General features: G+C 46.6%; 1 protein-coding gene across 6 annotated transcripts; it reads left to right on the top strand.

Annotated features, from left to right (window-relative positions):
• The first annotated feature begins 10,166 nt into the window (after positions 1-10,166).
• Positions 10,167-35,562, top strand: rnpc3 (RNA-binding region (RNP1, RRM) containing 3). 6 transcript variants are annotated; one of them, XM_080019919.1, is made up of 16 exons: positions 10,167-10,247; positions 11,085-11,267; positions 11,587-11,634; positions 12,466-12,575; positions 13,507-13,596; positions 19,712-19,823; positions 20,553-20,621; positions 21,137-21,279; positions 22,804-22,929; positions 23,280-23,437; positions 27,666-27,848; positions 28,235-28,329; positions 28,591-28,649; positions 29,496-29,628; positions 32,182-32,259; positions 35,488-35,562. In XM_080019919.1, exons 2-15 carry the CDS (start codon positions 11,115-11,117, stop codon positions 32,248-32,250), a joined length of 1,548 nt encoding a protein of 515 aa, XP_079876045.1. In that variant the 5' UTR covers positions 10,167-10,247; positions 11,085-11,114; the 3' UTR covers positions 32,251-32,259; positions 35,488-35,562. The 6 variants fall into 6 exon arrangements, with proteins under 6 accessions (XP_079876045.1, XP_079876043.1, XP_079876044.1 ...); XM_080019917.1 differs by lacking the exon at positions 35,488-35,562 and adding an exon at positions 32,402-32,899; XM_080019918.1 differs by lacking the exon at positions 35,488-35,562 and adding an exon at positions 32,801-32,818.
• The last annotated feature ends 36,527 nt before the right edge of the window (positions 35,563-72,089 follow it).

The following is a 72,089-nucleotide window of genomic DNA, read 5'->3' on the forward strand; positions in this document are numbered from 1 at the left end:
CCCACCCCCCGCCCCGCCCTCCTCCACCACTTCACCAGGTTCTGGTCTGGTTCCTGTTTTCCCTACGTGACTCCCTCCTCTCCTGTGTTTTCGTCTTCTTTCCATCTCCGTCGTGTCAATCTGTTTACTCAGAACCCGTCGAATCCGCTCGGGCCCGACCGGGGGGGGCCCAACGTCGCGGACCCAGCAGGCCAGAGCCTGAAGTGTTAAAGGCGCTGGGAGGAATCGGCCGGAGTCACTTTCTCAGGGCACGGCGGCGATGACTGACGTCGCTCAGCATTGGTGAGCTCTCCCACCTCGGCTCTTCCTTGTTGTCGCGGGTCAAGCGGTGTATTCCGCGACAGAGCGGACTCTTGTCCTCGGCCCCCGCGCTGACTCGGAGGCGTTCCTAAAAATGAAACTTTAATAAAAGAGAACGTGTGCGTAATCGCCGATCGCTCTTATAAAGTCTGCAGGGATTTTAATGTTCCCTTTTATGGCAGTAGAGGTTGTTGCCTGGGTTGGGTGGATTACTTTGCAAGTCCCAGAATTCCATTGGATATTCCGGATTCGATATCCGGGTAAACTGGATAACCGGGTTATTGGTTTTAATTTTTTTTTCTTGTTCATTTGAGGCATTGTTATTATATTGATTGATATAGTGATACTTCACTTCCAGCATGTTCCCGATCAGTGCGTTCTGCCCGGGAAGGCGGACCCCACCACCCACCTTTGAAGCAGCATATAGAGGAGCACATACATAACGCAAATACATTGAATGACTGTCTCTTAAAAAGTGGCGGCTAAAGAAAAGTGTCAAATATCATATTTTTCTTTTCAAAAATAATCTTACGGATCATCACTTTTAATTAATTATTTGTACGCCACGGTACCCTCCATAACAGTCCTGACTTGCTTTGTCATCACTTTCAATGTACATTAAAGGTACGTTTTTATTATTCTGTGCTGGAGGTCATGTCATGCACACACGTGTTCATGTCCGTGTCCAGTGATGTCTTGATGACTCCTGACACTTTCCTTATGATTCATTTGATTGTACTTCAGTGTATTTACATTACATATATCAATGTTATGTATTGACCACGCATCAACTACTGTGGACGCCTGACCATCACAGACGGAGGACCCCAACATCAACTCCCCTTCCCCACTCTTCCCAACCCATGTTATTTATCTCATAAAACTGTATTCTCAGCTCGTCCAATGTTTATATATTCAAATAAAATTGGCACAACCTTTTTATTAACATCAAACATTATGTACATATTTTTGTATAGCATCTGAATATATTTATATTGCTGGATAACTGCTATTCAATATATGCATGCTTATTTATTATGCAGTCTCATACTGTATATTGTGGTTGATATGTTATGTGATGAAAAGATATTGTGAAAGCACTAAGTCATTCATTTAGTTCCTCAGTTTTGATTTTTGATAGTAAATACAGATATGAAAGAAGCCTCATCGCCTTTAAAGTCTGTTATATCACAGCCAAGGCTCGATGGGCGAGGGCTGTGTCCACTTTTACAATGTGTAAATGAAACAGTGATGCGATAAAGAAATGCAAATACAAGATTTAAAATGCTTGTATACCATATTCTAGTGAAGCACATTGAAAAGTCAGGACCCTTGCAAAAAGAGTCTTTCTGGAGCTTACCCTGGCAGTGCAGCCTGCACTCAGAGCTGCAGTGATGGCTGCAATTGTGGTCATAGAACCCGGCCGGCTTGTTTTAAAACGATCGCCTAAGATTCCCAGCTGTGTCTTATTTATAAATCCCTGCCCTTGTCCTGTCCTTGTGTATGGTTAGTAAACGCACAAACTGTCCGTTTGGCAGACTACTCCGTAACGGCAAACAGGGGCGGCCGCCGGGCTCCAACTCTGGCGTCTATGAGTTTGCGGCAAACGCCGTCAAGGAAGAGCCTTCGCATGAATTATGTGGCATTCACCCCTAGCGTTGAGCTGCCTGTTTCGGCGGTGCTCAGACCTGCTTCACCATGTCGTACATGCGGAGGCTCCGGCGGGCTCCATACCTCCAAGGGCCCTTAAGCTAGCTTCCAGATCAAGCCTCCCCTGATTGGACTGGCACGGGGATGGTCTTGCGGAGACGTATTGACTCTGTCAGATGTGCTATTTGGGCAAAGGTAATGGCTTGTTTATGTCATGACATAATGTGATATCACGAGGAGAACCAAATACGCCGAGCGCCTTTAGTAACCCCACTGGATTAGGTCGCCACCCGGCGGTTAAGAAACAACTTGTCAGATTCCAGGGGGAATGGCGAGGTCACCTTCGAAGGCTTCCTGTGACGCATTTGAATCCCTATCCATCGGTATCCTGCCCATCCCAAAGGTTTGAAGCTTTGAACGGGTACATTAGAACTTGCTTGAGCACCCCCCGAGGTAAACGGTGGATAAACTCAACAGAGCGGGGCTGTGCAGGGCACAAAGCAGCATACGCCCGAAAGGCCTCTCTTTAGGTCTGTGTGGAGATAAAAGACTGGAGTGGCAGCGCCAATGTTTCAAACTCCAACAAGCGGGGCGAGGGAACTCTCGGTGAGCCGATCTGATTCCCCGATCTTTGGAATGAAGGTTTGCTTGCTGTTTGTCGAAAACCGACGCTGAAGGCCTGGTGTCAGCCCAAGAGTTTCAACTCTGAAAATCATTAGATCAAGTGCGTCAGACATAATGACCATTTGTTTTGCGGTTGGTTTTTTTTAATCGGGGGACTGTGCCCAGTCGGCGATCATGCACATCATCTATGGGCTGTCCCGGGAAATCTTGGACATCTGGTCAACACAACCCTGTTATGGGACCAGGCTTATATGATTAGATACAAGATCCAAAAATTGTTCCCGAACTGTGAGATGTTTTTATTTTTCCAGGATGGAGATGGAGGAACCGTCTTGGAAATAGAAGATCCAGTCTCAGGCTGAATTTAGGATGGAAGATGACGGAATGTGAAATTCGGCGTCCGGCCACGATTGTTTCCTCACCGCAAGTTAAAACGGAGACGGAGCGGCGTGGACCATCACGCAAAATGCTTGGGCAGAAAGGCAACAACAAAACACCCTGTTTGGCGGCGAGTGCGCGTTGCTGTGAAAGCTCCTCTGGAACCACTTAGCGATCTGAATGGTCTCCGTATGCGCAGCGCTTTGGAGCCCATGCCATCGCCCTGGCTAAGCTGGTGAAACGTTTGTTCCGCGCGCCGCTGCGCCGATGATGTCAGAGGAATGCAGATGTTTCCATGTTTTCATCTTTTTCGCGCTGCAAGTTTCATTACGTGAAAGGAATGGGCGGCGGACAAGCATTTTTACACAGATGCCAGTTTATCTGAAGACTACCCTGTCGGGTTAGCAGTGGCCCGGGGGAGGTTGAAACCCGTCGCCAGACACGCGCGCGCTTTGAAGCTCGGAGGCGCGCGAGTCGGCGCCGACCTTGAGGAGGTGACTTCACCAAGGACGAGCTGGATCACCTCAAACCTGACGACGGACGTGGGGCATTTTCACGCTGGCGGGGAAACACCAGCCGTCCTCAAAGGGACAGATTGCTAAATCTGCCGAGCGTAGCATAAATAATTTTCTCTCCAGGCCAGCGAGGAGAGAAGAATTCCGCTTGGCCCTCGTATGCGGCTCCGATTTGAGGCCGGTCCGCTGAAGCCTTTGGGAGGCGCCCGCGCATTAGGGAGATAATTAGCAGTTAGACGGAGGGCGGTTCGATTGAACCGGCGGATCGCGAGGTGGAGGGACGCGCCATCAAAGCGTCTCGGGCCGCGGGAGAACACGGAGCACGGGAGGGGGTTGGACCTGTGACGTAAGGACCCCTGAAATAGAACCGCCGTGTCACGGCATGTACATTATGGTTTTCTGCGACGGCAGGAGGGTGCCCGCTCTCGCTAATTTTAGAGAAGAAGGCCGTCGTTGAACTTTTCGAAAGAGGCCTCAGTTGAACTCTTTGGAAGTGGCTGTATGACTGAGAGAAACGCGAAATAAATATCAAAACCGAAGCCGAACACCGTAAACCCGAGGACGGGCTACACAGCTTGGCCTTCCTCACGAGTGGGAATTCCATCCCGCTTTTTTTTTGCCTGAATGATTCCTTGGCGGCCTCCTTGAGGATTTCGAGCCCGCCGCCAGAAGTGCAATGACAAAATCTAGACTTCACATCCATTTTCAAGGGCGGAATAACATGATTGGGGGGACGGTAGCTCAGGAGGTAGAGCTGGTGGTCTAGTAATCTAAAGGTTGCTGGTTCGATCCCAGGCTCCTCCTGCTAGCATGCTGTAGTGTCCTTGAGCAAGATACTTAACCCCTAATTGCTCCTGATGGCTGCGTCCGTCGGTGTTTGAATAATTGTAAGTCGCTTTGGATAAAAGCGTCTGGTAAATGACGAAATGTAAATGTAAATGTAAATGATCTACACAGGAGTTTCATTTCCTCTGGTGTTCGCCTGTATCACTATGATTGTAAGCCCAGAATCAAGCCCTCTACTGCGGATCCTCAACTTCAAATGGTTTTGAGAAACTGTGGGGTTGTTTTTTTTTTTTTTTCAACCTCAGACTAGACCGAGGCCCTGAAATGACATCGAAGCCCAACATTAGACCTGTGTTTCCCAACCTTTTTATTTATTTTTTTACAACGAAATAATCCCACGGCAAACCGCTGTCCGGTTAACCACGAAAACTGATTTGTTCCGAGCGAACAACTCTTTGAATGACTCGGGAGCCACTTTGTCAAAAGAGCGGGCGGGGGGTGGGGGGGTGAATCTTCAATTTACAAACTGAAATAACAAATAAATAAATAAACAAACAAACAAACAAATAAATAAATAAAAATAATAAGTGAGCTCCCGTCATCCCGCCATCGCTACGCACGGTCGTCACTTTCACTTTCATGGGAGTCTTGTTCCGAAGGGAAGGAACTGGAACTGGTGACTGGTGATGACTGACACGAATTAGTGCAGCCTCACAATTTTGATCTTGCAACACAATTTCCACAATTATTTTTTATTTAAGTGGCATTTGAAGGATTTTCACGGCACACCCGCCGAGCTCTCGCGGCGCGCGATTGTAGTTAAGGTAAGGTACGTTTGGGTGACTGGCGCGTGTGATTCGATTTGAACGACGTGTGAACGTATGCATTTGCTTGGCCTGAGGTATGGCGCGTCTAACGTGTTCACTGGTTCCTGTTTATATAACGTTTACAAATTGTTTTTTGTTTTTTTTTAATTTCCGTAAATAGACCGCGGGGCCTCTCCATCCCACCGCTTCCGGGAGATCCCTCTTCCAGACAACCGAGATCCAGGTTGCACCAAGTTTGCCACGGGACCCTGACACCCGGTAACATCCCTCACCGTGCTGCTTTGACCCCGAATGATTACTCTGCAAATCCTTGGGGCTAGATTATACCCCCCCCCCCCCCCCCCCACGGTTGCCAGGTTTCTGCGCCGCGCGGGTCTGCAGGCAACATTCCTTGCATTCTGCCTTAACATTGGATTCTTGACCCGCTGTCACCCTCGGCGGAGTCCCCGCCCCGTGGCGGTTGACGCCGTCCCCGATCCCTCTCGATGTCCCCTCAGTAACCCCCCCCCCCCCGGCCGAGCCCCCCCGCGGGGGGCAGGAGGGCAGCCGATAAATAAACACATCACACGGTTTTGGATGCGTCCAGAGGGGCGGTCGAGCTACAATAACACATCTCCGCCCCGTCGTCATTAATCACAGCGTCCAGGAGCAGGCGAGAGGCGTAAGCTACAAGCCCGGGCCGGTCGGCACTGGCCCCGGGTGATTGAGGCTCTGTTTACCTGCATGTGAAAGTGGAGGCCTTCCCGAATCCTTTGCCACTCTCAATGAACATAAATATCACCTTCTATCGCATTCCACTCCGTTCCGCTTCCCGCCGCGAGGCAAAGCGGCCTGGCGGCGCAGATATTCGCGGCCGTCGACAGCCTCCGGGAGCCGTGTGCGTCGCGGCCAGTGCCAGGAAAGGCAACCGCGCGCCGATTAAACGAGACGGGAGACGGAGAAAGTTATCCATATCATTCATAGCTCCGCCCGGATTCAGGTTGCGCCGCGGAGACTCGGGAATGAGCGGTTGCGACTCCGCCCGCCCGACCCGCGCGCCGGCCGCCGGCGCGCAGCCCCAAGTACGCACCGCGGGCCCACGCGACGCCTTCCCCTCGCAGGCGATGTTTAGGTGCGGCAGCAAAACATTATCTTTTGTTGCACTCAACGGGGGTCACTCGACAGGTTTCGAGTCCTGCGGAAAGAAAGGGTGGAGCGAGTGCGAAAAGGAGCCCGTCCCGTCATGATGATATTCAAAAAGAGTCTCTGGTGATAATTGGGTGAGTGTGGCCCCCTTCCCCACCCCCGCTCCATTCGGGGCCGTGCACATCTGCGTGCCACCTTGGATCGGTGCAGCGCCCGGGCAGCTCGGCCCGGATCTGCTCGGATGTGCGCCTCCTCCTCTCCGGGATGAATTATGTGCCGCGTGAAAGGGCGGATGCGGCCCTTTAACGGCCCTGTTTAAATGGCGTGTCATTACTTCCCGTCTGTGTTGGTGCAAACAGCCTGCCATCCTCATAGGAAGCTGTAAGCGGCGGAATATTAATGCGCCGCCACAGTGCGGGCGCTCCTAGACATGATCCCACGGAGCGTCATATCGTCTAGTTTCAAAGCGACGCGCTCAAAACCGCTTCTATGATTAGACGACCCTGGGGGCGGGGGTAGGGGAGGAAAAATAACAATCACATCTATTTCGGTCATTTTATTGGTTGACGCAATTTGCTAACAGTAAAATGTATATATATGTATGATTGGAGGAAGGTTCACAGTTTTTTCCAGCCCAGGTCTCGTTAAAATGTTGTTGTGATAACACGGCATCGCTGAACGCTTCGCTCATGAGAAACGTACCACTCTGCTGCAGCTTCTCACTCTGCTGAAATGCAGTCCAATGGGGCAAACGTTGAAGCCTTTAAAAAAAACATTACATCCATGGGAAACTCACATTAAAGGCACACGTGTCTTGGTGTATTTTGTAACGGTAATATCACCTGACATTAAAAACGACTTCATGCAATTGCCGCTGTACATCTGTAACATTAGCTACAATAGGTTGCCAGTAGAAGCGCCACAGCTTCCTGTTTCTAGTCTCTTACAAAAAAAAAAAGAAAAATAAGTTAAATAAATAAATAAATAATGATAACAATTTTGGAAAAATATATATATATATTTAAAAAAAATATATATATATATATATATTTTTTTTTTTAATAAAATACAAAGGTACAATAAGTTGCCAGTAGAAGCGCTATAGCTTCCTGTTTCTAGTCTCTTACGTTAGCGGCAATGTTAGAGCTGATTTGCAGATGGTTTTCAGTTGCGGTTTGCGAATTATTTTTCATATAGCGTATAAAGACGGTATCGATATCTGACGATAGTGTGAGCTTCCCATTTCTCAGCAGCAAAGTGGTACGTTTCTCACTTGTATAAAGCGATGTAAGGCAAGGTTGAGATATATATATATAGTTATAAATGATGGGAATCAACATTTTAATAAGACCTGGGTTGAAAAAATGCAAACCTATCCTTTAATATAACTATAACTTTAATATATTCAATTGCTTGTTGATTTGCATGTTTATGTGGATACCAGTGCTCCCCGATGCAAATCTAAATCTGTTTCCTGTGCAAATCTAAATCCAAGAGCCCATAAATGCTTTTTAAACAACAGTGTAATGCTGATGCTGAGGACACCACTGTTTTGTTTTGGTTTTTTTTGGGGGGGGCTGAACTTCATTCAGTCTGAGTTGGGATTCCACACCCATATGAGAGGTGGGCTTGATCAAACACACACACACACACACACACACACACACACACACACACACACACACACACACACACATCCAAAGAGGTAGAGTGTGATGAAGACAGAGAGGGTGACTTCCTCCTCTGAAACTACATGAAGTCACAGATTAAATGACTACACACACACACATAAACACACACACACACAAACACACACACACACACAAACACACACGTTCCGTATAAATCCCGAGGAAAATTGACCGAAGACCGTGAAATAATAAGCTCAGGACCTTTTGAGTCTTTTTACTGTAGTTTTTTCCATGTGGACTGCCTGAAATACACACTATTCAACCACCACTGAGGCCCCGCTGTCCCGTTCAGTGGCTTGGACCATGAAAGGGCCCATTTAAAGCCTCGGAGGCCGGACATGACCTGGGTGTACTGTCTAGGCCTCTATTAGCCTTCCTTCTCTGCCCATTTCTGGAATATATATGTGTATATATGTGTATATATATATATATATATATATATATGGTCCAGTTCTGACGCTCACATGTGCATTGTAGGAGCTTTCAGGGGTGGACAGGGGTCAGCATGGACACTCTGACTGGTCTGCAGCTACACAGCCCCACACACAGCAAACTGTGATGCACTGTGTGTTCTGACACCTTTCTATCACAGAAGCATTACCTTTTTCATTTGTGCTACAGCAGCTCTTCCGTGGGATCAGACCAGATGGGATAGACTTGCATCAATGAGCCCACGGGTGTTTTTATTTGAAGCTGATTTGCTCTTCTTCAGACTTAAATGCAGGCACTAAGTCAGAATTTAGATGTCACAGCAGCACAGTTGACAGAACAGGGCAGAATAAAAAGATAAATATTTGATTTGATCACATGGTGGCCCACCCAAGATCTGGTGCAAGAAAATTCTGTGCACATGTTTTTATACATACTATACATATTTCTGTTTTATATTTCTTCGGCTATATATGACAAGTTATTAAAAAAAAAAAAATCAGATCGTTAAGATTTTTTAAATGCAAATTGCCTATCGAAAAATGCACCAATCCTCAACCATGACAAATTCCTGAACTTGGTGCCATGAACTCTGATTCTGATTCTGATTCTGATTTTGCGGACACACACAACGAGGTTACAGACCTAGACCTGTAAAATAAACGACAAATATTATTTGCAGTTATAATACAATTAGTACAATTATTGTGAAACTTACATACATCAGGACGGACAGAGACCGAGATATAGATAGATAGACAGACAGACACTGATTGATTGATTGATTTATAGATTGATAGATAGATAGATAGATAGACAGACTGACAGACAGACAGACAGACAGACAGACAGACAGACAGACAGACAGACAGACAGACAGACAGATAGATAGTTAGATAGATAGATAGATAGATAGATAGATAGATAGATAGACAGACAGATAGATAGACAGACAGACAGACAGACAGACAGACAGATAGATAGATCTGTCATGGCTCCATGTCTCACTGACACATTGCAAAGTGACTTCCTTTTGTGATTCAATGGCTAAACCTCCCCGACCAGCGCTCCAGGTGTAGCCGGCCTCCGTCTCCGTCTCGCAGGGGGGTGATGGACCGCGGCGGCCGTCTCCGTCTCCGCCCTCGTCTCCCGACTCTCCCTCTCTCCTCCTCCGCCTCCCCCGCGCCCTCCTCCGTCTTCCGCCGCCCGACGCCCCGGGGCCCCCGCCGCCTGGCGAGAGGACGGAGCGCGTTCTCCACCGGACCCTCCCCCTCACCTGCGAAATTTCAGGGCCGGGGGCAAGCGCTGAAAGGGGGCATTGTCATTGCCCGCCGCCCCCACCCCCACCACCCCCACCGCCATCCCCGACGAGGAATGCCTCTGCCCCCTTCCTCAAAGAAAAGGCTTCATCCGCGCAGGAATTTGGAGGCATCTCGAGAAGTGGAGTGGAGAAAATTATCTTGCGGCGGGGGGCGGCGGGGGGCGGCGGCGGGGGGCATGAGCAGGACGGCCCTCGGCCAGAGAGGCGGTGGGACGGAAACCGGCACCGTGCAAAAACAACGATCCCAAAACGGTTTCATTGATTTCCCCCTGTCTTAGCGTGAGCCGCCGCACTCCCACCGCTGACACCACACGAGTCCGGGCGCGAAGAGTGGGGGTCGAGCCCCCCGGGACCACGTGACACCGCCCCCCCCCCCCCGGTGAGCTTCCACGCTCGGCTGCCGTTGCCCCGCAGAGAGCGACACCTGCCGGTGGGAGCGACGCGTTACAGCCTGCGGGGCTGCAAGCGACGCATGCGCGAGTCCGGTGACCAATCGGCGGTCGTGTTGTTCCGGCGGTGACTTCCGGGTCGTCGTCGCTGTCCGGCGTGGAGGCGCAGCGCGGCGTGGGAAGTGTCGTCGCCGTCGTCGGACCACGTCGCGGTGGGTGTGCAGCACGGTCGCTGGTCAACCCGCGCGTTCGTTGCTCTGCCCTGCGGGTCAAGAGGGGGGGAGACGCGGCCCGGCGGCGCAGTCGGAGGCGCTGGAGGAGTTTGCCGGCTCGTTCGACAGTCGGCCGAGGCGAAGCCCCGGGAGCGTGGCGTACCGGCGGACGGGCTCGAGGCTCAGGTTTCAGTTCTACTGCCCGAAATGAATGTGAAGCAGCGCGGGTTGGAGTAGATGGGGAACCGGGAAACATCTCCGAAATTACACAGGGATGTTAACCGGGGAAGGCTGTTTATACTGGGGGGTGCTCTACAATGGCGTCAGGCGGGGCTCCCTTCATAATATGACCGTCAGAAACTGGAGAATAGTGAAGTCAGTTCATCGATAATAGTTATTAAGTACTCCTCAAGGCAGTCATTTAGAAATTGGCGTTAATGTATTATTATTTTTATTTGTATTATTATTGGTAGTACTTTTATTATTATTATTATTATTATTATTATTATTATAACTCACCCAACAGAACAAGGCCACCATGCAGACTTATGTTGTCAGTCATTTTAATCCAAACAGTCCAAAGTCTCACCTAAAATATTTGGAGGTATAACATTTAAATTGGTCTTCAGCGGACAATCTTGGAGAATACAGGTTAAAAAAAAAAAAAAAAGAAGCACACTTGTGGATTCATGAATTTTCTTTGAACTGCTCGTGACATTGTGAAATGAAAACGTTTTTTTGTCGCGCAAAGACACAGGATTGTGCAACGTTCGTTCTGATTTCTGTTTTTTTTTTTTTGTGTGTGTGTGTGTGTGTGTGTGTGTGTGATTTTAAAAGCGGGCATTCCGCTGTAACCTGCCCGGTGAAATGGACAAGGATGAGACGCTGGCCCAGACGAACAGAAGTAAGACCCTGCTCATCCGCCACTTACCCGCCGAGCTGAGCCCCGACGAGAAGGAGGACCTGCTGACGTACTTCGGAGCCCTGTCAGTCAGGGTGTTCTCGGACAAAGGCCCCCTGGTAGGTTGCGGCCGTCCAGAGTCCTCAGCCGTTCCAGCGGCGACACATCGTTAATTGTGTCGACCCGTTTGCTGACGGGTAGAGAGGTCTGACATGTTTACCGTGGGAAATCCATATTTCAATTCAGTCTGCTAACAATTAGACTACAACCACGACCACACTACAACCACAGAGGCATAATCGGTTGCATAGCGTAATTAACAAAGTGTCATGCAGCGCTTTTCTAGCCACCTATCATAATTCATTTATTTTATCTGTATACATCACACATACAAAAGGTAAATATCTTCTCTCTCTCTCTCTCTCTCTCCCTCCACAGAAACATGCTGCGTATGCAACCTTCAGCAGTGAGAGGTCGGCAGCGAAGGTGATCTTGTTCGTTGGTTTACTGGTGGTTTATTGTAGTTAGTGTTTAAGAAGGCCTCCCCACCAGCTAAGACACAAAAATAATGGTTATAATTGATTTTGGAATTTGGATAGATAAGTTGCTGGACACTTTATTCATCCTCGAACAGAAATTGCAATTGTCTCAGCAGCTCACATCAAAACCGTAGGCAAAATTACAATTAGTAATAATTAGTTATATGCAGTTAGTTATGCGAAGAGTCTTGTGCCGTGGGCACACGACACGACTTTCAAAGGGGTCAGATCGCTGTATTGTTCACGCTACACGACTTTCTGTCTTGTGAGCGAGAATCTTGCAGTCTTGTGGTTTGAACCCGACATGGCTGATCAGTAACAGGGTCACACATTACAAGATCTTTCACCAGGAGGAATCCCCGACAAGTCTGTCGGGGACTCCGAACTACCTTACGCGAGAATTGGCACCGGAAATTACGTGACACCGCATGCAGGACAGGACAATACAATTTTTTATTATCTTTGTGATCACTGTAAAAGCAGAATATGCATAAGAAATATATTCAAAACCTAGAGAAGAAAAGTAAAATAGTTATGTTGTGTGTTTGTAGCTGCTGCTCCCTGCACGCTCTCTCTTTCTGGAAAATATCGCGTACATTGTAAAAACTATTGAATATCTTATTAGAGCCAATTGAAACAGTTAATCACATTCTTCAATGTCAAATAGCATTCAGTCCGTCAGTTCAGTCCTTGAATTCCGCTTCATTTCAGCGGTGCGACCGCTGCACATAGAGGGGAGTCGCTCTGAATCGCGCGTCTTCCTCCGCATCTCTTTCAGGCTCTCGGCAGGCTCCATCAGCTGCAGATCCTCAGCCACACGCTCGTCGTGGAGTTTGCCCAGGGCCAAGATCACATCACCGTGCTGAAGGACCCGCCGGTGTCAGGCAGGTAATTGTCCCTGAAGCCTGTGAAAGGGAACGTTTTGCAAGTGCAAGGCAGTCTTGGAAGATATCACCTTTCGCACTACAGCTGAGGTTGTTTTGACCTATAAGATAGATGTTGGCACTGGCTTGTATTGCAGTGGTTAGAAAAGCAATGCCACGGTGGAATCATGATATTTCACTTCATATATGTATGACCTTATGTATATGTATGTGACAAATAATCTCTTGAACTTGAATTATGTAGGGCAGGACTATTCAACTTCAATAGCATGTGGGCCAAATAGGAAAATCACCTTGGGGTTCGTGGGCCACACAGAATAGCATGTCAATGAATGGCTACAATAACTAGTTACAGGTATGCTAATATATTACATGTACATATTACATTTTATATATATATATATAAACTAGTCACACACATCCCTTTCACGTTCATTGTATCACAGATGCTCTAATCAATTCCAGACAGCAGCCAGTCCACACAAAAATGTAGGAAAATGATGGTTCAATGCTTGATACAGAAGTGCAAAATGTTGCATCTTTAAATCCAAAGGAGACATGAGGTGTTTTTCTGACAGGTCCATATCCACAATGGTCGAGAAATGTGATGAATATAGTAAAACCGTATCTATCACACTAACAATAAGTAGGCCTGTTTATAATTTCCTTAATGACAGTTTAATTCATTCATAAGGTGCTTTTAAACATACATTTTAAGCCTCCAGACGCTATATTTTTTGCCTTTTGTGTTTTCTTGCAGCAGGGAATTCCTGAATATTACACGCAACACCTTGCATGTCCTTGAATTGACATTGGTGTAATGACCTATTCTAAGTTACACCCAGCCACAAAATAAATCTTTAAATTGACTAAACTGGTCCTGTCATGGAATACCGAAAGTTAGACGACAATCTAACAGTTGACCTCTCTCTCAGTGCTACAGGTGGCAAAAAGAAACAGAAGAAACCGGAGAAGAAAGAGCCGGCTATCACCCTCATAGAGACTGGGGTTGCCCCGAGCCTGGGGTAAGTGCTGTGCTCAGGACGCTGTTTTGGTTAAAGTATGCCTTTTCAGCTCAGAAGCGATGAACGCATCGTTTTTTAGTACTGCGTCTTGGGTACTTCTAAGTACTAATTCAGAAATTTCAGTCTCTATAATAATAAAATCTTACTGAATTTCAAAAGCCTGTGTGCTTATTTTTAGTTATTGACGTTGCTTTGTTGAAACAAAGTTGGACATCAAGCGGTCCCTGAACTGCAAAGATAAAACATCAAACGGGAGCTTGACTAGCATTTTTGCAAGCGTGAGTATCATACCCGATGGCTGTATCTGTTAGCTACAGGCCAAATAGTCGCTTTACAACTTTCGCAGTCAGCGTTCTCACCAGGTCCTTGAGGTGCTTGAAGCGCTTGAATTTCAACCTCTGGAATTGAAATAGCGGAATTCCTTGATAATAGCCCCAGTTGTGCTGAAGTGGTGGAAAGTGCTCGAAAAATAAACCTAGTTTTCACGTGATTGAAAAACTGTGATATTCCCCTGGTTTTGTTATTCAAATCGAGATGTAGCCCATGCGACCCATTTTAGCCTTTTTTATTTTTTGTCTGCCCTCGAGAACGACGCCATCCGCGAACGATTAACTAGTGGACTTGTTCTCTGATAGTACGTTAGCGCTAACACGGCTCTAGTCTCCCGTTGAAAGCGCTCCAGAGCAGCGAGCAGTGCTGTGTTCACAGGGTCGGAAATCTGTAAGGCATTTGGGAAGTGATGCGTTCAGGGGAACTCGGAAAACCATGGACTACCACCATAAGTATATTTCCGACCTTTTTTCACCATACATGTGTTTGCATCCCTGTACAGTTAACTAAAACAAAACTAAAAAGTTAAACATTTTGGTTCAAACTCGACAGAAAAAAAATCAAAATCTAACAAACGATATTATGTACTTACAAAAAAAACTAAAATAAAAATATACAGGAAATGTCTCAAGTTTTTTTTTTTTTTTTTCTCGTTTATTTATTTTTTCCTTTAAAGATGTTTTTGTCAAATGTGTCAACATATAGCCATTACAGTACAATAACCAGTTCTAATCTCTGAAGACAGCATAATTAATGAGCATGGCTCAGACTTCATCTGGTGGAGAGCTACTTTTAAATGGAAAGTTGCAAATTAGAATTTACCATTGTTATCAGCGGGGGGACAAACAGGACTGTTGAGATTCGTATTGTCTGTGTGGCGAGCATGTACTGTACATGTTGGTGTCAGAGAGACAGAGACGCAGGCTAAGTGCGATCAGACCAAGTGTGACCAGAGGAGTAGTGTTAACACAGCTCTTCTGTCTCGACTTTGGTGTTTTCTTCCCCTCTGAAGTTTCAAATTCTGTAAACTCTCAGATAAACCACAAACTGAATAATTTTGTTCCGTTACTGTTAAAGCTTTTAAACATTCTTTTATGTCACATTTTCATTATTAAGCTGACATATGACTGCATAGTATGTTAATTACTCAAAATATATGGTGACTAAAAATGGCAACCGTATTTTCAGTTTTGGCGACCAAAAGCTGATGCCTGGTTTCCAGACTGGCAACCACTTTTAAAAGCTAGTGTTGAGCCTCGGAAAAAAATAAAATAAAAACACGTTGCCTCATAGCCTCCTTCCTAGTAAGATGCATGTTTTTCTTTGCAAAGATGAGCATCTCTGCCTTGTTGCAGCCCAGTATATTTCTCTTCTCATCCAAGATGTGACACGCAGAGCTGAACAGCCGCTCACTGTCTGTGCTGTTCCATGGAGCACAAAGGTGTTTGCTTGCTATTTGTGCCAGTGCTGGAAAACGGAGGTGTTTACTTCTCCAATATCGGTCTCATTTCTGGGAATGGGGGGCCTCTGCAAAGAAACCATCCAGTTGCTGAAATGCCCTCGTCCTGAGCTTTTCTGGTCCCTTTTCCTACACAATCTCCTCAAACACGTCATGCAGAGTGCATGTCATGCCCTGTCCGTTCATGCCCTCTTGATCTGTGGGTGATCAGCTCTCTCTCTACCGTGCGTCTCATCTCCAGCACCAGCAGCAGGCCTATCCATCAGCTGCATGTCAAGTGTTGCTTGTGCACCTTGTTCAACATCCTTATCAAAGCGGCGGTCCTTATATCTGGGATCCAGTGAGGTTGCAGTGCAGAAAATGGCATCAGACTCGATTTGATCAAAACATTTGTTTACAGCCTCTACTAATGCAGCCTTTTTTTGTTTTAACACCATGGTCTGTTTCAGCCTCCTTGCTTAAATGGAGGTCTCAGCATATACCTCTGATGACCTGACTTCTCTTGTCAGTATTTCAAACGGGGAGAGAAGTGTGATAAAGTTTTCAACTAATCCCCACTTGTGCGCAGTAAGGGTTGCAGGGAGGTCGTGGTCTGCACGATATGTAGCATGTGCGCCTTGATCGTCTTGAGATTTCATTGTGCCTTGCACAGATTCAAGGCACCCCATGCCAAACGCAGCAAAGCAGCCCCAAAACATAACCGAGTGTTCTTTTCTTTGAAAGCTTAATTTTTTTGTCTGTGAACATAGAGCTGATGTGACTTGCCAAAAAGCTCCAGTTTTGACTCATCTGTCCAAAGGACATTCTCCCAGAAGCATTGTGGCTTGTCAATATGCATTTTAGCAAATTCCAGTCTGGCCTTTTTATGTTTTTCTTTCAAAAGTGGAGTCCTCCTGGGTCTTCTTCTGTATGGCCCACTGTCACTCAAAAAGTGACGGAAGGTGCGATCAGACACTGATGTACCTTGGAGGTTTAGCTTGTACCTCTTTGGAAGTTGTCCTTGGCTCTTTTTCTACCATTTGCGCTGGCCTTCTGTTCAATCTGGGGTTGATTTTTGCAACTGGCTACCATCCAAACTCCATATATCAGTTGTAAAACTGATGGCAGGAATCTCACAAGCCAGTAGCACATGAAGGCGCGTGTGGCCACAATGTTTTACATTCCGGGGAGACGCCAGCAAAATGACGACAACTGAGCAGTGCGAGGCTCCGTATACGCCACCAGGCTCCGAAACCCCATGTGTTCAGATTGGTCATCTAATGTGATGAACTCCATCACCTTGTTAGTGATCCCTTAACTTTGGCACTGTCCGTGGGGATTTTTTCCCTTTCTCAAATGCTGTGGTTACCAACTGAGTCTTGCTGATGGTGCTTTTGCATTCTTGTTGTCCAGTTTATTTCTCAGTTTTTCTTTATTTTTTCTATCAGCTTTCAGGTAATTATTGTATGTCTGCTCATCAAATGGCTGAGGAGATTTTATGTGTTAAAATTATTGGTTGTAGTACCTCCTCTTAAAATGTCACTGGAAAATGTCTGCCAAACTATATATCACTGATCACATCTGCATATGGCTGATCTTTCTCCGAGACAGTGAAACAGTGAAATACTCCCACACGGGCCATTGCCCTCTGTGTGTTATGGGTGGTATTATAGTACCACCTATTGGAGGTTCTCCGAATCTGCTGCTGGGTAAGCTTCTGTTGTCAAACCGCAAGTAAAAAAAAAAAAATTATAATAATAACTAAAAATATTTTTTTATTTTGATGACGCAGTGGTGCTTTTTCTTCTTTACTCCCTCTTTGGATTTTCTAGTAATTTGTGTGTGTGTGTGTGTGTGTGTATTCTTTATACGTTTACACCATGCTGCATGCTGAAAATCAGCGGCAGAATGGCAATGCACGGAGCTTTACGTTAGTGATGGGAATTCCAACTGTTTTATTGAGCCAGATCATTTGGCTCAGCTCAGTGTAAAACAAACATGGAGCAACTTGGTGCTGTAGGGCGCATTGGATGGATTATTGTACAACATTTGCCCGTCTGGTAGCGCGCCGCGACATGAGGTGGGGATGACGACTGAGCCGAACCCAAGCAGCTTTTTGTTTGCTGATCTTGTTTTAGTTCAAGGCTTTAGTTCAAGGTTTCAGTGAATTAAAGTTGACATCTTCAATTTTGTAAATAAGTTGGATTAGCTACAACATTAAAACCACTGACAGGTGAAGTGAATAACATTGCTCATCTCATTCCAGTGGCACCTGTCATAGGTGGGATATATTAGGCAGCAAGGGAACAGTCAGTTCATGACGTTGACGTGTTGGAAGCAGGAAAAATTGGCAAGCGTAAGGATCTGAGTGACCTTGACAAGGACCAAATTGTGATGTCTAGACGACTGGGTCGTTCGCTCGTGTAGGGCTACACAGGCAATTGGGACATTAGCCAAGAAGTGGTATCGTCATCCAGTTCAATGAGGCCGCTGACTCCATGTGGTGATTTGAAGATTGGGCATTCTCCAAAACGACAGGTCTTGTGGGGTGTTCGGTATGCAGTGGTTAGTACCTACCAAAAGTGGCCCAAGGAAGGACAACCGGTGAACCGGCGACAGAAAACATCGTTATCAAGATATGAATATATCCTATATATTCCTATATCAGGAACCGGTGTGCGCTTACTGCACACCAGCAGACCACTGTCTGGAGGAGGGAACAAAAAAAACTCCACTTAAATTCTCTAATACCTCTTTTCCACTGCGGACTTTGGCACATAATTAGACAGGAATATCCATTCATCCATATTCCATCATTTCATATCCGATTTAGAAACTAAAATCAGAAGTTATTGAATTTTCTTCCCACATGCGGGACCATGAAATGCTATGAGTGTCGGGACAGCTCTGCGCACGTGGAGCAGAGAACCCCCACACTCTGCGCCAGTCTCCGAGCCGCTCCAGAACCACCTCAAGCCGGCATCCGAACAGGAGGAGCGTCCCTGCTGCCGAAGCACTGGGCCCGATGTGTGTGCACGGGTTAATTTGACATTTTTCACATGAAAGAATATTAAAGAAATTCACATATCTGTGGTCGTCGTCTATTCAGACAATGCTCAGACAATGTTCACAATGAGGTTTAGCAGAACACACAGTCACAACAACCAGAGGGAAAAACATCATAGTAATTTTTTATTTTTTTTTTACACGCAATGCAAGAACACTTGAACGACTAGTTTATACACAGAGAACACTACAAATCAATAATAGTTAATAATAAATCCAAAACCGCTCACAGGGAGGGAGAGGCCCCTCCCTCTCCGCTCCCGCTGTGATCGATTCAGGGCGGGGGGTTAGTTTCAGAACACTATAAACTGCACTTCTACTACTACTACTACTACACAGTTTCAATGCTCAGATTTTTCTTGGCAGATTTGAAAAATAAATAAATAAAAATAAAATGTCTGTCATTGATGCTAATCAGCGTTCAATGGAGTCGATCAATTAGCATTGACGAGTTAATCGTCAATCTGTCCAGCCACACACACACACACACACACACCCACACACACCCACACCCTCCTCCTTTGGGCCTTTCTGCAGCCGGGGCTAGTTGAGCCAGAGGGATCTGAAAGCCCCAGTCAGGGGCTGTCAGCGGCCCCGTGTCCAATTAGAGGGCCAGGCAGGTCCCCGCCGGCTCCCAGCAGCCTGACAAGCCGTCTGTCCTGCCGCTCGCCAACAGCAGGTGGTCTTTGATACCCCTTGCTCCGAGGGCCTGTGCGACTCCAGCAAAGTAATCAAATCTCCTTCCACTTGGTTTAAAAAAAAAAAACAACAAAAAAAAAAACAAGGAAACAAAACAAAGTGCAGCAGCATTCCCCGGCGTTGGATTCAACCTGGGTCCTTCGTCCTCTTCGTCATCGTTTTCAGACTTTCTTGGGGGGGTCTGTAAAACCGCCTTCCACTGACCGGAGGCTGCGATTAACGATTCTCTCCATCATCCAAATTGTTAGATATGTTGAATTGGAGTTAAATTAAATTAGGACCCCCCCCCCCCTCCCGATGGACACAGCTTGTTCCTGCCTGCGTGTCCCACCAGGCGGGAACAAGCCGTGTACAACGCTGATGCGGCTGTTTATTTTCATTTGTTTTTATGTTTTACGTTTGCTTTCTTGCGTTTGAAGGAACGCTCCAGAGCCTGCTTACATATTCATGTGTCCCCGTTATTTTGACAGATTCCGGTAGGCGCGCTCGCATGGTGTACGGGGGTATTGTTTGTATTCCTTTGCCAACCCTGCCTTACCTTTTCTCTCTCCGTCTCTCCAATCCCCCCCCCGTTCTCTCCAGGTTGAAATTTCAAACAAATCCCAGTTTGAAATATTTATACCCGCCGCCATCAAATGCGATCCTGGCAAATATAACACATGCCCTCCTGAGTGTGCCAAAGTTTTATGTTCAGGTGAGCCTGTTCCCTGTTTTTATTTTTTATTTTGCCGCTACAGCTAGTCTGTCCCCCCCCACCCCCCCACCCCACCTGACACTCGATACATGTGCGCCCCCCCTTTTTTTTTTTGATGGAGTCCTTGCCTTCCAACCTGCTGCTCAAACCGAGCTGGAGAGCGGCAGTTTACACACAACACAGCGTGTAACAGCTCTCCTCCACCTCAGATTCCATTTGATTAAAAAAAGAAAGAAAAAAAGAAAGAAAAAGTCGCGCCCCAGAAATACGCGTCTCGGTGGTTTTCGAATCACACCCATCCTCTAAAAGATCAAACGGCAAACATTTGCCTTGTAAATTTCAATTTGGGAAGCGGGTATTAATAGAAGAACGTAAGTGGGAGGCATGAGATATGGATTTAACGTTTCCCTTGGAGCTCGGCGGTCTCCTGCCTCCGGTGCCGGTACTTCCTACTTGAGCATCTTGGTGGCGCTAGTGTGTTGGAGGTGTAACCCACGCCACACCAACGGCATCCCGCACAACCCCCCCCCCCCCTGCTTTTTATCCCTGTGTTTGAAATGAACATGCAAAAGCTCTCCAATCCGGTTTAGGTATGGGGCGATGTCCATGTTGTGAAATTGGCAGCGCAATAATTTTCATTCACAGAATCCCCCCCCCCCCCAAAAAAAAGACCCCCCCTCCTGAAGTCTCAAGTCTTGTAACCCGTGTCTTTGAACGGTTATTCCGCAGGTTCTTCATCTGATGAACAAGATGAATTTACCGTGTCCTTTTGGCCCAATTACAGCACGCCCCCCTGTGGTAAGACTTCAATTTGTTCCTTAAAACTAGGGCTGGGCAATACTGGGCTGTTGCTTATAGTAACAATCACAATGTAGTTGAATGTTGTCTTTACGGCTGCATGACGGTGAAGTCATGCAGTGAATGCAGTGGTTGTGAAATGACTACGGTAAAGTCATTTCACAACCAACTGCTCTGGCTTCTTTATAATCTTCTTTATAATATCCACATTAGTTGGTTTTTTTTGTTTCTTAAATATTTTATTTCTAAATATCTTATGACCTTAAAATATATTGTGATCTTTTAATTTGTTGATGTCACCCGGCTCTAGTAAAACCAAATTGATTTGACATTTTCCCTAGAAAACACCAAATGCATCTTGTATCTTCGAGTACATACATAGGAATGAATCCCCAAATTATTTTGGCTTCCTCTCACAGGAGAAACAAGCTATGAAGTTTGTTGGTCCAGCTTCACCTCCGTATGATTTTATTTTCGTTAACTGACACGTTTCGTCTTTGCGGTGTTCCCCGCAGTACGAGCTGTCTTCTGCACCGCCGTTGCCCATGCCCCCTCCACCCTTGCCCCCCGGCTACCCTCCTTTACCTGAGGGGATGGAGCTATCGAGTGGGGAGGAGTCGGAGTACGAGAGTGGAGACGACGACGATGACAAAGAGAGGTGCGGGAGATGGCCTTGCAGACAACTTTGGACTTCCATGTGTTAGCTGTTCGTGCACTGCTCCCTACTCTTGTCCTGTTTTAACAGCACGAGTTAGTGGAATTGCAGACCTGCCAACCTGCACGCATTTTGTGTACCAACTACGCAGTCCTTAGGCAAAATACCCAGGTCCAAAATGCCAGCTGAAACTATGCAAAAAAAAGTGTGTAATAATTGTAATTTAATGATGGAAATCAATCAATACAAAACATTAGTGTATATTTATTGGGTATTTTAACTACATCCCTCGGATTGGACCAGATGCTACAACCTGTGGTTCTGTAAAGCTCTCCACTCACTCACTCAACATCGGCTGATACGCAGCCCACCGAGTGGTACTTTATTATCCACTGGGGTGTAATGCTGCATTGCTGAGGTGAAATTGGAAGTGTGAGAGTAATAATAAAGCACCCAATGAGACCATAATGTTAACATAGAAAACGTGAGATACGCCGATCAATTGGCCGGTGACTGGAATTGGTTTTCACCGGCCGATCAGTGTCAGATATATTTTCAGATTCTCTACCGGTCAAATGTACATGCCCGATACAGTGCTCATATACTGTACTCGTAAAATGCTCGTAGTTGCGTAGTTGACGCTCAAAAAAAATAGTTAAAGAAAATGTCGGCTGTTTGGAGTATTTATTTATTTCAAGGTAAATGAAGAAGATTAGATAAATTATTTATATATTGTCATTCAGTAGAACTAGTCGTTCAATGTATATTTGGACTTAAAGTGAAAGAGACTTTCACTTTATTGATTTGAAGTTTGAACTGGACATTTCCATGTTAGTTATATGTTGGGTTCTACTAAAGCTCACTGAGAGTTACAGGTTGAATTATACTGAAACTTGGTGACAGTTCATATTCAATTTTATTGGAGCTCAGTGACAGTTTCATGTTCTGTTATTGTTCCATAGTGAATAATGAACATTAATAAACGGTGTCAAAATCAGCAATCTCACTACTGTGGTAACTGAAAATTGCAGCGGTGGTCCGTATGTGCAGCTGTCCAATCACGTGAGCGTGATCAGATCACATGATGTATTTATCATTGACGTACAGCAGGTTGGAAATCAGAATCTGCAGGTCGGACTTAAATAAATCAGAAACAGGAATCGACCAAGAAAATGACAATGGGTGCATCTCTAGTTGGTAAACATGTTCAGTAACATTATGAGATGATGCGTTTCAAGGGGTATATCCTATTGATATGAATACGTATACTGTATATAGTTAGCTGTAGTAGCTCACATAGGATGTGATGAGCCTCGTTACCAGACGACTACGGTGCGAATAACTGATGGAGTCAATTAGCTGCAGTCACTCAAACACCACGGAGACTCCCCCTTACACTGTTGTGGTACTCAACATATTTTCCCAAGGTTGGCAGGTCTAAAATTGGTCTTATTAATTTCCCTGTTCCTTTTTCATTTCTGTGATTTTTTTTTTTTTTTTTCTCTCTTTACTTTTTTTTGAATCCAGGATCGTCCGTCTCATGGGTCTGGTCAACCGAGCGTGCAAAAGGCCTCTGAGAACCAAAACGGCTTCCAAGAGGAAGAAGCCCAAGATCAAGGACCTGCTCTTTGTTCCCAAACTGGAGTCCCAAAGGTACACCCAGGCCCCCTTCCTCAACCACTCCCTCTCCCAAAACCGCTGTATGTCTGTGAAAATGTTCAGTCTTTCCCCGTTAATAAAATTAGTCCACCCCCCCTGCGATCTCTGGTAGACCCTTATTGTATTTCTGTATCGCCTCCCTCGATGACAAGATCGCAGGCTGATGACAGATGATCATATTTCCCAGGCTGCCTGTTGCAGCCTGGGAAATATGTGGTTGAGGAAAACCAGATATTCCAACCCGTGGCCCATTCCGGGGCTGTGTTCATTCCGTGCAGTGCTGTGTAGAGGGGTTGCTGTTGTCCGGGGAAGTAAGTAACCATTCTGGTCTCTGCCTCCCGCAGCGCTGCGGGGCCGGCCTTGCATCCCTCGGACGTGTTTGAGCAGCCCCAGCCGACCGGACCCAAAAGAATCGAGTTCCACATCTCAGTTCCGGACGTGGCGTCCATACTGGAAGGAGGAGGCCAGACTCACCCGGCGGAGTCTGTCGACGAGGCAGGGGGTATGTCTTCCCTTGCCAGTTTTAACTTTAGAAATAGTGAAATTTACTCAGTGGGTGTCATTTAGCTTTACACCGCAAGGATATATTTAATAAGACAAAAACAGCAAAAACAATAAATAGAAATGACAAAAACACTTGAGATGAAATAAACAAGATTTCTTTGTATTTTTTTGTAAGTCTCATTTCAGTTTCCAAACATCTTAAAATGAACCCCCGCTCCCCTCTGACAGCTGCACATGTTTTTGTCCACGTCACTTAATTAATGTTACCGTGTTTTGTATTTGTTGAAGCAATGGCACTTGTGCTTTTCAAAACGAAATCAAATGCAACGAATGCATGCAACAAAACTAAGTAACTTTGAGAGAAATACATCTTTTTATATGCAAGTGCATGTGCAAATAAAGCCTATTGTCCTATTTACTATATGTTGTAATGTTATGTAATATGTTGATGTCATGCTAATGTTGTCTTTTGTCTGACTAGTGCATGCCCCTTCAAAATGTACGACTTTGGAAGACGTTTTAATGGCACAGTCTTACAAAATGTAAACGATTCAGTCCTGTGTTCCACACTGGAAGATGAAACTGCCAGTTGAAGTCATACACTGGGGAAAGACACTCTTGGTGAATCAGTCGCGGAGCCCCGAAGGTCCGCCCCCCCGCCGGCTCGCTGTTTGCTTGTTTATTGAATGATTATTAATCACACACATGTGGCTTGTCCAAATTGCACCAAATTCGACACTGCACTTCCTTGGGTCCCCAGCAATACACCCGCCAAGTGTGAAGTAAATCGAGTGACAGACAGACAGAGATTCCGTCCTTTATAGTTAGATTAGATGGTTAGATAACTATTAATTTTACAATGTAGTTACATGAGCATGGTACACGCGTCACAGTCCCTGGCCTCCCGAGTGGATTGATTCTAGTACATTTTTGTTCATTTCAGTTCATTCTACTGTGATGTTAATTGTTAGTTGCAAAACCATCAATGTGTCAACCTTGGCAAATTTTCCCTAATGGCTTCCAACTGTCCTTCAGCGCGTCTGGCATTTTAATATGTCCCCCATTCTAAGGGGGGGAGGCGGGGTTTGATTGTTTTGAGCAATTTGCTGTTTGTTGTGGAAATTCCAGCCACTCAGGTGGTGGTCGATGCGCGGGGTGAGATAGTTCAGGTTAAACAGAAAATACAACAACTGTCTCTCAAGCCGTTTCTCAATACCAAGTACGCAAAGTCCGGACTTGCGGACCTGGTAGTTCAGACTTGGCAAGTTCGACTCGGGAGTACAGACTCCCGGGGACAGAAGGACGCAGGACGGTCGATCTGCGAAATGCATTCTGGGATACTTGGCTGTCCCAAGTCCACACGTCACCACCGATGCATCCTCGATAAAATGGGTGGAGCGAGTCCACATCCGGGCATTTGGACTGGACTTGGCTTGATGCGTACTTTGAACTGGAGCAGTACTTGGGCTGTGACTGATGACGTTTCACAAGTCCACAAGAACACAAGTACAGACAAGAACGCAGATTGAGAAAGGGCCTTAGTCAAAGTTTATTGCATAGAAGACTGCAATCAGCGGGGAGCACTTAACATGTCGCAGAGTAACAGCGAAGGACATCTCCCCCGAACCAGCCGGCTCGGGGCTTATATCACGTAGGTCATTACTGTGAGGATGTAGTCTGGTTTCCTGTCCAGGCGGTCTGGTGGGGTGCGTTAAGTCAGACAAGTGAAAGGCAACTTCCCTTTTGGTCACAAGGCGGTTTCAACAAGTTCAACATCTGGGCTTTACAGTTTCAATTGTGACCTTCCCCGACAACAGGCTAACAGTGCTTAATGATGCTGTTGTCAGTTAAACAGATGTGCGGTTACGAGCGGACAAAGGCTTGGTTCAGTATTTTTCCACTACAAGTTCACCACACACAAGACGCTGCTCCTTTCACTCTCGATCCGACACCCGAAGTCGGAGTAAAGTGGTGTACTCCGATGTCTCGCCCAGCGGAGTGAGGGCGGGGGAGAGGGGGGGAGGGAAGGAGAGAGAGAGAGAGACAGACAGACAGACAGACAGACAGACCTGTCATCTGGAGGGCGCCGACATCGGCGTTAACCTGTCAGCCGTACACTTCCCCCTGTTCCCCTTATCTTCCTTCCTCTCCAGTTACCTGACTCCCTACGCCACATCTCTCACGAGAGAGAGAGGGAGAGAGAGAGAGGGAGAGAGAGAGAGAAGGGAATCTCCTCAAAGTCAAACACAAGATTTCCTAAAGGCTTGCGGAAGATAAACTTTGACAGGAGGCTTTTTGGATTAGTCTTGTTTTTTGTGTGTGTGAGGCCGGGTGGGGTTGCTGTTGGCAGGCCTGATAAACAAGCCGTTTAAATGAACAGGGAGGCGGGCGGATAGATAAGGAGGAGGATAAATTATTATTTTTTTCTTTCGACGGGCAGATCCGCTTCTGTGCCTGGAGTGTATCAGCGCGGCGCCCGGCCACTCCGCGCTCGAGTGCACACGCAATGGTGCTTTTTTCTTCTTTACTCCCTCTTTGGATTTTCTTGTTATTCCATCGTGTGTGTGTGTGTGTGTGTGTGTGTGTGTGTGTGTGTGTGTGTGTGTGTGTGTGTGTGTGTGTGTGTGTGTGTGTGTGTGTGTGTGTGTGTGTGTGTGTGTGTGTGTGTGTGTGTGTGTGTGTGTGTGCGTCCTTCTGAAGGCCCCCCCCCCCAAATGAGATGTTTCCCCTAAATCTCATTTGTATTGGAAAGCAAGGGGAACATATTTTGGATTTGGAAGTTTTCTTGTATTTCCCTGTTCACATTCAAAATGAATTGCGAGGAGGTCAGATGCACGGCCCAGACCGCGTCACGAAAGGCTGCTTTGAAACGTCAGAGGGTGATCTGATTTCTAATAATCTCATTTGGGTCCGTTATCATAGATGAGACCGACACAATTCACTGCAAGAAGCCTCAGTTGGATCGTTTCAGTTCAGATTCAGTATATACATCCGAATCGGATATTCCACCGAGAACATTTACATATATTAGGATTTATTTTTTTTACACCGCAGACCATTAGCATAAAAAAACCTTAATAGTCCGGAGTATATATACTATTGTGTATATATATACAATAGTATATATAGGAGGAGTGTCACGATTCGATTAGAGTTTCAATTTTAAGCTTTTGATTCAATTTTCCATTTAAACATGTTTTTCAGCACCGACGACTATTTGATTCGTAAACGAAAACACTTGTTTCTCAGTCTGTACCGCATTGACCCGAGTATAAGACGAAGACCAATAATAAGTAACGAAGAATAATAAAACAAATAAAACTTGTGCGTTCCACCACTCGCTCTCCATTTCTGTCGTAGTCCACTGGGAACCCGAAATCTTCCCACGCGGCTGGTTTAAAAGAAGCCGGCGGGTCTCGTAGCCCCCGTGTGTCGGGCTCATCTGCACCCGCCGCAGTGTGACATGCACCAATCAGCTGGCGCTAAGCTTAGCATCTCGCCAACGGCTTCCGGGTGGAACTCGTGCTTGTGAAATTTGGCTCCGCATTACGTTCATCAGTCTTCGCCCACAGGCTACTATATTCTCTGTGCGTCTGCAAGCACAGACGTCGTTATTTTGTAATGAATAAAACTATTTTTATTATTATTATTTTTTTTTTTATAAAGACAAGTTTTGATCTTCAAAAATATTTTTCCAAAAATGAGTCTTGACAAAGGAGGGGTCGTCTAATAATCAGGGTCGGCTTATATTTGGGTCAATACCGTAAATTTTATTTGAATAATAACAATTGTAGATAGTAACAAAATATGAAGCACAGCTAAACTGTTAAGAGCTCTATCAAAACTAGACTCTCGTGTAATAAACAGTTGAACACTTCCCCAGCCGGAAGCGGAAGTATTGTGCCGCCTTTGCCGGTGTCCTCAGTCCCGCAGCAGCAGCATGACTTCTCCGAGCCGGGATATTAACTCAAAATGTCAGACAAAAATGCAGGGAGAATCGAGAAACCCTGCTTGGGATTTCGAAGTTCGAAATCGAACGCCCATTTCGGTCAAATCTTTTTCAGATTTTGAATCGGGAATTGTGACACCCTTACAACAAGTAGCCCCAAAAAAATACAAAACAGAAATGGCCAGATATATGACAATATGAAACAAAATTGAAATATAAAACAAAATAAGGTTGTTTTTTTTCCGTTTTCACCTCTTGTGCCTCCGTGCCCCATCAGAACGCGACGAGAAGGATCCCGCCGCCGGCTGCAACCCGGAGGAGGCTGCGGACGGCTTCGGGAAGCTGTACCCCTGCGCCCAGGGCTCCCGGCAGCAGGAGGAGGACAGCGAGGAGGAGCAGGACCTTCCCTCGGACGTCATCTCCCGGCGGGAGCTGGAGAAGGGCCGACTGTCTAGAGACGGTAAAAGTTACACTAGTGACTGTTGTGGTAACTTTGGCAAAACAAGTTTTATATTACCAGCCCATTTCATGTCTGTAGAGTGTGTAGAATCCTGCCATCGTCCTGGACCAACACACTGGTCTTGGGAGCGGAGTTTGTCCCCAGACACTCAGCAATGGCTGCTCCTGATAGTTTGAATTACATAAATTCTGGGTTTATGCAAAACGCACTTGGCCAAAGAAATGATGGTGGGCATTGCATTGTGCCTTCATATCAGTTTAGGCCACCCTGTGATCAGCGCTACCAGTTTTAATTCATTTTTTATTTTTTATTCACACACTTTTTTCGCTCTCCTGCTTTTTCTTTTGTTGTTGTTGTTTGTTTATTTTTATATTTTTCCACTTTAGAGATTAAAAGGATGTCCGTGTTTAAGAAATATGAGCCGGGCGAGCCCACGTGCCGACTGTACGTGAAGAATATCGCGAAGCAAGTGGAGGAAAAAGTAGGTGTTGGGAGGAGGGAGCCTTTCCACATCTGTGTTTGCTTTGTGCACGTCATACTCCTGCTTAACTTCTCTATGTATCCATCAATATTTTAAGGTAAAATCTTTGCGTAGCACGGAGACAAATGTACAGCCATGACACAATACCCCCCCTTCCCCCCACCCCCCCAAGTTGATCTGGTTGATGTATGCTGTCCACAACATGTGTATAGTCATTCATAGGCTTTTTTTGTTCTCGATTTTTCACAAATCGTTTTTCAGGACCTCAAGTACATCTACGGCAGATACATCGACCTCTCTTCAGAAACGGAACGAAACATGTAAGTCATCCCCCTCAGGGAACGATTTGCTCGTTTCTGTAGCATAAACTTTTAGATAAAAAAAAAATAAAAGCCTGTCAGCCTGCTATCAGCGAGCCTCCGTAAATCTTACCAAAATGGCTGCTGTAAGGCAGCGGCAGGTGAACGAGGGCTCTGCGGGGACGTTGGCTCGCAAGCGGAGCGATGCGGTTGGTGGCTGCCCTCGGCTGTTTGATCGGGAAGACGCCGACGCTACGTGGATGATCAAAACTGTGTGTGTGTGTGTGTGTGTGTGTGTGTGTGTGTGTGTGTGTGTGTTCCATAGTGAATAATGAACAATAATAAACACAGAGTCAAACTCAGCAGTCTCACTACTGTGGTAACTGAGAAGGGCAGTGGTGGTACGTATGTGCAGCTGTCCAGTCGCGTGATCAGATCACATGATGTATTTGTCATCAACCTCCAGCAGATTGGAAATCAGAATCTACAGGTCAGACTTGCTCTGATTTGAATTTGTCCTGTTCATTTAAAAAAATAAATAAATAAATAAATGTGACCATACGACATAGTTACCCTGCAGCGATGGAGCACGATTCTCGGTGTTGCTTATTAATGATTTCCCAGGGTGGAGCCTTTAAAACACACACGCACATTATCGATTATTTTTCTTGACGGTAGCTCACTGTGGCAAAGGGGCGTTCTTTGACTTTCTTTCTATATTGTCCCGATTTTTATAGCTACTTAATTTGGCTTTATCTTGCGTTTGTTAATTCCATTCGAGGAGGCGGAAGCGCCATCACTCGACTTGACGCCGGCCTCTTTCTCTCTCTCTCTCTCTCTCTCTCTCCCTCCCTCCCTCCCTCCCAGGTTTGATGTGGTACTAATGAAGGAGGGTCGTATGAAGGGCCAGGCCTTTGTCGGGCTCCCCAGCGAGCGCTGCGCCGAGAAAGCCCTGCGGGAAACCAACGGCTACGTTCTCTACGACAAGCCCCTGGTGGTGGTATCCTTTTTTTTCCTTTTTTCTCCCCACCCCCACCCTGTTTACGCACGTGGCACCCACACGTTGAGAAAAGCAGAGCTCTAAAAAAAACCCCAAAAAACGAACCGAGGTCAAGAACAGTCTTGATTTCCTCCAGAACCTGCGCGATAACGTTTCCGACGGAAGCTGCACGGGAGGTTTGTTTCTGACGCCCTTATGAAGTAAATATGACGTAGGCTGGACTCCGATGTAGTTTCCAGGCTGATTATTTATTTATTTATTTATTTGTTTGTCTGTTTTTCTTACTTTTTATTTTTTTGACGGGGATCATTGAGAAGTTGCGTGAGGGTTCGTCTCTGCACAGATGCCTTCTTAATCAGCCGGTCGCGGACAGGCAGCCTCAATTTAGATTCCTCGTAATGTTTATTTCAGTGGTACCCAGGGATATCACTTCGGAGCAGTACTTCTCCACAGAACTTCTCGGGTCCAGAAAATCAATCCTAAGGGTCGCGGTAGTGAGTTACAAGGAGGTTTGGGTGGATGAAGGTGAGGGCGGGTTGGCTGCGTTGGCCCTGAGAGCTCAGCGCACTCTGCAACTCGCAAATAGACAAAACACGGGCAAATTGAGGGGGGGGGGGGACATCTTTACAAATGTTCCGGCGCCTGCGCAGCCTTTGAGACAAGGCACCGCAAATCCAGACGTGTGGAACCGACACGCGCAGCAAAACGCTTTGCAAATTCAGAAAGCCCCAACCGCATTAACGGAGAACGCAAATGCAAAAAGCCCACGACATAACTTATGTGAGGCCCATCGGACGCACCGATTTATCCACGGTAAATTATATTCAACTAAATGATTTTGCATCTGTGTCTAACTTCATCACGAAGCCGGTAGACGCCGTTTTCATTGGAACATCGCACTTAAAATGGATTTAATAAAAACCTTGGATTGAAATAAAAGTTACTATTATTATTTTTTTATTAATTCATTTATTGCAAGGAGGAAGCTGATGCAGGTGCTCTCCTGCGCTGCGCTTGGTCTGGTGATGGTTGCAAGGTTTCAATTCTTACCAACAATTACAGACACAAAATAATTTTGTTGAATTTATTTTATTGCAGATAAATCAGTGCATCCGTTGTGGCCCACTTCCGTAATGTTGTGGCTGCCGTTATGTAGTGGCTTTTTGCATTTGTGTCCATTAATGCGGTTGTGTTTTCCGTTAATGTGGTTGTTTTTTTGCAAAGCGTTTGGGTATGCAGTTGGTTCGACACATCTGGATGCAACCAGGTTTTCCAAACGCTGCGCATGTGTTGTCAAATCGGTGAAGATGTTTTTCTCAATTTGCACGTGTTCTCTTCGGTCGGGGAGCGTTGAGCGCTCAGGGCCACCGTAGTTGGAGCTTGTTACGGTCTCTTGCGAAGAGTCAGTTCGACGAAAGCTGCGCGTGAGCCCTTGAGGAATTGAAACGTGTTCTAGAAGGTAATGTGGGACGTTGAGCACATGGTTGGATTTCAGAGGTGGAGGTGATGTCACTGTACTCCTGAATATTTACGTCAGGCTCATGTTTTGTAACTTTGTATACTGCGAGTTACCAGGGTAGGAGAGTGTAATCCTGTATACCTGTGTACAGCCTTTACTCCATCATATATTTTTTATTATTATTATGGTGTGTAAGTGCTTGGTACCTTTTTGCATCGCGCTTAATGTGTTTCTTACTCAGCCTCCGGCTCCTTCTCACACTCACTGAGCTCCCGGTGGCGCCTCAGACCTGACCCGTCAGCGCCAGGTTGGTTTGCTGCACCGTCGACTGTATTCACGTTAAGATCGTAGGTAGGTCGTCCGTGCATTTTCTTCCGCTCGGCTGGTCCGGCGTGGGGGCATGGCGGCACATCGATAAAGCCGCTCCCAGGTTCCTGGAAGACTTTTTTTTTTATTTATTTATTTTATTTTGATGCATTATACAGCTCAGTAAACGCAAAAACAAGGGAGGGATTTTCCAGCCTGGCCCCCGCATGGTAAATAGTGTCTTAAAACGCCCTCCGCCTTGACCCGACTGTCCAGTCCAATCCGGTTGGCGCTCACCTTTCGAAATTGCAATTCCGAACGGCCGGTGCACATTCGTTGCGGCGGGAAAGCAGGCTCCTACGTTTACGCCGTCCTCATTATCTAATGTCAATTACAGAACCCAGAATCGCGATTGTGGCGCCTCCGCTTGCGGCTGCCTGCGCGAGCACCTTGTGTCGATTACGCACATTTTGGTATTTTTTTGTGTAATTTTTTAGCTTTTATTGTGCGTAATCACCGGGTGTCATGACATTTCACTGCATATATGTACGACCGTATGTGTGTGTATGTGACAAATAATCACTTGAACTTGTAATGTTGTAACGTACGCAATGTTTTTATTGGGCATGGAAACATGGGACATGGAAAGCCGACTTACGGTCGGTCCCGCTCGGAACGAACGATTAAAACCACGTTTCACGCTGAATTTGATATAAAAAAAAATACAAACAAAAAACAAACCAACAAACGTTTCCATGCTCGACCGGACCTTAACCCTGAGGCCACAGCAGTTTGCCAGGTCGGCCAGACCCAAACCGGACGCTGCAGACGCCAAGAAGGGAGCGAAGTCACGCTGAGCCCGACAGGTGGGAGAAGTGAATCTGCCGTGCCTTCGCACCTGCATGCAAACGTCCGTCTGCGATTTCAAGCCGAATACCCTTTTGTAACGGTGCTTTTATTATTATTATTTTATTATTTTATTTTATTTTTACACTTTATTTATTCAAGATACGGTCCCTTGATAGCGTGCTCCGACAGCCTCGTTGTGTATCCTTGTTCTGGCATATCCTTTGGAAGTGTGATTATTGGAATCTCTTTGTGTGCGTGTGTGTGCGTGTGTGTGCGTGCGTGTGTGTGTGTGTGTGTGTGTGGTCGCGGCGACTTGATTTGATCCTGATCCACCAAAATCATATTGTCGTTCTGGCTCAAAAGGATCAAGCAGCTTGCTGAGGACATCTTGCTCAGCCTTTCATTTCTTTTTCATTTTTCTTTGTCATGGACACTCTTGTGTTCTTGCGTTTATTTCACTTTTAATCGTTTTTAAGGTTTCGAAGACGTCTTTTTTTTTTTTAACGTTTTCCAATCGTCTTGACTGTGTCTTCTACTCTGTCTGGCTCCGAATCACAGGGGGACTCGACTCACGGGAAATTGTCAGAAGTGGTTTTTTTTTGTTGTTGTTGTTTTTTGTTTGTTTGTTTGCCCCCCCCCCTTCCTCCGGTGTTTCAATAAAAGCTTCTGTTCAAACATTTTTTTGCGTCGCGGCTCGTATTTTGTTTGCAGATCGCCCGCAGCCGGCAGCGTTCTTGTCGGGGCGGCCGAGCGGCGCCGCCTCGCCCACCCTCCGGCCCGGGCCACCCCGGGGAAGACGGGCGGGTACGTACGGTGATGGAGCGGTATATGACAGGCAGATTGGATCGGCACCAGATGGCGGGGGAGGGGGGGGGGGGGGGGAGGACAGTCCCGAGACGGCGAGCAAACGAGCCGCTGTCTGCTCTGTAAAATTGCCGGAGTCGGGTTGGTTTACCTGCGCCGTATAATATCTGGCCGCCCCGTGACGTCGCCGTGGCGATGGACAAAAGACTCCAACAGAATGTATGAAACTGAACTGATTTTCTGCCTGTTGTTATACATGCACATTTCAGTGATGCATGTGCAGCCTGCTGTTAATATTTTATTGCAAGCTCGAATGAACGTTAAATTCCCTCCGAAACGTAGTGTCATTCATAGTTGGGTAAGTTTACTCAAGCTTGCTGTGAAGTATCTGGTTCGCGCCCCCACAAGCAGGTCGACGGAGGATTGTTCCTTCATTTGAAATATTTTCACCCGGGTTTTTTTTACCTTGTACCGCATGTGTCCGGCTGTTGCCGACGGTAATGGTTTGTGCGTGCGCCCTCCTGTGTCAGTGCGTGTGTGTTTTTGAGAACGCATGCTCACTTCTAGTACAGGCTGGTAGCCACTGCTAAACAGGAAAAAACTAAACGGTATGGACTATAAACCGCCGGAAATGATAATAACGCTCATCATCATCATCATCGTCATGGTGGTCACTCGGGGTCGTGTGTGACTGTCCTCCTCCTTGGTCTTCGTGTCTGATTATTTCTATTTTGGATGCATACATTTATGGGTATCGTTCTGCGGCTGCGATCGAGATGTGTTTTCTGATCAGTTCTCACTGGCAATAGAAGCCATTCTAATCACTAGCATTAATTATTCATATTTAATGATATGAGCGATATAATGAATAAATTATTATATAATATATGGTATAATATGAATTCAGATACTCGACTGGATGCGGTGGCAAGTTTTTGTGGACTACTTTTTTTTTTTTTTTTTTTTTTTAAACTGTATTTTGTAAAAAGCTACACAGGTACTCGTCACCGAACGACCGAGTTCCGTTCCCACAGGCAGGTCGTAAAGGAAACTGGTCGATAAGCGAGGACCCGTGTTATTTCACGGTAAGGGGGCGTGGCTGGTATATACAGTGTATAAAGTGTATATATCGTGTATATGGCATATAAAGGGTGACGCGCGATGAGACGCTTGACGCTGCACAATACAGACGGGTCGGAGAGCTGGTTGTTAAACGGGCAGGTCGCTAAGTGAGGAGCACCTGTAATATATACGTAATAACTTGGAGCAGCAACTTCATCACTGGACCAACTGCGCCGAGTGGCACCACCGCGTCTACCATCACTTTTTGACGCCTTACTGCTTGTGGCCAATGAGGAACGTGGATTCAAGGATGTAATAAATATTCATGAGGGTGACATCCATGTTGTAGTTGTGATGCTAGCTGTATGTTGTAGTTGTGATGCTAGCTGTATGTGGTAGTTGTGATGCTAGCTGTATGTGGTAGTTGTGATGCTAGCTGTATGTGGCAGTTGTGATGCTAGCTGTATGTGGTAGTTGTGATGCTAGCTGTATGTGGTAGTTGTGATGCTAGCTGTATGTGGTAGTTGTGATGCTAGCTGTATGTGGCAGTTGTGATGCTAGCTGTATGTGGTAGTTGTGATGCTAGCTGTATGTGGTAGTTGTGATGCTAGCTGTATGTGGTAGTTGTGATGCTAGCTGTATGTGGTAGTTGTGATGCTAGCTGTATGTGGCAGTTGTGATGCTGGCTGTATGTGGCAGTTGTGATGCTGGCTGTATGTTGTAGTTGTGATGCTAGCTGTATGTTGTAGTTGTGATGCTAGCTGTATTTTGTAGTTGTGATGCTAGCTGTATGTTGTAGTTGTGATGCTGGCTGTATGTTGTAGTTGTGATGCTGGCTGTATGTTGTAGTTGTGATGCCGGCTGTATTTTGTAGTTGTGATGCTAGCTGTATGTTGTAGTTGTGATGCTGGCTGTATGTTGTAGTTGTAGCGATGGTCAGTGATGGTGAGTGATCTTTTATGAACGACGTTCTCTTCCCACCTCCGGCGACAAAGGCCTCCTGCGGTACGAGCTGGAGAAGGTGCAAACCAACGAGCGTGTTCATGGTGATGTGGGAAAGCTGAGCCCTCTCCACCGTTAGTTTGATTGACGAATTAAACAAATAAACAGCCTGAGAGTCTTCATTTTTCATCTCCATTTTGGTAATCTCTTGTGGAACGGGACCCCGGAAGATGACGGGTTTGATTCACCGACCTGCGGTCAGCCTCAGGTCATTGTGGCCGCGCGGGTGGACCAGGACCTGGGCAGCATTCCCAGTGCGTTTCAACGGCCTAACAGCTGGGTTTGGAGACTGACTGACTGACCGACCGACCGACTAATCATCCAGTCATTTCCTGTGCCGTTGATATCTACCCGCTGTGTTCTGCTCATCTCTGCAGCCGGGGCGGGGGGAGACGGGCCGCGATCCTTTCCAGATGTGGCAGGGACGCCGCCGCCGCCTGACGAGGGACACCCCCCCGGAGGCGCGGAGCCGCACCGCTCTGCACCAGCGGTCACACTCTCGTGCCGTCTGGCCTTAAGCTCGCGTAGTGAAACACAATACTATTTTGGAAATGCGTGTTATTTCACTCATGCTGAGGGAGGCCGTTCATGGGGCTTCGTGAAGCTCTTTGACGCTGTTTTGTGATGAAGGGCTAAATAAATAAACCTGACTTCACATCGATTAAAACAAATATATATATATATTTATTTATATATATATATATTTAAATCATACGCTTTGAGTCTTTTTCAAAATGAAAGGCAAATGGTATTAGTTTGGGCGTGCATTGATCCTAAAGGTAGTGTCACGTAGTGGATCCCTTCACTATCCCTCATGCGGTTGCAGCAGTGCAGCCTGGTTCCTCAGCCCTGACCCTCACCAGGGTTTGGAAGGCCGCTTGATCAACGGGGAAGTCACTCCTACAGGTTCCAGATCAATAAAGGTCATACACACTACGCGCCGTGCAGCGCCGTGTCGCCGCATATTCCCCCCATGACACCGGATCCATTCTCTCGACACCAAGAATCACGTTTTCGTCTGCGTTCGGAGCGACGCCGCCTCCCCCCTTTGTGAGGCGCGCGGGGAAGCAGGTTTTCCTCCGTTACGTCTGAACACGTTAACCCGGCGAAGGGCTTCATTCCGACCCTGACCTCATTCATCTCATCTCAGTCAGGACTCAACTATTATGCATTGAACAGAATATGACTTAATCTATCATAGGGAATATTACCGTGTGTATCCCAGCGGGGAGGTTCTCCCAAAATAATATGGGGATACTGGTCTGGCCTTTTTTCTCTGAATGGCCTATTCAATTCAAGCTCGCGTGAGAATTGGGATTTAGGGTCACACCCTCATTATGAACTTCATTCACAAACATGTGACTGGGTATAAATATCTGTGTACCCATCAGCCGTCGCACTGAGGGTGATGGGTTGCGTTGTCACAGTTTACCTATGTCAATTGCAAAGCCCTGAATTATATGTTTCGGCCATTTTAAGCGGCGACCTCTATTGACACCACCACCCCCCTAAAAGAACACGTCCAGAACTGTCCAAAACCCTTGACCTTACTTTGGTTCAAAGGTCAATATCTCAGTTTAGGGTCGGCTGAAATCTCTCAAACGCACGTTCATCTACGAGGGGAGTTTTGTTCTTTGACAAGGTAAAAACAAAAATCTGATTTCATCCCATTTGGAATGTGGATGGTGTTGCACTCCACACCTGGCACCCCACTGCCGCGGAGGGGTGGGGGTTTTGTTTGGCTTCTGTCATAGAACAAAGCCAAACACCAACCAACACCGTGGAGCTGAGTGGAGCGCTGCGCCGCCTGTCGTCATCTGCCTGGTGTAACATCTCAGTGAGTCCCAAAAATCTAATGTCCTCTTCTTCTGAAGAGATATTGTAATGCATATGTATCCCCCCTTCTAACAACCAAAACAATACAGGATCATCAATTGTAGTGTGTTCCCATCTAGTGGTAGGACTGGTAACATTACAAGCGGACACTGATCTGGAAATGATTGTTTTTAATATTGAACGGGATGAACTGTTTTGTTTTTTTGTTTTTTTTGCACTTCAGGTGAAGCCGTAACTTCATATTCTGGCTCGTGGCTGCAGTGGCCGGGATCAGAAACAGCCAAAAAGCTGCTCTACCAGTTCCAAGCCGGATAGAAGAAGATAAACCAAGTGCACCAAGAAGAATTAAACACACACAGGCGGGTACAGGGCAAGACATCTCGACGTAGTTCAACCGACAATCAGAATGAAGAGGCAGGGACAGAAATGAAATTTGTGTGGATGTGCTGCGCATATTTGTGTGGATGGAGTGACGCTGTCAGATAAATATGCAGAAGGGGGAAAATATAAGTCTGGTGGCAAGTATTCAATACATACAGTCAGATACAAGGCAAGACACTGTACTTGACATCGGTCAAACAAGGTTCAGATTTAAGGAAGAGAAACAAGTGTTGTGGTGAAATATAGCAAGGCTGAGGTTAACAGATTAACCACAATAAACTGAGATTAAAACCAAAATGGCAGGAAGGATGGGATAGAGATTATTGGACAATGGTGGAGCGACCCGGCTGTGACATTTTACCAGAAAGTGACACGCTAACACATCGATTATTTTGACGTGAGCACATTGTCTCCGACACGTCATTTGCGCTTTTGCCTTTCAAGTGCGGCCGCGTCGCCCCCCCCCCCCCCCGCCTACGTAACATCCGGCTGTGATTCTGTCGCCGAGGCCGGCAAAAGCTTAACGTCTTTGAACTTTGCACGGCAAATGCTGCGTAGCGTTTGCCATGGCCGATGTTCTCTGCACCGCCTGTCGTCATGCTCCGGTCCGCTAATGCCGCGGAGGCGCTCCGTGACCTTCAAAGCCGTCAGGTCGCTCTGCCGTTCACACTACACAGATTTCTGCCTTGTGATCAGGAATCCCGCAGTCTTCTCGGCAGGATGTGTGGCTTAAAAAAGGAGTGTCGGCAAGAAACAAGCGGTCCCGAGTTGTTTGATTATTTATTATTATTATTATTATTATAACTAATAAAAATGTATATTCATTCATTTTTATTATCAATCCATTAGTTGTTTGGTCCATATGTTGATTCATAAAATATCTTGCAGTCATGTTGTCGTGTTGCATGGGATTGTGTGGCTGCTGCTCCGTGCACTTGCGTGTCCGCTCTCATTGGCTGCAGCTTGTTTCAGGGTTCCCCGACAGCACCGGGTATTAAGCCCACTTGATATCTTCCGGCGGGCTCTCGGCTCGCGTATTTAACGGTTTGCGCATAAGCGGGCGCCGATTCGACCGCGATCTTGGGATTTTGTCGGCAATCTCCAAAGAGAAAAAGAAAAGCGGAAAGTCAGGCCGGGGTCACGTAGTCTGAACTCGGCACGACTTCCGGTTTGCCATCATTATCCGGGCTCCACTGAGTCAGCCCCGCTTTAGCCCCACGCTGCGTTTAAAGAACCCGCCTAGCGCCGACCGCCAGTTACGTAAGCGATGCCTAATCCTGGCAACTTTTAGGGAATACCCCGAAGCTGTCACTTTCATCCGTCAACACGGGGTGCTTATTGTGATTGGTTGAGAATTTCTCACACCCGCCCCTTCGTGACTGCAGTCGCACCCCTGACACTCTGTTTACTCGCCCCCCAGTATGTTACCTCCACAATGCGCTGTTGGTTACGTCCTGACGTCTTTTCTTTTTCTTCAAACCATACACACACAGACAACAAACACGAGTCGATCTACGATTGAATGCATTCGTCATTTGATTGGAGTTCGTAAATGCAAATAATGTTTTGATCGCAGTTTCACCGTTATTTCTGTAGCTTCCCGACTCCGTGCAACCTTTTCAAAATCGGGGACCCGGAGACGGAATCTTGTCAAACCGGGCCAGTGTTGCTAATCACGAGGGAGCGTGAAGGGTTCAAGGCAGCATGTGCGACTCCTCCAACCGTCTACGGTGACACGGGAAAATATGTATTTGTTCACATCGTAGAGCTCCAAAGCTGGCGGCGGCGAAGATTTCCCTAAATAGCTGCCTGTTTGATGACGTTTCCCTTCATAAGCGGCCGTCCCGCGCCGAGCACAGTTGGCCCGGCGCTTTGTATCGCGCCGCCCCCCCCCGGTGTCTCCGGGTGAAAACATGCTGCTCACTCTGCTTTTGGGCTCCGTTTGAGTGCCCCAGATCCACTCCTGCACAAAGCAGGGCGGCCCAGCCTGTTGTTTCCGGTGGCGCGCTCTGAATAACGGGCGTTGGAAATAAATACCAAAATATTGACTTTGGTACCCCATGTGAGGTGAGGTTTAGGGAGCGACTTTGTGACAAACGGGACCATTGGGAATTAAGTCACAGTTAAAAGACGCATCGTTCTTTTCATATTTCTTTATCACTTTTCAAGTTTCATTCTGCTGCCGCAGCTACGGAGCATACTGTACGGGTCTGCTGAAACGCTGGAAGCCTGACTATAGTCAGAACAGTTGGGTCTCTTGGTGTGCACTTGGGGTAGATTTCAGTTACTGTAAGTCACAAACTGGAAGATGGGAAGAAAAACAATAATCAAAGTACATTTCACCTTATATCCAGTCACTGATTATGTCTGTATGACCAGACGACATTTCTCTTTCAAATTCCAAAAGACCCCACTCCTTTTTAATTGTGAGACATTCTAATATAACGCATAGCACATAATGTAACGTATTTTCACCCCTACTTCAGTGTCTTCACTGAATTAGTTCCATTTAAGTTTCTGTGAGATTAATTGCCATAAACAAATTAAAGCAACGAAAAAGCAAACAATAGACAGCAATTCACAATGATAACTCAGTCACCAGCTGTAAAATATTTTTGAATGCCTCATAATCTTGAGTACCTGCATTTCCTCCCCCACACATGTTTACTAGTGTTCCCGGCTTATCCCTCACTTTGAGCACGACGCCGTATTTCTTTGGTTTTCGCTCATACCCGCCGTGACGGATTTCCATGACCCGTGTGGCGTTATTGCAACTGCATGAACTCCCTTTTCCTCTCCTCCGCCGCCGGTGTGTTCACGAGCTCGGGCCTCCGTCCTTTCCCTCTCTCGCGCGCTCAGGTGAAGATCCGTGCAGACGGGGTCATTAATCACACGTGCTCGTCTGGCGCGACGGAAGGCAGCCGCTCGACCCGCGGCCCATACCTCAACGCCAGCGGTGGGGAGTTCCCATCTGTGCCCTGCTCCGCTCGCAACTTTGAGCATGACAAATGTGCCACCGGCAGTGGAAATATTGAGACTTGCCAAGACATTAATCAGATATTATTTGAACAATATGAAAGATAACCTTTTGTAAGTAGACGCAGATAAAGATGTATGTCCTGCCCTCGTCTGCCTGCGAAGCCTCCGCCCTCGTTTAATATCTTCAGCCGGGATGATGCCGTCGCCGATGCGGTTTGGGTTGAGGTATGCTGGATCCAGACCATGACGACGAGCGGGCTGTAGGCGATGGCCGGTTGTCCTTTGGGTGGATGCGCCCCGTGTCCAGTGGACATCAAGGTCTCCGACGTCAGGCTGACACCACCTCTCCGGTTTTCTGAAGGTTCCAACCCTTTAATTTACCAAGAGGTGATGCGTTAGCTGGCGCCATGAAGTTTTGCTGCCTGTGATCCATAGGTAGTTCCAGTGATCTGGAGTTGGTCCGATTAATCAAATGAAGTTGGAAGGATTATTGTGCAGCGTTATTAAGGCAGCGGAGTGTGTTTTGTGCTAATTTTAAAGAGATACTTCATGAAATGCATATAACTTAGTAATTGTGTAAAGGTACAACCAACCCCCCTTTATACTCCGATGGTCAACGGCTCCATCTTGCTTTGATTAAAAAAATAAATTATAATAATCAAAAAATTCCATCACAAAAAAAAAAATCAAACAATGTAAACAATCCATCTATTTAATGTGTGCAAGGCGGAGTATAGATGCTGTATGGTCAGTGGCAGCAGCAGATCCTTGAAGCAGCTACTTAAGGCTGACTGCTTTACTCTCGCTCTCTTTACCTTGCTCGCCAATCTCAGATGTTTTCAAGGCTAACAGTGAGTTGCCTCGATCCACTATTCACAGTTCAATGTGGCTGTTCACAGTTCAATAAAGTCATGCCCGTCTCCAAGAGCCTGATACAGCAGTGGCTTTTATATTGTGTTTCAGAAAACCGGCGTTCAAATCCGTTTTTGGATCACACACAAAATGTTTGTGTAAAGAATGTCCTCATCAAGAGAGAGAGAGAGAGATTATATTTCAAATGCTTTTTATTGAAATCCTCATAATTAATAAATACATTTAAATACACATACGTATTTTGTCAATGGATTTCACCAAAGGTACGTAATAAGCTGTGTGAAGGCCCTTGAAAAATCTGATTTGTAAATGGAAGAACTGCACAGATTGCGATGTACAGTCGCTGTACACATTCTCTACGAGATGGCTTCGGCTTTCATGTTCATCCATCATTACAGTCAAACCAGAGTGATTTCCAGTCACCTGTGAGTTTGCGTGCTGTAAATGGCATTATCGTTTTGTGGGTAATCTATAGACAGACTTTCAGAATGTCTGTATTACCGTAGCAAAGAAATCTCCTTTCCCCGTGGTCCAACCTGCTAACAAAGAGATGTGTTACTTTCTGCGTTACTGTCGGTTCAGCCTTCCCCCGTGCCTCAGCATGCCAAGCGCCACGGCTGCTCGAGATAGACGGGACGCAAAAAACGATAACAGAAATCACAGCAAAAAGTCAAAGACACAAACACGTACGGGCATATGCAGGAGCCAAAATTCAGATGTTTCCCACACTTGCATTGACGCTGTGGGAGACCTTGGAAAGCATTCTAAGAGATACATCTTTGGCGTGCGAGTCAGTGAAATGTAGGTTACTGTGGAGTCAAGTTTATAGGCGGAGCCATTTATCACAGTTACCAGTCCCAAAGGGGCTTCACTGACCCACATACAACGCACAGGTTAGTGGCAACCCTAATCTTAGCTCTCACACGGGCACGAGGAAACTCCAATAAACCCACAGAGGCAAACGAGAAAAAAACCTTGAGAAAGAGCACGCTAGAGGGAGCGCCCCTCTCAGGATGACGAGGAGAGTAAACGGTGACGCAAGGGGAAACAAATCTAGTAGTAATGATGAAATGGAGGTAAGTCAGTGAAGACAACAAGGCATCTGCTGTAAATACCATCTTTGTAAGAACAGTTTGAGTACTAAAGACCCAGCCCAGTTGAAATGGCAGGTCGGTCTGCAGTAGCCAGCACGTTTGCAGGAAGGAAGAGGTCAACACAGTGGCCGTAGTAGCAACAAATATGTAAGGGGAGGCAGGTTTGCTGGAGCCGGCACACTTTGAATTAGGAAGCTGATTACACTAGTACTGGCAAACGCCATGGCTGTATCCGTAGCGTCGGATTAGGCATCAGGGCGGTCGGGGGTAGTGTGCTAAACAAGCGCCCCTGAGATTAAATCGTTTTAAAGGTGTACCCCACTGGAAATGTAACACGTTGTCCCAGGTCCCACTGGAACGACTTGAAAAACGAAGCAAGACGCTCTGAGAGCATCCACGCTGTGGGTGGCCCTTTGCCCCGGTGTGGTTCACATCCATCCGACCGCTTACAGGCCAATGCCAGTGGCGATAACCACAGCGCTCCTGAATGTTCCCCCTCTTAGCGTTGTGTTCCTGTCCTGATGGTAATGGCTTCCTGCGCATTGGCATCACCCACGCCTTGCCATGGTGACGTAGCAGCTCGACAGCTGTGCAAATCATTTGGACATGCCCGCTGCTGTCTTAGACAATTAACACTAACTTATCTCAACATTAGTTTTTTGGCTCCACTTTATTTTTTTATATATATATATATACACACACACACACACACACACCCACACACCCACACCATTGCCCGCAACTGATGTCTTCCTAGGCGTTGATGTTAGAAAGCAGCCTCCAGACCGCAATTCCTATTGCTGTGGGTGAGGGTCGTTGAGGTGGCGTCCTGGCTTGTGGAGATATTTAGTGGTGTTTCCTCAAGTGCGGTAACATATGAATCCATTTCATCCCAGCGAAACTAAGCTCAAACGCAGGCAAACAGAATATACAGTTCATCGGGTCAGACGCCTCTCAAAAGGATCACCGGCTATCAGCAGCAGCCCTCTTTGGAACTTTCCCCGGCGAAGCGCAGCTCAAGTTCACACGGATCAAATTCAACGAGTGTTCTCCCCGGCTTACTGAGATAACTGTTTGCTTCTGCTGACCTTGAAAGAGCAAACGTTGGGAAGCCATGGGGGGGGGGGGGGCTCGGTCAACTGCAGAGTGTGCATACGGTGTTCGGTCTTACAAGCCGTTCCAAGAGCAGACGTGTCAATCCGAAGGTGTGCTTATTCATCATGAAGCTGCTGATGGCTTGAGCATGAATCTTTCATGCATTTAAACCCTGCATGTTTCATGAAGTTGTCCAAATGAGTAGCATTTAAAACTCAAGTGAAGTAATGTGATTAAATAATTTATCTATAATGTCTTTGATAAGAATGATCGCCAAGGTCATATATGTGTATATAAATGATGATGTTTTCTTTTTATTTTATTGGAGTCGCCAAGTTAGACTAGTGGCAGCTCGTACTATTTTGTTCCAAACTTGTGCGCTATAGTTCACTAATACAGGACACTTAAGCAATGGCAAAAAAAACATGTTAAATATACCCAGGCCTTCACACGATGGAAATAGTAGCTCCAACAAGGAAAAGGAAGATGCTTTTCTTTTTATGTTAATTTGGGTTATGACATCTTCCCCGCAAAGCCCAAATGCAAACGCAGCCTGCATCGCTGTGAACTTCCCACCATCAGCCCCCCCGCTCCCCACACCTTTCATTTCAGACGTTATAAGCCCTCTTTCTTTGCTCTACCCCCCGCCGTCGTCCAAAACCGACAACTAAATCTCGGCCTCATCTTGCCCGCCGTAACCTTGTTTATTCCCCACAGTGGCATTAGCGAGGCTGTAAACGTATTTATGGTGGTACAAATGTGGGAGAGCCAATCTAAGGTTAATCTATAAATCCTGCTCGTTGATTTCTCAGGGCCGGGAGGTGCAGGCCGGTGATCAGCGGAGGCAGGAAGCATTCCCCCCCGGGGGGCCGCTAGACGTGACGAACACACAGAGGCCGAGCAGTATGCCAAACAGCGCCGCGGCGACCAGCAGCAAGCTTTTAATATGGCCAAGATGGCCTTCGCCTCTGAGGTGAGATGCGGCCCGGCTATCCATCTACTCGGCGCCCCTATCATTAGCCAGCACCCAACAGGGACCTGACTCAGCAATTGGTGTGTGTTTGTTTGTGTGTGTGTGCCCGAGTGTGTTTATTTGCGCTTGTGCTCCATCCTTGTCCTCGTAAGCAAAGTCCAATTGAGAAAATACATTCATTATGAAGACCCGGCTCAAGGAAGGCAGGGCTTATTTGGGTGTTTGGAGGAGAAAGATTTAGGATAGGGTTTTGGGTTTTTGTCAAGGGAATAGTACAAATCTTCTTTTCAGCTACTTTGACTTCATAGAATTTTGCATTGGAGGATTTGGAGGTCCGATTGTTGATACACATCTACTTCTTTCAGTGCTTTTGACTGTTGTTTTTCATCTTATTTAAGCAACTGGGTGCCAAATTCCTAGTAATAACTTCGCTAGCACCGCCAACAATGAGACATGACAGCAACGCATCCTTTCAAGTTCAAAATACATTAAAGACTACAGTAAGCAGCACCAATACAGAATTAATTGTGAGAGGAGGATGGAGGCCCGCAAGCTTAGATCTGTGCCCTGATAAACAGTTTAATTTGGCTTTGCATTTTACTCACTGCAGCTGCTGCGTTCCCCTAACCGGCTCGGCATTGGGACGAAAATGTGTAATGTTATGTAAATGCCGCGTGTAAAAAGAGACGCTTTTGTATTTAGCTTTTTTTTTAAATTTTGTAATAAAAATAATAATAGAATTAATTCTGCGATCGAAATGTTTATTTGTTCATGATGTATTTCCTTGGAAATGGCCATTGCTAGGGCCGGACAGCGGTAACTTAGTTTTTAGGATGCAGAATACGCACCCAAGTGGAGCCAACCGAACGGCGTTTTACTCCTTCTTTGCCCGACAAAAACAACAACAAAAAAACAAGTTATTTGCGGCTGAGCATCATCTTCAGTAGTTATTTTTATTTACTTTTTTTTTTGATTTCCCTTTCGTGGCGTGATCAGACTTCTACCTCCGGAGAACTTTGCTCTTCTTTTAACCTTGCATTATTCTCAGTATTGTGCGTGGGGAACAGAGCGGCGGCTTCCATCTCTAATAAGATTTACAGAGGCTAGAGGAGGAAGGCGATGTGGGCGATGTGTCATGGGAGCTCTCCCCTTCAATATTGGCTGGCAAATCAATGTGGCGAGTAAACCCAGCAGCACACTGTGCAATCAACCACTAGGCAAAAAGTAATCATTCCAATTGAAATAATTCAAAAAGGTTTTTCCCCGCCGTCGCAAAGTTAATAACAAAAGAGACACGCGGCCCTACACCTTGAATTAGATATTAATCCTTGTATCAAGAGTAATTACAGTGGGGGTGGGGGGTGGAAACTGTGACCTTGCGGAGAGGAGACCTCTCTGATGGTGCTGTTGGGTTCAATCGTTCGTTTTCTGTTTGTTTTTTTATTAAATGTTTGCATTCCAGCAGCGCCCAACGCTCCTTGATGTGCACTCAGCGACACAATTTGCAAAGCAGCCGCTATGGTTGCTCACAGCTAAATTTTTTTTCCTGAAGCACGTGGCAAGACGACGGTCCCTCGGCACCAGCGAACTTCATCGACGACAACAATTTGTTCAGTTGTTTACATTAATCCCTCCTAGTAGCTCTCAACACCCCGATTCCAAACCCCTGACGGGAGCTTTGGAATTCCGCTCCAGGCTTTGCGGTCTTGACAGATAGTCCGCCAACACGGCCCCCTAATTAGCTCTGGAGCTGCACGCGGCCAGGGATATTTTCCTTTAATGCTTCTTAATGGGAGGCGGGTCATTCGCTAATACTACGGGGGAGGTTTTAGGAGGCCCTAATGTGGATGCACTCCCAGAGATCCTCAACACAAATGCCATGTCTTCGCCTTTTATTATTATTATTATTATTTTTTTTAATCGTTCCGGAGACTGCAATGCTCAGTTCCCGAGCATAGGAACCCAGTTGCGCATGAGTTAAGGGAAAAGCGGTTAAGCCGACTACCCGCCGTGCGGCATCCTTTTCATTTTTCCTTTTGTTATGAACACGGGTGGGACCCAAATGCAGTACACGGACTCAGAGTACGTAAAAGGGAAACGTTTATTTTAAGGACGGGATCCTGGTGTGGAGGTGGAGTAAGGGAAAAGGGATCTGGGGGTAGCAGACGGGGAAGACGCGGGACGGAGGTGCACAGCTGGTAGGTAGCGTGGTGGCAAAGCGGTGACTGCCAGGCAGGAGGGGTGATCCTGGGGGGGCGTGGATATGCAGGTCTGCGGAGCACAGGACACGGGGAGTTAAAGAAAACTTGGATCTAGGTTTGGCTAGTGTGGAGTACCACGGAGGTGAAACAATCTGGCGGCGAGTGGGTGGAAAGCCGCGGTGTAGAGGTGTAGATTGCCTGGAGCTGCGGAGCAGGGAGAGTGGAGACGGGGGGGGGGCACGCCCACACCAACACCAACACCAACACCAACACACACATACAGAGACAAACAGGGGGAGGCAGGAGACACAAGGGGAGAGGAACTGCGCAGAAACATGAGGAAAACTGATAACTGGGGGCACGGCCCGGGGCAAAGTATTATCATGTTATGTTTAATTCAGCTCTATTGTAAAAATGAAATCCTTTCTGGGATCCGTCTCTATTGATATCAGAATTGCATTGAATTGAGTTTAAACAGGGTAGTAAACCGATGGCGCCAATGTCCTGTTTCACGTTGGGGAGATATTTTTTCTTTCTTCTTATTTATTCATCCCTTACAAGAGATGGATGCTTTATTTTTTATTTTTTACCCCAACTCTCACACAGCTTCATGACTGATTTGTGCCGCTGTTATAATCTCACTGGCACCATAACAAGTGTTTTGGTAGATTGTTGTAATGAGCTTTTTCTTGTAATAAAATAAAGTGGGGAAAAAAGTTGATGGCAGCTGGTGTTGCCTGGCAACCATTTTATGGTGGGCTTCCGAGGTATGGGATAGGTAATAAGCCCCCTCATCCCACTTTTTCATCCCCTGAGGGCTGCCTCTCCCTCACCCATGGTGTGAGGTCATCTCCAAGTCCATATTTTGGTTCTCTATAAAGTATTAATTTCCCTTTCTACAGCTGATGTGTCTTTTGCTTGAATAAGGTGTCTGTGTATGTGGGGATGGGGGTTTTACCTGTTGCTCATTGATTGCTCTAACCAGCAACAGGCGTACAGACACTTCTGATCCTGGGCCCAATTACCTAGACCCAAGGCAGGTGTGGCTGCTCCAACTACACCACCCCCACACCACGGTGTCTCTTGTTCTAGTTAGTCTCTTGTTATGTTTGGGGCCAAGTCACGGACCGGGAGACAGGTGAGCAAACAAAGACTCTTTAATAGGTGCTTTGTTACCACAAAACAAATTCAGCAGTCTCTTCACACCGCTGAATCACAGTAACAGATGTTGGTGAACTGTAGCACGTCACCCGGTACTGGAGTGGGTGGCTGGCTGTCAGGAGAGAGAGAGAGAGAGAGAGAGAGAGAGAGAGAGAGAGAGAGAGAGAGAGAGAGAGAGAGAGAGAGAGGCAAAAAACACAGCAGAATTTTAAGATTCTGCTCATTACCTCAATCTCCTGCAGGTGCGCCCACTTTCGGTTGCCGGCGCTGGCTCTCTCCGCCTGCAGATGCAGCCAAAACCACTCCCCACCGCCACAGTGAGGGTTAACCGCGACGCTGATGCGATGTGTGTTTCTTCCTCACCTTCTCGATGTTACCCTGACCACGTTGCGTTGTTTGGAGTATTTCCTAATTCCCTTTCCCTTATTCCCGTTTGTGGGTGTGTCTGCCTCCCTGGTGTCCTAGACTGCATATTACAGTAAAGACCAGATGAACCTGTTCCAGCGTCTGGTGAGGACAGGGCGAATCAGATCACACTTCCTCACCAGTAACAAGCGGCTACCGCTTAAAGTAAAGGTCCACCTGAAAGCGACAATAAACTTTTGTCTTCCCCCAACAGTGCAGAGCAAGTTGACACAAAACTGTGTGTGTGTGTGTGTTTGTGTGTGTGTGTGTGTGTGTGTGTGTGTGTGTGTGTGTGTGTGTGTGTGTGTGTGTGTGTGTCTGTGAACGAACCGCTGTGCAGCTCCATGGCGGCGCAGTGGGGCCCCTCCACATGGCGCTTACCGCAGCATGCGTGTGTGGTGCAATAATGACCTGTCAGGAACGCAGGCCTCTGAAACAGGCGTAATCCACGGAGGCTATCTGACAAAAAAAAAAAAAATAGCAGCAGTCCGGCTATAACGCACCCGAATAAATTAGGGCCACATTATGTGATTTTCTTTGAACGACAGCCAAAAGACTCAGCAGCACACATCTAACGGCCGATATTTGCAAAATTTTCGGTCTCATAATAATAACATATATTTTATTGATCCCCGTGTGGAAGGGTGTTCTCTGCATTGACCCATCCTAGTATCTGACTGATCTAGGGGCAGCGGGCTGCCACCCATGTGCTGCGCCCAGGCAGCAGTTGGGGGGGGTTAAGTGCCTCGCTCAAGGACGCGTCAGCGGGCTTTCAGCCGGGAGTCGAACCAGCAACCTTCCAATCACTACATGATCTGCTCCACTGCCTGAGCTACTGCCCCCTAAATTTCTGCTTACACTTACTGCCGTCTTTGAGGAGCACAAATCTAAAACCGGAGAACAGACGGACACTGTTTTGTGGTGTTGCCGCACTCGCAAGAATGCATATTCCCGCGAGAGGCAAAGAAACCAAAACAAACATGGATGCCATACAGATCGCTACCGTGGTCGTTTGTGCAGAGGTTTGCACGAAAATAAAAATCCTGATGAAGACACCCGAATGTGGTGTAAAGTGCCACGGGTGGAGAAGGGAGTGCTCCCCCTCCTGCTTCCTCTGACGCCAACTCACAGTGTTCCATCATTGGCTGTTGAAAATTCCTGTTGTGATTTTAGGCTTTGATTCAAGATTCAAGAGATTCAAGAGGTTCCTTCGTCACATACATACACGTAGGTTCATACATATATGCAGTGAAATGTCTTTGCAACACACCCGTAGATTATGCACAATAGTTACTAAACCAAACATAATAGTTAACCTAATTCCTACCTAGCAACTAACTGAAACTAACTGGTTCCTAAAGCGTGATGCAGCCAGTGAATAGAATAATATAAATTAAATTAAATAAGACTCAAAAAGGTAATATAAAGTGCGGGTACAAAATAGAAGTATAGGGAATAGAGTTATGCATATGGGATAGGCTATATGTATATACAGATATGTGCAGTAAAGTGCATGTGAATAGTACGGAGATATACAGTACAGTATACAACAGTATGACACCGCAATACAGTAACAACGCACAGAACAGAAATACAGCACAGTATGCAGTAACCCAGAACAGTGACACAGTTAAGTACTTTGGCGCGCACACACACACACACACACACACACACACACACACAGCAAATTACGATGGGAAGACTCGCCCTGATGACATCGAGCTCGTTCGACTGGATCGCGACCGGGTCGATCGGGATCGTATTGAGAGAGATTTGAGTCTTTTTTTACTCACGCACGCATATCGATGACGGCGCAACTGCCCTGGACGACCGCCGCTCAGCCTGACCTCAAATCGTTGGCGAAATGGGCCTCGAAAAGTTTGCGCAGTGCGGCCCTCGCTTAAGAGATGCGTCACGCGGACCGCGTTGTCGCGTGAACAAAATGAAGATGCTATTTCTGAAGTATGACATCATATTGGCTGTGTATGCCATGTTCATTAGTTGCGCTCGGCTAATACTATCATCCCTGCATTAAGTGTCGCTTCTGTTTGCTTTTCCTTTTTCACAAAAGAAGGGCACATAAGGTGGATAGGCCTTTTTCTTGCGTGATTTTCTTCGTGGATGAATCTGCTCTGAATCTCCACCTCATCTGCTGCACCCGCCGTCTCCGTGTTTGGGCCGAAGCAAACCGCTCTCGAAGCGGCGGCGCCCGCAGCCTCGCGAACCAGACCGAACCGCATGAATTAATGACGCGCCGGCTATCGCTCCGGCTCTGAAGTGGAGTGTTTGAGCTCTCTGTGCAACATCCGTTTGATGATCGCTCTGTAGTTACTTAAAAAAAACACACGCACACAAGAAAAAAAAAAAAAAAAAAAAAAATCCGATCATTAGGCGCACATAAAGCATAAAAGCTCACTCGAGGATTTCAAACGCCAAATATTGATGTGGGCTCCGGCGGCCCGTTCCTCCAGGAAAAATTTGATCTCAGTAGTGAATGCAAATTCAAGCAAGTGCTTGCGATTTAACAAAATTTCCGCGGCTTTTCCACATTAAATGGCCGATTCAACGGAGGGCTTAAACTTGTCACCCCGAGTAACTTTTTTATTCAGAGATGAAAGGAGTTTTTTTTTTTTATATAGATCACTGGAACCCAAGCAAATTTTTATCAAAAATAATAAAAAAAAAATAATAAAAAAAAAAAAAAAACATTTTTTTTTTTGTTGGGGACATTGAGCAAATGCAATGTGTGCAATATGTTTGAATGAAATTAAAATATGGGGAAATTGAGGGGTGATAAGACGTAGAGCGGGTCGTCCAGGCATCAGATGGTTCCTGGTTCAACCCCCGGCTCCCCCCTGGCAGCGCGTCCAAGTGTCCTCGAGCAAGACACTCAGGGGGGTGTGCACCGTAAAGCGCTTTAAGTAGATCAAATAAAACGCAGTCCATTTATGCAGTTAACATTGGAAGTGACAACATACGACTTTCTTCATCCCTCGCAGTTTTTAAAAAAATAACTTTTTGTCGCATTAGTTTTGACAATTCCCGCAATTTCACTGCAAAAAAAACTAAAAACTCGGGGAACTGCATCGCAAATTTTGAGGAAAGCTAGCGCAAAATCAAGCAAAAAAACAAAAAACAGGTCGTTTATAGATTGATATTCAAATATTTTTCGCTTCGGTAATCCGTCGCCATAGACGTACGTGCTTTGGAATCTCCTATTGAAACTGAGAAGTCCAGGGTTCACGCAAATCCTTTTTCCGAGCCGACCATTTCTGCAGCGATATCGTTTTACAGCTTGCCGAGGGTTTTCCAAAGATTTATGATTATTTTTATATATATATATATATATATATATATATATATTTTTTTTTTTTTCCAAGTCATTTTAATTCCTTATTCAAGCGTCAAGATAACAAAACCATCTCCACCTCCCTTCTTAGGCCTCAGCTGTCAAGCGTTATTTTCTTTCTGATCCCCCGCCCGCGATGGCTCCTTTTCCTCTCCTCTCGGTTCAGACACGGCCTGTCACCGTGAATAATATAGCCGTCAGGGGCCCCCGACGGAAATAAGGCGCCATTCCACTTAGATTGAGGGCCGCCATCTGGGGGACTGACAAGGGGTTGACGGGACAGGGCCCACGCCGAGTCGAGACCCTCTCCCCCTTTATCTCCCCCATTGTCTTTTGCTTCTACCCACTACTATTTCTTCCCCTTTCCGTCCCCGGAGAGGTTTCATTTTCATGCGCTCAAACCACCTGACAGTGACAGGCCTCTGACAGCACTTTCCCTGCCTGCTGTGACACCTGTGTGGGCCCCGCACGGGCGTCATACAACAATGCCTCTTTTGACGGGCGCCCTTCAGAGGGAGACGCGCAATGAGACGCCGCGTAATGCGACGCTTGATTGATTCGCGCGAGTCAAAACTTTTTGGAAAGCGCGCGGGGCGCGGCAGACTTTATCGTTTCAGTTTTTCCTTCTTTTTTTTTTTTTTTAACGTTGTGTTTTCCAACTCCTTGCGGTGGGGAGGGAAGGAAGAGAAGAAAAAATTCAGATGACATCTTAAATGTTGTTCCCCATAGTTTTTATAACATTTTAGGCAAAAGAAAGTGTGTGTGTACTGTATGTATATATATATATATATGTATATATATAATATATATATTATATATATATTTTAAAGTTTAAAAGTCTTAAGTATCTGAATATTTGAGTTCATGGAGTCCATGAAAAGTTTCGAGATTTTTTATTTATTTATTTATTTTTGTGTACATCTTTACATTTTTGGAAATATGATATTTTTATGCACTATATACATACTGTATATAATTATGTCCTTTAAGACAAAATCCCGCCATGTGCACCTTCTCGCCATCGCGTACATACATTTCTGTGGATTTGCATACAATACATCCCCCCCGCGCTTTATTCTTTTGTTCTTCTCAAATAACCAAGGTCAAAGTATGAGAAATAGGCTGAATATCAAGTGTGTTTTTGGGACATAAGTGAGTTTATTTTCTCTCATATAGTGTAAGGGGTCCTTGGTTGAAGAAAGTTGGAGAACCCGTGCGCTAGTGCTCTTGTCATGTTCCTTAAAAAAGCGTCGGCGTCTGACAATGAATATTCCAGTAGCCACGTCCCGCTGGAACAAAACCGTCTCTCTTTTCCAACCGTCGGACGTGAAGCAATATTCAGGGGAAACTAAAAAGTCGATGAGAACCGATCCGCGTTGTGGTGCCGTAGTGGCGCACGTCGTGGTGAGCCGTCCCGTCGACACCAAAGTATCAGCAGTTTGGGTGGGGGGGGTGTGTGTGTGTGTGTGTGTGTGTGTGTGTGTGTGTGTGTGTGGCCAGCTATGTGGCATAATTTTAGGTAAAACCATGCCTTTCCCTGCAGAGCCACAGTCCACCAAGGTCAGTTTAAAGTCCCTCCATTACTCCACACCCACACCCCTCTCCCCCTGCCCCCCCCCAGAGTCTCCGGCGGTCACCAGGAGTTGTCTATGCGGTGGGGGTGGGAGGGGGCTACGGTTTTAAGAGGTGAGACGCTGCATGACATTCTGCTTTGTTGTCATGGCAACCCCCCACGAACCTCCATGAAAACCCCCGAAAGCGAGATTTGGAGGGGAGAGCAAGAGAAAACGAAAACATCTCCCTTTCTCAGGATTCTCAAGACGGTTCCGCTTGAGAATCCTGAGAAAAAAAAAATCAAAACGCGGGGAGCGTGTCGTTCCCGGGCCCCGGATAGAACGCAGGGGCGGCGCGACGTTTCCCCCGTTTCCAAAGCAGGACGTTCGACGACTTCTGAACAGAGGACACGGCGGACATTTTGGAACAACCCCCACACGCACACCGCCTTCCTCGCCTCCCCTCGGGTCCTTCCGACCGGCCTGAACATATTGCACCTGTTCAATTATTTAGCCCCCCCCCCCCACCTCCACCCCCACCCACCCACTTGGCGGAGAAGCCCTGAGCTGCAGTGAAGGCTGTACCTGCCGATTAGACCGAGGCTCATCCTGGGAGCAAGTCGGGTGTCTCCGATTTTGGTGTTTGCTGAGGAAGACGGACGGGGATGGGGGGCGGGGGACGGGGGGGGGACGCGGGGGGGTGGGGGATGGCGTGCCGCCGCTGGCCGCATTACCGAGGAGGAAATGTCATAACTCTCATTGGAGGCTTGTCATTTGCCACAGCCTCTCCTCCCAGGGACGGCGCAGGTTTCCAGAACAAATGCATTTTGTCCGCGTGGTGTGGTGTGGTGTGTGTGTGTGTGTGTGTTTGTCGGGGGGGTTGGGGGGGGGGGATTCTTAATGCCATCTCCTGGGATAAAGGTTAGCATTCGGTAATGCAACAAACACACACACACACACACACATAAACCCCCACCCCCCAACCCACTCGTCCTCCGCAAAAAACGAGACTATGGTTGACTACCGTAGAGGATGTCGGGGCCGCACAATACGTCGGCCATTGTTTGATGACATCTTACTATCTCCTCGCATGTGACCTTGATCACTCTGACATTATCCGCAGAGCACCGTCATTCGAGAGCAAAGTGGGCAGGAATCCCGTCGGCAGCCTTCCCGCGCTCCCACTTGGGGGCACTGTTGATGTAAAGTCAAATCCATCTACAAAGGCCTTTGTCTTCTCCTTTTTTTTTTTTCCCCCCCTTTAACCAGGGCTCCGGTTTGGTTAAGGGTGGGTCGGCCGCGGGCTCGCGTCTCCTTAAACCACCGCAGTCCAGAGTGGCGAGGTCTCGGTTTTCCCAGCCCTCTTTTGTTTGGGTGCGGCGAGGGGCTCAAGCAGAGGGATCAGTGGGAGAGCTGAGAGCGCGTGCGTGCGTGTGTGTCTTTGTACCCCAGAGCCCGGTCTACCTTCACCTCTCTGCCTGGTAAACTCCACCGAGGCTGCATTCGGTGCGTCTCTGGCTGGACCGTATTTACCATGCAAGTGCCTGTCCTCAATTTCAGGCACAGATATGCAAATTGCTGTGAAATTATTAATCGGCTGTGTTACGGGGATTATGCAAATGAACGAGTGAGAAAGGAAGGTATGAGCGGGCGCGTGGCGGGAGAAGGAAATGGAAGTTGACCGGCCGTCGGCAAAGTTCTGTCGCCGTCCGTCGGGTTAGGAGGCGGGGGATTTATTTGCGCCGCAACGCCGAGGATCTCCGCCCTCGCCCCGACCCCGGACGATGGCTCCCGAAACCTTGGATCCCGGGGCCCCCGGGTGACCTCACGAGCGGGTTTGCCTGCTGTGATTGGTCCTTGCCGTCAGTCCGAAGCAGGATGTGCACGTGCAATTATTTTTCATATATTTTTAATTGTCGTTATTCTCACGTACTCACGTTGGCACGGAGCTGAATGTGTTCAGAAGGAGGAATACATTTAGAAGGGTTCAAATCAGTTTCATCCGATGCCAACTCAAAAAGATTATGTTCTCCCAAATACGGGGGGAAACCCAGACGCTCATAAATAACCCGAGCCCTAGTATTTTTGAAAACTAATGGTATACTTCTACTTCATTTTCTATGTCATTTTTCTATCCTCATCACTACTCACTCTGCACTCTGAATACTTGGGTGAAGACGCCCAGCACTCAGAGGTTCCTCCGAGTGGAAAACAAACTTTATTTATTTATTTATTTTTGTTGCAGTTAATCACGTGCGTTAACACGCCCCAATTTCGCGGCCCTATTACAAAGCTTCTAGGGGCGCCGTAGTATCGGCACTGCCACACCTCGAAACAAACGCCCACCTCCCCCCGACCCCCGCGCTCTCTAATCCACCTGTGGGACTTTTCAGATTGCTATCGGAACACATGACGGAGGCTTGGCTACCTGCGGTGATTCTTTCCTGCCCCAGTGGAGCATTATTGGCAGGTCTGGGGGGCGCCCACTGCGAAAGGGTGAACAAATGCATTTCTGCAGATGACTGTGAGGCAAGGAAAGATTGAATTCTCCCTCTCCCGCTTCTGTGTGTGTGTGTGTGTGTGTGTGTGTGTGTGTGTGTGTGTGTGTCACAGGGCGGTAAGCGGTGAGCCTCCTAGAAATAGGCAGTGATAGATGAGGTACATGGAGCAAGGCAGCTACCCCTGCTCTCCACGGCCTGGCTGAATCAGGAAACTGTCTGCCAACTGAAATGTCTCTCTCTCTCTCCCTCTCTCCCTCTCTCTCTCTCTCTCTCTCTCTCTCCACCCCCTTTTCTCTTTGTACGTCTCGCTCTCATTATCATTTCCCTCCTTCCCTCCTCTCTTATCGTGCTTACAGCTTGATCGCTTTGTTAGTGCTTAGCAGACACAACAGATCTTAAGTCATTATGCTCGTGTGCCTTAAACCACAGCTTAATGCGCGCGACACCCCCTGGCAAAGCATTCAAGTCAGTGGTTATTGGCACTTAAAAAGGAAAAAAAAATAATAATAAGCAGTAGAAATTAAGATTTATTTTCATCTTGCGATTTCTTTTTTTCATTTGTCCTAAACATAGACTGTTGGGGGTGGATGGCGGTGGGGAATCTTTGACGGCACTCGTCTGTTTCTGAACAGATGACTTAAAGCCTTGGGTTTGTGTTCGTGCTCGCTGCCATCTTGGCACGAAACGGCGCCAGAACTTTCTAAATTTGGGTTGCGGAGCGGAGGCCCGCCGTGCTGAGGTGGAGAGTGATTGCACCAGACAGTCGGAGGAAGGAACAATCCTGCCCACCTTGGCACCCACGAGAAGTAAACGTAGATATTGGGATCCTAAAGTCTTGGCGGGGACGGGGGCATGTTTTGGCTGTTTATCCAGTGAGAAGTTTCTTCTTTTTCCATCGACTGCCCTAATGGTCGCTGCTCAATACCGAAATCATTGGGATCGAAATGTTTACACAACAATCCGACATGGGGACGTTATCGTCTGGAAACCTTTTTGAGCTCAGGTCAAAGAAGCGAGCATCAAATTGTCAGATCTACAACTGCTCTGCCTTCAGCGACGGTGCAGTGTAATATTAAATGTGAGATCTTGCCGAGCAGTTGAGAGAAACCCTCTAATTGGTCGATTTGTTCAGGTGACCAGACACGGCCTCTCCGGTTGAAGGCGGTGGACAAGAGCCAGCGGTCCAATCATCCGGAGCAGCGGCCACCACATCTCAAGTCCCTCATGTGGCCTTACATCTTTTACCTCCGACCTTTCAGAAATGCACCGCCCCCCCCCCCCCCCCCCCCCCCCCCCCGCACTCTGAAAGGTAAATGCGCATTTTTTTTCCTTCCTCTTTCTTTTCTGTCCTTCCTCCGTTCTGCTGTGATTCGGCTTTTTCCCAGCCTCTGGGTGCTTCTTTATTCATGGCTTGGATAAATGTACACGACCCCTTAAAATAACAGCGGCCCGCCCAGAGGGCACACTTGAGCGACGTGACATTCCGGCTAACCCGAAATGACTTTTAAAAGAATGGATAAGTGAAGGACAGCGGCGGCCGAGTCGGCGGGGGGTGGGGGGGGGGTGGGGAGGTTGGAATGGAATGAAAGTACGGTACAAAGGCAAAATGGACCAAATCAAATCAGAGTGAGCAGACAGGTTAAGCAGAAAAGGTTACACCTGAAAAAAAAAAAAACCTTTTTTTTGTTCACCTGCATCTAAATTGCAAACAAAAGTTTATTTTTCTTTTGGCAATAGTTGGAAACGGGGCCCGAAACGGTGAAGAGATTCATAGAGAATACTCCATTTTAATAACACTGCCGCTAGGGCTGGGCGATTTGACCGAAATCTTCTATCCCAACGTAGGTCATTTCATGTGTTGATGACGACGTCGCGGGAGACTCCGCCCGCTCATACGAGTTCACAGAGGGAGACGCAGACTGCCAATGTCGCACGCTGATGTACTGTCCCCGCCGCTCACAGTCTGAATGCATGCTGCGGACGTGCAGCTTTCATTTCTGAGGACGCGCACAACCAATGTTCCAAAAATGACACAGGATACAGGTGGGGCGGCCATCTTGCAGAGAAGCACGTATAGGTATAGTATAGTATAAGTACATTAATGCACACGCACATACTTAGTTAGTCCCCCAGTGTATGAGAGACATCTTTTGGCAGTGGTAGACATTAAGTAAGTTAAGTTAAGTAGCATACTCATCTTATACCTTATATATGGACAGTATATAAAAATAATACTCTGCTGAAATTGCATGCACCTAAAGCTCTCAGTCTCTCTCGCTCTCTCTTTCTCTCACTCTCTCACTCTCATCGAAAGCGAGACATCAGAGACTCCATATTTAATCAGTACAACTTAAGACTTTGCAAACAGTCCCGGAGAGAGGGAAGGGGGGTAAAGAACGTTAACGAGTGTTTCTAATTAGCCGATCGCGGTCGTCATAATCGCTGGAGAAACACATTAATCTTGATGGCATTAGTGGGCTAACGCAGCGCGTCCGCCTGCCCTGCCGCCTGCTTCTGCAGAGCTGTCATCTTCAAAGAGGAGCTGTGTGCTCTCAACCTTTGATTCCATAACGCCGTGGGTAAACGTGGAATAACTTGATCTGGATTTGCCAAAGAGCTGGCCTCAAAACCCTCAAAACCCTCACCGCCGCCGCCCGTCTGCACGCCCGCGCTCCTTAGTCACGTTCGGCGTTTTCGCCCGCGCTGTGGCCTTGTTTTTTCCGTGTGAGGAGGAGGTTCAAATTCGAGGCGTCCTCTCGCGGGGATACAAATACTTGACTCCACCCGAGCCGTCACTCGGGAGATTTTGGGAGGTGCTTGAGATTTTGAATCTTTGATGATTGCGATGCGACCTTCCATTTCAGTATTGTAATGATATTTCGCTTGGTGGTGGAATATGTCTTGCAATGAATCTGGTACTCATGTTGGGCGTCGGTAAGAATCGAAGAGCTTTAAGGATGGAACTTTAAAAAAGCAATTGGAACGTTTTTACCTGGAAAAGCAGCCAGGAGGTTTGCGCTTCACAGACAAAGCTGTTCTTGGCCGATAAGGTAACTTCTCTTGCCGGACAAAGCTACGAAAGATAGTCACATAGCGAGATGCAACTTCCTCATTCATATCTGCTGCCATTCACCATTTTGCCATTTGATGTTAAATCCCTTGTGCTGGTAATTAGGGAAGAAGCCCAGTCCACCCAAACAACATTCCAACCTTGTCTTAAGGATCTCAGGCAGCATCTCCATAAACCAATCGACTACAATTGGAGACAGTCGGCTACCGAGCTGCAAAACCACCACAAGTGGTCGAATGAGTCACTGAGTCTTCAGGTGGGGCGTCCTCGTTCCTCGATGTTTTGTTGAGTTGGGCCTGCTATACCTGCAGAAGGCTCAACAGGAGGTTTGGGCAGCCCAGAACCTCCGTCCCGGAACCTCCGCCCCGGAACTGCCGTCCCAAAACCGGCGTTCCACAACTAATAACATATGCTGCTGCAAATGACTACTCGACCCAGCTGCTTTGCTTTGCTGTGTTGCTGCGCCCCCTCCGCCTCCCCTGCGTCCACCTGTTGGGCTCTACTCTTGTATCCAACGGGGGAATTGGAGCTCATCGCTCCTCTATTTCTAGCTCATTAAGTATGACTATGTTTGCTGTACACCTCGCCGGGAGTGATGAGCGGCAGAACCCGGACGCCAAAACTCAACCGACCCGAAATAAGTACAGATCTCTGTTGGTTACGGCTCTCCCATTCACTAACAAAGCGTAGTTACAAATTTACAAACCAATAATACTAAAACGTAGTGTGGTGAAATTCTGTGTACTTCCGTATTAAGGTATTAAAACAGATTTAACTTAAAACCCTTTTACCGGTGCGCATCATGCGTGTGAAGAGAATGGGGGTTTTGACTGTGCGTCCTGGGGGGGGGGGGGTGCGGTCATGGTATGTGCCAGGTTTTTGAAGCGACGGTTGCTGGTGTTTGGTGCCATGACGACGGGATGCTTTTTTGAGGTGTTGGGAAGGGGCTGCTGAGCGCTGAGCGCTGCTAACCAGCCCCAGTCAAACGTTATTATAGTTAAAACCAGCGGTACAGCAGCACCGGCACATGCAAACAAATTTGAAAAATAAACCGTCAGTCCGTTGGCATAGCATTTTGCTCCGATTTTGCTTGACTGAGTATTTCTTTGTTTTTAAAAATTGCGTTTTGAGATCGATTTTTCTTTTTCTTTTTTGCTGTACACACACCCATACGGTACAGACTCTCACTCAAGCCCTCCCACACGCACAGCGACTACTGGGGACAAAAAAAGATAATTAAATTTTACAGGAAGGATTTTTATCAGTACTTGCCACTGACCGACACTGCCATTACGGTGCTGATGATAATCAATCTCAAATCAATTAGGCGGTAATTGCTGAGTCAATGAGGGAGGCTGGTTAAATATTGATAAGTGTCTAAAAGGCCCATCAGGCTCTATTGACAGCTATGGGAGACGGAGAGCTCTTGCCCAGCTCTGAAAGGGAGGGACCAGCCCAAGGAGGGAGTGGGAGTCGAGGGTGATGAAGAGATGGTGCATCCTCCCCTCACAGCTCAACTTGAATGAATTCTTTAGGGCCTTCTGTAATTGTCATAAAAATAATTGCAATTGAAAACATTCGTTTACAGTATAGCATAACAGTATAACATGACAATTAACATTATAACACAAGGAAAATAATAAAAATGAAATAAAATTATTTAGGTAATTTTCCTCAAACCAACTGTTGGGAATTCACCTTATTCGCATTTTGACTATTTCTGTTTTGTGTTTTTTCAGCTATTATGCATATATATATATTGTATTTTTGAATTTAGAAAATATATAAATGTATCACTTAATTTCATCATTATTTTATTATTCATTTCTTAAGACATTTATAAGCTTTTTTTCCTTAACGCTAATTGTCTGTAGTGAAACACACCAAACCTCAAATTCCTCGTCTGTGTAAATGCACCTCGCGGGATGAGCTGATTCCGATTCCGGCTGATGTATTCCGATGTTCATAACGCTGGCAAAAAATGATGAAAGAAAAAGCGGAAATCGAACAATTGCACAACATGATCGCGATTAGGTCAAACACATCATCAGGAGATCTTACCCAGATTCAGACAAAAACCCTTCCAACCAATTTCATCACCATGTGAAATCATTATGTGCAGTTATTTTGTTATTGTCGCATACATTTTTATTACATTGTCATCTGACTACTTCCATATTCCTTTGAATGAGTTTGCGCTTGATTCGTTGAAAAAAATGTCAGCGATGCGAGTTTCCCTCTGATAACGGCAACAATTCCAATTACCGGTTCCGGCTCGCGCCACGCGGCAAGACCGGGCCGACCTAACAATAAAAGTAGCGACACACTGAGCGAGGGACCGAGTGTGTTTTTATAACAACACCATCCAGCCACTTTCCCCAGAGCATATTTGTTTTGCAGGCCACTGCCAACCGTCTCCCAAGGGACCCCGCTGGAGGAGAGAGCGTTGCAGGGTTTAAACCCGGTATGAATACGTTTACCACCCAGAAAGTAAGAGACAGAGAGGGAGAGAGAGAGAGACTCGCTGTGGCACAACCGTATACTGCTGCTGTCCTATGGGGTGCAGACGGTTTCATCTTTCAGTCAAAAGGACTGACCCAAAAACGAGACCAGAGTTTGTGAGAATTTGTTTCCCGCTCCGGCTACAGCAGGTTGGTCAGTTACCAGACAACGGTTGGCATCAAAGCACCACCTAAGGATGGTCTATTGTCTAGCGCATGTTAAAAAATGTAGGACTGAGGCTGGAGGCAGCTTGGCAGCCGCGGGGAAGGTGGCCCTGCTCGACCACGCCCCTTTGTCCGCCACAATGACATTAATTTGACCGGCAGGACTCCGAAATCGAAGTACCGATGATCCGCGTTTGTTTCTGACAAACGTTAATGTATTGGTTTCCATGCTTATGGCTCACACATACAGTATACTACACGCGTGTGTGCTGGTGAGTAAATAGTTCTTTACATTCTGATGTCTCTTTGCGAGGCTGTTCAAATGGTTAATGGCTCCGTTCGGTGGCCCTATATGCGCCTGACAGAGGTCTTTAGCTAAGCTGACGCTTATGCACACGGGCTGCAGTTAAAAACGCAAATAACAAAATCAAATGCAAATGTTGAGGAAATTGTCGCCGGGCCGCTTTGATGTAATGTTGAAGGAAGATCGTGTGATAACTCACATGATCATCCGTAAACATTACATCAAAGCGGCGCGGCGACAATAAGGTAGGAGATTCATATGTTATTTCTGGCGGAGTCGGATTTAGAACCCGCGCTTGCGTACATCCGTTCAACGTTTCAGCCAGCCGATCCCCACACCCTCCCCAGCGGCCGCCGCCGCCGTGGGGCTCGTATGAACACGGTTCCACCGGGCTTGCACGGCACACGCCAGCGGAAGTGAAAAGCAAGTCCTCCGCAGCGCGTCGGCGGCCGAGGAGAGCCTGATGAGCGCGGACTTCGCCCTGACTCACGCTGGCAAAACCTGCTGTGTCGCTTAAACGGTGCGAGCAACAAGCACAGCCCCCCCCTGCTTATAGAAGCTACTTCCTGACACTCCCAATCAGCTTGATTGATTGCGTCCCAGGCCACTCCTTAACTCTGATTGGCAGGTTAATGACATGTTGGGTGGGGGTTGGTAGGCCTGTTGGGGGCAGTCAGCAAAAGATCCAAAGTGGGGTTGTTGTTTTTGTTGTTTTGTTAAAAGGCGAGCCCCCCACCCCCCCTCCCCCCACCTACTATTAGGCGCCCCGTTTCATCCCTTAGCCTGCTCTAAAGACGCCGTCAGGAAAATGTTCATCTGTTATAATCTGTCTGGGATGTGGGCTTCCCCAAAGGTGTCACATCGATCAAGATTACGTAGCTAGCGGAACCCAATTTTCCCTCAAGATGAATCAATCTCTGAGCGCCCACGACAGCCATTGCCGACCATCCCCGCGGTCTAGGGCATAACCGGCGTTGACAAATATTCAAAGTTCAGACCAAAAATGCGTATTAAAGGTCCCGACAATCCGTCTTTTGCAGCTAATTCTGACAGCCGTTAGCATCTGTCTGTCTCCCATAGGCGGGTAATAGTATTAGCCTTTTGAGCCAATGTTTTGTGCATAAATCCTTGCGGTGTACAATCATAAATCAAAACACGTCGAGGCCGACAAGCCATTTTGGAGCCCTGACGTTCCTCCGCGAGGCGGGGGCCCTGAATCTGCCTGTGGATCGTCTATGCGTGACAACAGCAGCTGCTTGTCCTGACATCATTTTTCCCCCCCATGTTTGTTTGTCTTTGACACAGAGAGGTGGACAGCAAATCGACCTTACTGGTCAGTCCTGAAAGTCAGCAAGGAAGCAACGCTGAAGCCTCTCCCTGTGCGTCACCCTCGCAGCAGATATTTGATGTAATAGCAGCCATGGACTTTTCTTAAATCTTTGTCACGCATTTGCCATTTGCGAAGAGCTTGACCAGTTTTGATACGTTTTATTCCTGAATTCACCTGGATGTTTTTTTTTTTTTTTTTTCTTTGCTAAATCTAATCGCTAACACGATTGTCCTGAAATAATAGGGTAGCAGTATATATAATAGTCACGGTATATATATATCATATCATCTTTTTTTTTTTTTTGTTTCTCTGTAACGGTGTTCCTCCAAAGTGGATCATTTGTAATCGGGGTATAAAATTTAATCTTGAGAGGCTCGTCATCTGGAGTGTCTTTGATGTGAGTTAATTCAATATGGATGTAACCCGGGGGCTCTTCGGATGGAGATTGGGGCCTTGATAAGATGCGCATTGGGAATGCAAGCGTACGGCCGGCACGCCCGGTGACGACTTATCGCGCCGAGGGAATCTTTTCTTTGAGCCCTTCTCGGGAGTGTGTATCGGCATGAATTAGAAAAAGGCGCTTTTTGCCGTGCCAGGGCTGTTTTTTTTTGTGGCCTTAGAACGCTGTGGTCAAACTCGGAGTCAGCCGTCATTAGATCGGGAGTGAAGTGCCAGTCTTCTGAATGATACCAAGATGAATGCTAGGCACACTTTTTCCGTAGATAAACATGATGAACAGAAGAGCATCAGTAAGAAATGTCAAATCCAAAGTTATGCAAACACAAAAAAAACAACGTAATTAATTCAGCATGTGTGGCGTTATGACCATTGGCCGCTTGAGTATGTTATCTTCAGTTTTCTAATGCAACTACAATTCCCTAAGATGTCTAAGTAACTTGTTTTAAATAAGAAACGCGAGATGAATAAATCACAAGTCTAATGCAAAGTCCCTTGGTGGGTCGGAGCGACAGTCCATTTAATGTATCTGGTAGGCCACTCCCTAAATTCAGTATACGCACTAGTCGTGCTTGGACTCCGTCTGAAGAAACTTATTCATGGGTTTTGTCATCGTGCACACAACCCTTTCCACGGCCCCTCCTCTGTACACACAGTATTAACCGCATTTGACATCGCTCTGCAACCAACTATCATTCTCTGCCCCAATAGGTTAATGGTACAGTATGGCTGATCATAATGGCCTGAGATGAAAAGCTCCGCAGCGCGGTAGCAGCCGCCTAAGAGCTTCAATTTGTAAGAGGTTCACATTCTACCAAGAGCCGAGAGAAGAAAATTGTATTTGACTTCCTCCTCCCGCTACCGTAGCTATGTCGATAGCGCACATAATCCGTCTTCAGTGTAACTTTTTTTCATCAGAGAGATTTCTGTACTTTGAGCCCAGCTGGCATCCCCTTTATTCAGACAGAGTCGCTGGCTGCTCTTCTTCCGGCGAACCCAGAACATTCTTTGCTCGCCTCAATTCCTGCCTAAAACCCTGTTTTAACTGGTAGTAGTAGAATGGAAATAGCAAAGCTGTTCGCTCTTGGCTGTTAACTGACTGTGACTTTGCTTTTCTTTCCCTTAAAAACGACCATGCCTTGCCACGCCACCACAAAATGACTGCTGACTATGAATTACCTGTCCATCATCTTCTGGTCCAAAATGTTCTTTGTTCTTAGTCGGCCCGGCCCAAATTTTTTTGTGCCTTGTCATGAATATTTGAATATTGAAATCTAGCGTATTGAACACACAAGCAACTTTTGAATAATACAATTATGAAAGCATTTAAAAACGAGGTAACTGTAGGTCTCCGGAGCCAGAAGATAGATGTTTGCTATTGCTGCTGGCCACTGGGTACAATGCAATTAATTGACTGTCTCCTCATTACACTACAGGATCGAAAACATCCTTGGTGTGACAAGACAGAATGGCCAAAAACAAAAAAAAAAACCAGAAAATAACCCAGTTGCGCTGGACTCTTTAGTACAAACTGTTGGTCATATGGAAAGCATAAACTAATAATGAGCCTACGCTGTATTACCAACTGCCTGATATTCAAACCTTATGTATTCCTTCCACATCCATCACATAATAGAAAGGTTGGAAAAAGAGCTGTTCTAATGGAACGATCTATCTTATTTTTCTCATGACAGTTGTTTCGTTTTGCGGAAGTTAAATAAGTACATTAAAGCCAAATAGGTTTTGATGCCATTTTCAATTACTGACCTTCGTTTGATTTTGGATAATTACCCGCAATCATCCGTGTTTTAATTACCTGTTGTCTTGAAACTCCGGACTCTGGAGCCCCTGCGTTCGGGTTGAAATGACACCCCCAGTTGTGTTCGACCATCACCCTGTGCTAGAGCAATATAATTTCTGGCTGTAATTTCCCAGAGAATGATAATCTCTGGCCGTGATATCCAGAGTTAACAGGTTAGCCTGTGCCTTATAATGAAAACCGGCATGTGGTCCATATGCTGACTGACCGCACACGGTGTGGGAGGCAGGAGGACGACAGCCACAGAGGGGCCGGGGCTTATTTTAATCAAACAGCCCTTCCAGCTGTTGCCCGCTAGGTGAATAGTGTTGCGTCCTTTGCCGGTGTTCTTGGCCAATGGGAGAGGCTTTGCTTGTCAGTTGTCGTGTACCGTGAAAGCAACACGCGGCTGTGTCCGGCTTTAACTAGAGGCTGCGGAGCAAACAGCACACAGGGGAGGAGGTTGCTTTATTGTGGCGCTGTGTAATCATGCAACCTGACAGAGTGTTTTTTGTTTTTTTTCTTCTGTTTTGGGCCCGGGCCGTTTCTTACGCCACCGCGGGCATTAGGGCCCGGCCAGAGAGACCGCCTCAGGACTGCTCCGAGATAAAGGACCTAATCCAATTTGCACCAGGCAGGAATTTCAGTCGTCGGTGCCACAGCAAAAAGTCAAAGTTACCTATTTCCCCTTCTGCCCAGCATTCCAACAGTACAGTAATGTATGTATGGAACATGGTTCAAAAAACAGGAAAAAAAAACAAAAGCCATCTCCCACACGCGTGTATTTTAAGGCCGTACTTGACTTAGAGTACAGCTTTGCAGTGGAATGTAATGGATAAATGTGGCTCATTCCTTAGAACATTTGAATGGAGGCAGAATGTCTCTCATATCCTGAGTTTAGCATGAAACCCAGCGGACAATGTGGTGGAGTGCAGCAGAAACACAAGAAAGGCATTGACGAAAAAAGAAAAGTTTGCGTTATGAATATTTATATGCGGGATCGCTGCCAGCCATCTCGGGGGTGGGGGGGGGGGGTTGATTGACAGCCCGATGGCAATGGTGCACCAATCAATCAGTCGGTCGCACAAGCGCTATTCTCAATACCATATGTGCCGCAGATGTGTAGGACACTGCGCTGTCCCTCGGACGTGGTATCGCTCTGCATTTCTGTATTTTCATTTGAATGACTAACAAGGCGAAACCAAGCTGCTGCTTGTAGAGGGGCTAAATATTCAGGTGGAAAAATGTTAATGCATCTTTTTATGGAAATTAGGCACCGAGCCAAGATGCAGGAGACACACAAACACCTGTTTGCTATTGATGCCGTGCCACAAACTAGAGGCCATTGGAATCTTTAAAGTGGCTCCCTGCGCACCGGGGTGATATGTAGTGGTGATGCTTTTGCCAAGAGAATGCCATCGAAACTCAAATAAGAGGGGGGGAAATAAGCTTCTGCAAGTCACGTTATAGAAGGCACACTACGAAAGGATAATGAAATGAATGACTATCCTAATTTAGAAATTTTGCAACACGTGGAGCAGAATTCAGAGAGGCTTGAATCTGCCCCTATGAAATATGCAAAGAGCTGTTTTTTTTTTGTTCTTCCTCCTGTAGTAATACATCATCCTTAAATGATGATTTGAGCAGGACTCCTGATGATTCCTCCGGAAAGTCTCGCTTCTTCCAGACGGCCAGAATACTGGATGAATAAAGTATTCAGCCCCCTACTTAATCATGGGGCAGCTATCATGTACTGTAAGTGAAGATGAATAACGAGTGACTGTGCTAATCATAGTTCAAACAGACACGCACTGTCAGCCTGAGTGTGATTTTAGCTAATTGTTATCTGCTAAGCGTGGCAGGGGTGAAAGAACAGATATTACATGGAAACAGTGGCACCTGAGTAGCAGAGCAAAATTTATTTTTTATTTCAAAGGGAACTTAGTGCGAAAGGTAATCAACACCTCCGCATGAGGGATGGGACTCGGCTAAATCTCTAAATGTTTTGCAGTCAAGCAGTCCCAGTGGAACGCGCTCTTTTTCTTATTATAGTCAACCAGGACCAAGTTAACACAGCACAAATCGCTCACTATTCAATGACAAAACCTTCCCCTGAATTCAAAACGTCGCCGTACATTCTGGGTCTGTATTGGTCTGTATTGGCGGGGTCTTGCCTCGCCGAATGCTCCTTGAAAGAGCATCGTAAAGCGACGCGCCCGATATTCTGCGCCTCACAGAAGAGGAGCCTTGCCACTTTTCATCTTGCTTGGTCTTGCAAGGGATCGGGGTGGACTGCTCAGTGCACCTTCAAAGAGCTGGGTGGGCTTTGATGCATCTACATCCCCGTCCCCTCGGATCAATAGGGCCGTAGCCTCAAGTTGCTCCCCAGCGAACTGGGCAAAGCCCGTCTTCGTGCTAGGGGTAGCTTCCCAAGGACTGCTCAAATCGTAACCGCAGCAGTCAGAAGATGGAAAGTTCATCACAGTTCACTGTCATTGGATGCCTGAATATGGTGTGCATTCACAGAGGACGGATGTATTAAAAGGCATTTCACTGACGGAAGTTTCGCCGACGTTTCGGAGCCATCCAAAGATTCCATGGCCGCTCATGTGTTCATAGCTTTTATCGCATTGTTGCGCACAACCCTTTCACCTCCTTAAGGCCGGCGTGCGCTAAAACCGAGTTTGATGCGCTTTGTCCAATGTGTCCATGGCGTGTCTCATGGTCCCTTTTGAATATCATTTATTCCTGTGTGAGCGCATTTACATTTGAAAACACTTCCCCTGAATATCAATGCCGGCAAAATGAATTACCTGGAAAGCTGCCCATCACCGTGCGCAGCCAAGTACCGCGAAAATATGACCGGGGGGCGACGGTGGGGCAGGCGGCAGAGCGGGTCGTCACCTAATCAGAGGGTTCCTGGTTCAATCCCCGGCTCCTCCCGGCAGCACGTCGAAGTGTCCTTGAGCAAGGCACAGAACCCCTGACCGCTCTCGAGGAGCTGTTGTGCGCCTTGGGTCCATGTGGGGCATGTAGTGTAAAGCGCTTGGAGTGGTCGCAACACTAGAAAAGCGTGAGTAAATGCAGTCCATTTACCGACAGACTGACGAGGAAAAGAGGTTGAGCCCACCACCCCCAGATTTCCCACAGCGCCTCCATTCCAGGTCACCGCTGTTCTTCCAAGAATTTTCTCGTGACATTTAAGAGTAATTTCCTCATATCCAGGTAGGGGCTCCATTCTCTCCAGACAAGCGCGGTATTACGCTTCAATTAATTATGTGGCCAGCAGAAGCTCGCCGGTAAAGAGGTTGCACATGTAGGTTGCTCCATTCAAGTCGGAATCCAGCCTCATATTGTACTTGGAAAAGTGCGAATGAACGGCCATTTGAGTTCTTATCTCGGAGCTGCCCGAGTTTACCAAGATAACGGACCCGACATCGCGGCAACGTGGCGGCGCACGCCGTTCACGGGGAATGACATTCCCTTTGCGGCTCCGATTTGCATTTAAAAACACATCGTTTTCAACTACTCTGTAGTTTCTATCTTATGCCGGTATACCTTTTGTAACTTACGGTTTTGTAGTTTGTTTGACAGAAAAAGCTGCCAAACAGACAAATATTTTCTCCGGGCGTCCATGTGCGATGGAACACATTTAGCATATTGGAAGTGGTGACAATGGACTCAGAATTTACGATTTCCGAGTCTGATGGAACGCAGCATCACTTCCTGCTGCCTCTCGACCTGCTACTCGGACTGCTTTCTAATCCACATGAACAACTTACGATGGCTGCCATAACGAGTGGAATAGATAACAAGTTAGATGTAATATGAACTCATAGAAAGTGTAGCATATGCTTTCCTTGATTAAAACAAGATATTCCTCATAAGGTAACTCAAAAGCCACGAAAATCGACTATTTGCTCCGTATGATGATTATTACTCCAGAACAGCATCTGTAAAAACAGATAAGTGGTATTGTTCTGAAATATTATTCTTGGTCTTTTTTGTTTAGAAATAGACCAAGTTCCTTTATCATTTATTGCAACGTGACTCTTTGATAGTATGCGAAGTGGCTCCTTTGGAACACAACTAGACCATTATAAGCCTCCTTTGAATGGCGGTGTCCTGCTCATTTATTTTTGGGTGTTCGACTGAATGTGATATTGCATTGCAATATTGCCGTTTGTATTCATGGTCGTAGGCAAGCTCCGCATCTAAATTTACAGACGAATGCCAGCCAGAAATATTAACACTTTTGTGTTATCGACAATTCCGCCAGTGTTTCGTCGTGATTTATTTATATTCCTGTGTTTTACAAAAACCTACATATGACCAAAAAAGTGTGAAGGGGTTGGCTTGGAATACTTTAAACAACTCAACTGTCGGGAAAGAAGAAAAAAACACTTTCCGAACCCGCGTCGTGATTGCCGTCTGTCTACTGTGAGGAACATTCTGCATGTTCTAGGAAAAGTCGACCATCGACCACTTAGTCTCTCTGAAGTCTCAGAAATCTCTATTGCCGCGTTGGAGGGAGGCGGTATGTTTATAGCAGTTGAAGGTCAGAAGTATGTCTTAAGCTCAGCGTTCCTGGCGACCTCTGCTCGGCTACGGAGGTGTTTAATCAGAAGGGATTAAACGGAAATGCATTATGATTCACCTTCATCGCGGTAATATCTGCCTGAGTCGAACAAGCCACATTGCACAGAGGACACGCTGCCGGCGCATCGGTAGTTGTTATCCTGCTCGCCGCACAGATGTTTGCTTACCTCTCCCTCTGAAATTGAAGAGCTCTTTGCAGACGCGGGAGCGCATGCAAACACACAGTGGCAGACACACACACACACACACACACACGCACACACACACGAGCACGTGCATGGGGCGGCAGAGAGATTCCACAGGTCCGTCTCTCCTTTTTAAAGAGATAGCGTTATTGATGTGTTGGGTCACAATGCAATTTAGAGGCAATTAAAATGTAATGAATGTGCTCAAATGAAACCTGCGCCCGAAGGGTTTTCGCGGGGCTCTGCCAGAGATGATGTATTTCCCCGGTCCACGTGTGCGAGTGTGTGTGGGTCGCACGGGTCTCAGTGCGTGTGATCATACGTTTTGGGGCAGAAGAGCGTGTAACTTGCTATGAGTCACAGACCGGAAGACGCCGGCCCTCGTAATAGATACGTTGATGTGGTTTATTTTCTTTCATGTCAATGGTAGCCTTGATGGTACCGGCGTGAGCGTAACACCTTTTTTTTGCTTTTCTATTTTTCCAACCGTGATAATCGCTTGATGGCGCGATCCATCTCCTCTTCTTTGAGAGGTAGAAATTGGCGTGAAATTGAACTTCGGCGTGAACACTGCGTTGTCCGACAGCGAGTGGCTTTATTATTATTTTAATTATTATTATTTTTTTATACCTTATCTTGACAGCCCACAGACTACTAAACACACTGTGACAAATTCATCTCTGGCAAATTACCCTCTCAAGTGGAACAGTTATGAGACTCACGCGCCAACTATCAATTTGGGCGTTGCAGAATGCAATGAGGGTGAGCTTGCTTCTCTGCCACTCTAATTTTAATTGTATTAATTCATTCTTTAAAAAAAACAATTATTTATATATATATATATATATATATATATATATATATTTTTTTTTTTTTCTATTAGTATTATTTTTTTTATTTGTACCTTTAGTGCTCCGTATTAAAGTTACCACGCACCCACTATAGGCCAGATGGAAGCCATGCCATATCACTGATTTTCACATTTGTTAGATCGCCCTAACCTTACAGAGCTAATCAGGCATTGCTAGATGTTTCTTTTAATTAGTGAGGAATCCTCACTATGCTCGGCAGATGGACAAATCCTCTGTCTTTCGCTAAAGTCACACTAATTAGGATTCTCCGAGACGTCGCATTCTCCGCCACAAATCCTTAATAAGGAGGCCCCTTGGCCACGTAATAAGAAACCTCATGTCTCCATGACTACTCACCTTGAAAACCTGAAAATAGCAACCAGTCCATTTCAACAACCCCCAGCCCTTTGTCCGTGTTTTTATTTTCTTCCTGGGATTAACTATATGGTTGAATGTTGTAATGCCCCTGACAGAGGGAGCTACCCTGTGGAGTTCTTACAGCTGACCATTCTATCGCAATGTATGGCAATGTGACCATATTGCCAATATGCTACATACGATCATTTGTTATTATTATTATTATTATTATTATTATTATTATAGGTGATTGACAATATAAAAGCAGAAACGCACTCAAAATAACATTTGACAGTCTTAACGGGAGAAACGTGTCAGAATGTGAATGGAATGCGTGCACCACATGCTGGATCGTGCAGGGCCTTCCGGCGCGATGAGGGAGGGGAGGGAGGGCAACACAGACTTTGAGGCACATTTTTTCTCATCAGTCTCTCATGTGAGTCCAAATACCACCTTCTAAACAAGCACAGATGGCAAATTAAGGCAAATATGGCCTAAAATGAAACCAAATCGGATTTGGCGACATTCACTTCCACTATGACGGAATAGAATGCTGCTGTGGAGGTGTGTTCTGGCCCCGGGCCAGGGAATGAGCGCGGGGAGGCAGGCGACGGCAAAGCAGCGCGGGTTGGCGTGTGTTTATTATTATTAACACATATTTCAACAAAAACGTGGCTCGCGGGCCAAAGGCAAAAATCATGCTCGCTGGCGAACATGAACGGAGGGAGAACCCGCCGCGTCCGCCGCTGTGCGACTTGGGCCGCGCGCAGCGTCCGCGTTGCCGGGTCCGGTCCCCGGTCTCCAAAATCCACGCGCCTCTCACACTGCGGGGAAACACGGGACCCGAAATCACTTCCTGGCTCGGGATCGGACGAATCAGCGGAGGCACTCCGTGGATTCCCCCCCCGAATCCCATCAGCTGAGCGGCCCCGGGATGGAGCCTGCACCGCCTGTCTGCAGCG

This window comes from Zeus faber, assembly GCF_960531495.2.
Source record: "Zeus faber genome assembly, chromosome: 19".
Taxonomy (NCBI): domain Eukaryota; kingdom Metazoa; phylum Chordata; class Actinopteri; order Zeiformes; family Zeidae; genus Zeus; species Zeus faber.

Coding starts and splice junctions, on each gene's coding strand:
- rnpc3 (XM_080019919.1), top strand. CDS start 11,115: ATGGACAAGGATGAGACGCTGGCCCAGACGAACAGAAGTAAGACCCTG. Junction 19,824..20,552: donor TGCCAAAGTTTTATGTTCAG/GTGAGCCTGTTC, acceptor GTTATTCCGCAG/GTTCTTCATCTGATGAACAA. Junction 28,650..29,495: donor TCAGAAACGGAACGAAACAT/GTAAGTCATCCC, acceptor CCTCCCTCCCAG/GTTTGATGTGGTACTAATGA.